Below are 72,089 nucleotides of genomic sequence, written 5' to 3'. Positions count from 1 at the left end.
GCACCCTGACCCAGGGATGCCTGGCTCTCAGGTTGCAACAGTACTGGGTAGGATAAGCTTCAGAGAGTCTCACCTCTAAGGAAGTATGCCCATGGAAATAGAAGGAAGCCTATTAGTTGTGGGACTGTGCCCTGTCTCAACAGTAACTCAGGAGCCCAATGAGAACCCCACTGCCTTTCTGGAAAGTCTAAAAGAGGCCCTCCAAAAGTTTACCAATTTGGACTTAGACTCTTATGAGGGACAGGTGATTTTAAAGGACAAATTCCTGTCCCAATGTACATCAGACATTAGGATAAAGTTACAACAGCTACAGCAGCATGGCCCTTCTGCCTCTTTAGATGAGATGGTCCAGACAGCCACCAATACCTTTTACAACACAGAATAGGAGAGGGAGGCCGAGGCCCAGGAAAGGGAGAAAAGGAGAGAGGGCATGCCCAGATGCTGGCCACCCTCCAGGGAAGACCTACGGCAAACCCCGAGTCCTTGAATGACAAGCAAATGCCTAATCTGTAGACAGAAAGGGCATCGGGCCAAACAGTGTCCAAACCGTGACAAGTCTACTAAAACAGCTTGCTACAAATACCATCAGTTGGAACATTGGGCGGCACTCTGCCCTCAGAACCCAAGAGCCTCAAAGTCAAGTGCCAAGCCTTCCCTCATGATGGTTCAACAGGACTGAAGTGATCCACTCCAGCCAGCCTGCCTGTCATAGATAACCATCCTGGGGCTAGAGCCAAGGGTGCAACTGGATGTGGCAGGTAGGCCCAAAAATTTCTTGGTTGACACAGGGGCTATCTACTCTGTTCTGACCTCCTACCCCTGAGCCTTCTCCTCCCAAACATGTACCATTTTGGGTGCTATAGGAAAAAACAATTACAATAAGATTCACCTGAGTATTTCTTTGTTGCTGGGATGGACAAATATTTTCCCACCAGTTTCTGGTGGTCCTTGAGTGTCCTACTCCCTTATTGGAAAGAGATCTTTCCCTGCCTTCGAAATCTTGCAGCTATTGTAGTCCTGATAGAAGATGCTTTAAAACTCTCTTTTGGGGGCAAACTGTTTTTACCAGACACCAAGTGAAACAACTCCTTAATGGGAGAGGCTACTTATGGATATCCGATCAAAGGATCCTCAGATATCAAGTAGTGCTGATGGAAAATCCAGGCTTGACTATATCCTCTTGTGAGCTTCTTAACCCAGCTACTCTCCTGCCTACACCCAAGGCCTCTCTCCCCTTTCACTCTTGCCTAGAAACCTTGGACCACTGGACAAAACCCAAGAGGGACTGGCATAAGATCCTCTGACCAATCCTGAGGAAATCTGGTACACTGATGGAAGCAGCTTTGTCTTGGATGGAAAAAGAGGAACCGGATATGCGGTAGTCTCCAATTCTGAGACCATAGAGGCTAAACCTTTGCCACCAGGTACTTCAGCCTAATAAGCTGAGCTCATAGCCCTGACTTGACCTTTAGAGCTGGGAAAAGAAAAAAGAGTAGTAATTTACACAGACTCCAAGTATGCCTTTCTGGTGCTACATGCACATGCTGCTATTTGGAAAGAAAGAGGCCACTTGACCACCCGAGGGTCCCCAATCAAATATGATGATCAAATCCTTAGGCTCTTAGAGGCAGTCCATTTGCCCACTGAGGTTTCAGTCTCCCATTGTAAAGGACACCAAAAAGGAAGCACTTAAGTGGCATGAAGGAACCATGCAGCTGATCAGGCAGCTAAGAGAGCAGCATTACAGAACAATGACCTAATAGGGGTTGACATCCTAGTTCCAAAGACTAATTTGTCAGAAATTTCTTCATATACTAAAGGTGAGACTCTTAAAGCTAAGAGTGAGGGCTTTCAAGAAGATCATATGGGGTGGTTCCAAATGGAGGGACTCCATTTTCTGCCTGGGAACCTCCAATGGAAGTTGGTTAACTCCTTACATGTAACCACTCATTTAGGGGAAAAGGCCCTCCAAAGATTACTAGAAAGGTCCTTCAGAGGAACAGGCCTCCAAACAACTATAAGACAGGTGGTCTCCTCTTGTTCCACTTGCCAATTAAATAACCCCCAAGGAGCTCGAAGACCCCAGCTGGCCCAGCCTGTCCAAAAGCATAGGACCTACCCAGGAGAGGACTGGCAGATAGACTTCACCCAGAAGCCAGTTTCTCAAGGATATAAATACCTATTAGTCATGATATATACATTCACAGGATGGATTAAAGGCTTTCCCACCTGGACTGAGAAGGCTGAGGAGGTGGTAAAAAAACTGCTCCATGACATCATTCCAAGATTTGGTCTGCTCAGGTCATTACAAAGTAACAATGGTACATAATTTACTTCTAAGGTCACCCAAGGGGTCTCGAAAGCCTTCAGATCAGTAGCTCAGTCATGTCCAACTCTTTGCGACCCCATGAATCGCAGCACACTAGGCCTCCCTGTCCATCACCAGCTCCCAGAGTTCACTCAGACTCATGTCCATCGAGTCAGTGATGCCATCCAGCCATCTCATCCTCTGTCGTCCCCTTCTCCTCCTGCCCCCAATCCCTCCCAACATCAGAGTCTTTTCCAATGAGTCAACTCCGCATGAGGTGGCCAAAGTACTGGAGTTTCAGCTTTAGCATCATTCCTTCCAAAGAACACCCAGGGCTGATCTCCTTTAGAATGGACTGGTTGGATCTCCTTGCAGTCCAAGGGACTCTCAAGAGTCTTCTCCAACACCACAGTTCAAAAGCATCAATTCTTCGGCGCTTAGCCTTCTTCACAGTCCAACTCTCACATCCATACATGACCACAGGAAAAACCATAGCCTTGACTGGATGAACCTTTGTTGGCAAAGTAATGTCTCTGCTTTTGAATATGCTATCTAGGTTGGTCATAACTTTCCTTCCAAGGAGTAAGCGTCTTTTAATTTCATGGCTACAGTCACCATCTGTAGTGATTTTTGGAGCCCAGAAAAATAAAGTCTGACACTGTTTCCACTGTTTCCCCATCTATTTCCCATGAAGTGATGGGACCAGATGCCATGATCTTCGTTTTCTGAATGTTGAGCTTTAAGCAAACTTTTTCACTCTCCACTTTCACTTTCATCAAGAGGCTTTTGAGTTCCTCTTCACTTTCTGCCATAAGGGTGGTGTCATCTGCATATGTGAGGTTATTGATATTTCTCCTAGTAATCTTGATTCCAGTTTGTGTTTTGTCCAGTCCAGCGTTTCTCATGATGTTCTCTGCGTATAAGTTAAATAAACAGGGTGACAATATATAGCCTTGACGAACTCCTTTTCCTATTTGGAACCAGTCTGTTGTTCCATGTCCAGTTTTAACTGTTGCTTCCTGACATGCATGCAAATTTCTCAAGAGGCAGATCAGGTGGTCTGGTATTCCCATCTCTTTCAGAATTTTCCACAGTTTATTCTGATCCACACAGTCAAAGGCTTTGGCATAGTCAATAAAGCAGAAATAGATGTTTTTCTGGAACTCTCTTGCTTTTTCCATGATCCAGCGGATGTTGGCAATTTGATCTCTGGTTCCTCTGCCTTTTCTGAAACCAGCTTGAGCATCAGGAAGTTCACGGTTCACATATTGCTGAAGCCTGGCTTGGAGAATTTTGAGCATTACTTTACTAGCAAGTGAGATGAGTGCAATTGTGCGGTAGTTTGAGCATTCTTTGGCATTGCCTATCATTGAGCATTACTTATTATCTTCACTGTGCCTGGAGGCCTCAGTCTTCAGGAAAAGTAGAAAGAGCCAACCAATTCTTAAAATCAGCAATAAAAAAAGATAACCCAGGAGACCTCCTGGGTCTTTACCAATGCTCTCCTCCGTACCTGTATTGCCCTTAAGGAACAGGTTGGTCTTAGACCTTATGAGATGATATATGGGGGACCTTTTGTTTATATCAATGACCTCTTCCTAGATCTAGAGATTCAGACCCTCCAATCTTATACCATGACCATCGGGCAATTCCCACAAGATATATGCTTGTGAGGTGTCAACCAGGACCCAAAAGATTCTAAAGAGCTACCATTATATGCTCCATGGACTCAACTCCTAATAACTGAAAGATGGGTCCCCAAAGATTCAACTCCAGTCCACATGGAAGGGCCCCTACCCTGTAATAGTTTCTACCCCCACAGCAGTCAAGATACCAGGACATGACTCCTGGATTCACTACTCACTAGTCAAGCCATGGAAGAAAACAGAAGAAGATACTCAATATACCTGTGAGCCCCTGAGAGATCTCAGATACTTATTCAGGACTACAAATGAGTGCCATTCTAATGAACACCCCCAAAATTAAGATTCTGGGAATAAGATTTCTCAGGACAGCACTAAAGAGCTAAGACAGCTTGGCAGGGGTTGTACTCCAAAATAGACAGGAGACAGGTCTCCTGATCCCTGAACAAGGAGGGACTTGAGTCATCTTGAATGAGACGTGTTGTTTCTAGGTAAATACCTCCAGCTAAGTTAAAGTATTAAAAACATTCAGTTCCTATATGATCTCAAAGAATGAGCTGGAGAGTTCTCAGGGTGCCTACAATCTCTCTTTGGGGGATCCTACTCCTGGCAAGGGGGAATTTGGAGTTAGCTAATGCCCCTGCTAATCCTTGTTATCACCATATTGATGCTGCTTATGATTGCTCCATGTATTATCAATTGTCTAACCTGTTTTGTCTCTGCCCAGGTCAACAAGTTACAACATGCAGTGCCAGTTCAACAAGGATATATAAAACTACAGCCAACCACGGAAAATATCACTCACCCTAAGATGGACAGCACTATAAGGACTATGGGCTTGAGACTACCAAGAGGGGGAGGCCCAATGCCCCTTGCTGTCAAGTTCAGCAGGAAGTAGCCAGAGAGATCTCAACACTCCTATTTCCAAAGAATTGGGCCTCCCATCTCTTGAGTGGGGAATGTCAGGTACTTAGAACAGGAAAAAGGAGTCCAAAATGGCGGTGGCTAAAAGACAAAAAAAGGGAAAAGTCCACAAAAACAGAACAAAAGAAAATCCAAGGACAGGAGTGAGAACCTCAGGTGAAACAAACAGTCCTCCTGGCTAGCCCAATTTACACAGGGCAGACTCGGGGAGTAGGGAGACAAATGTATAAAAGGAGGAAGACAAGAGGAATTGAGGCCTTTCCTTCGGGGTCAGCCTGCCCTCATGCCTCAAGGGTATACTATTCTTTGCTTGCCAAACAAAACTCTGACTAGTAACTGAGCTATTCCACTGGTCTGCCGTTTCAAATCTTTGTTGCAGCGAGACAGAATCAAGGAAATTACACATTCCCCCAACAAATTGAAATAATAAATATAAAATGAACTATGAAGATAAAAGTTTGCTAAACTATCATTTTATTAATAGCAAAGGAAAATACAGTTTTGTAGATTCCACAGGTGGGCAAAATTTCTCCATAAAATTTCCTAAATATATTCTACTAAGAACTTTATGAAAAGATAAAAGTTATCTTTTTGAAAAGATACCTATTTCCTGTGTCTATTTTCAGTAGCACAGGCAAAAAAAACATGTTTCAAGATACAACTCTTAGTGCCAAAGTGATTACAAAACTGTTAAGACAGTAATTTAGGGAGAGCCAAGGCCAGAAAAATATATTATTACTGTTATAATGAACAGAGAAAAGAAAGATGTTGAATATAGCTTGAGAAAAAACTTCTGTTTCTCATCTTTTTAAGAGTTCTTACAACTCAGGTAATAAAAATATAAAACTTATGGATCCTTGTTGCAAATAGTCCTCTGCCTACACTGATATTTGATTTAAAGTGATCATGTTGTACTTGCTGGTTAAGAGGATATACCTGCCTTATAATGGGCTTAAATAATCTCTTTAAAGATATATTTGCAAGCTAAGATGATGCTTATTTTATCTAATATACAGTGGACATTTCTAAAATTAACTACTTAGGAGGCCTTATTAGCAAAGTATGTTCCTGGCTTCCCTGTACTGATATGACAATTAAATCATTGGCAGAGAACTGAAGGTTGCCTTTGAGACAATAAGTTGGCATATGATATTGACCAAAAACATGATATCTGCAGTTAGTCTAAAGTGGAACAATTTGATAAAAGCTTATGTGGGGAAAATTGAGATTGAAACATGTTTTCATGCAGGCTAAGTTGCTTCAGTTGTGTCCAAATCTTTGTGGCCCTTATGGACTGTAGCCTGCCAGGCTCCTCTGTCCATAGGATTTCCAGGCAAGAATATTGGAGTGAGTTGCCATGTACTTCTCCAGGGGATCTTCCTGACCCAGGGATTGAACCCAGGTCTCTTATGTCTCCTGCATGAGCAGGTGGGATTTTTATCACTAGCGCCACCTGGAAGCCCATTTAAGGAATCACTATTTTGTTGATTCTATTTTCTATGTAAAACTACAAATATGTGCAGAAATAGAATAATTAATCTCTGTACACTTATCATCCAGTATGAATACATATTCACTCATGGCCAATCCTACTTCAGATACCCACTCCCTTCCCTATCTTCTATATTATTTTGAAGAACACCCCAGACATCCTATCATCTGCAAATATTTCCTATTAATCTCTAGAAGTCAAAAATCAAAACCATGATAACCACTATCATATCTAAAAATTAACAATAATGACTTAATATTAACATGTAAAATACCCATTTAGTGTTAAAACTTTCAATAGTTTTATAATTCTCACAGTTTTAAATCTTTACTTAAAACAAGTACAATAGATTCGTCTTTTGTGTAGTTGCTAAGTTGTGTCTGACTCTTGGCAACCTCATGGACTGTAGCCCAGCAGGCTCCTCTGTCCATGAGATTTCCCAAGCAAGAATACTGGACTGAGTTGCCATTTCCTTCTTTAAGGAATCTTTTCAACCCAGGGATCAAACCTGCGTCTCTTGCGTCTCCTGCATTGGCAGGCAGATTCTTTACCATTAAACCACCAGGGAAGCCCATAAGAGACTCAAAGCAAGTTGCAAAAATAGTACAATCCTGTGAGCTCTTACCCTGCTGTTGTTCTAAATGGATGACATGTTGTATAACTGTAGTGTAATACCAAATCAAGGAAATTTACATTGGTAAAATATCATTGACTTGACCACAGACTTTCCATGTTCATCATTTTTTACATACATTTGTGTATGAGTATATCTGTGTGTTTCCAGTCAGTATGAACCCACATATGGATTAGTTTAATGACAACCTCAACAAAGAAACAGAACTGTAACAGAGCAGAACTCTATGGGGCCGTCCTTGGACAGACTCCACCCCTTCATGTCCTCTGCTTTAGCTCCTCTCTGGAGTACCTACATAATCTGATGTACATTTCCTGAGTTGTTTGACAGATGCTAAAACTCCCACCAAATGGAAGAAGTTAACTGCTTGATGACCATGAGGACCTAGCCCCCAGACTTACTGGAGTGTGAGGATTGATGTTAACCCCTGTGACACCACCCTGTTGTCTTACCATCAACCAGTCATAGAACTGTGCACGAGTTGACTGCATACTCGTGACTTCCCTCTTTCACCCTGCCTTTAAAAAGGCCTCCTTAAAACTCAATGGGGAGTTAAGGCTTTTTGAGTATTAGCTGTCCTGGATTCCTTGTACGGGCCTTAACAATAAACACTGCGCTTTCCTTCACCACAACCCTGTGTCAGTAGATTAGCTTTACTGCATGAGGATGAGCAGACCCAAGTTTGGATCAGTAACTGAACTATCGATGTTTCATCACCACAGAGTAATTCCCTTGTGCTATCTCTTTATAGCCCATTCCAACCCAGTAACTCCCTGTGTATCAATGGAAACCATTAATCTGTTCTTCATCTCTATGTTATTGTCTTTTTGAGAAGGTCATATAAATGGAATCATACACTATGTAAACTTTTGATATTGGCTTTTTACAGCTAAACATAATGCCCTTGAGAGTCATTTGAGTTATTAGGTATATTCAAAGTAAGAATCATAAAAGTAGGGTTCAAACTTTGTCTGATTATAAAGCCTATTCTTAACAACAATACCATGCTGCTTCACAAAACAAATAAGAATACACCTTTAAAAATTAAATCATTATCTAATTAATATTATTGCATATATTATAATCCTTATTTTTCTTCCAATTTTCTTGAGATTATCATTGACATACAGCACTGTATACATTCAAGGTGTACAGCATAATGACTTGACATACATATATCATGAAATGATTATCACAATAAGTTTAGTGAACATTCATGATCTCATACAGATACATAATAAAGTTAAAGAAAAATAAGTTTTTTCGTCACAGTAAGGGCCTCCCTGGGTGGCTCAAAGAGTCTGCCTGCAATGCAGGAGACGGGGTTTGATCCCTGGATTGGGAAGATTCCCTGAAGAAGGAAATGGCAACCCACTCCAGTATTCTTGCCTGGAAAATTCCATGGACAGAGGAGCCTGGTGGGCTACTGTTCATGGGGTTGTAAAGAGTTAGACATGACTGAGTGACTAACACTTTCACACTTTCACTTTCACTGAACAACTTTCACACATAACATTCAGCAGTGTTCATTATATGTATCATGTTGTTCATCCCTAGTATTTATTTATCTTTATAGCTAAAAGTGTTGCAGGGAGAGAGCCAATTCTGACTCCACGTTGGAAACTGTTTCTTTGACTTGCTTTTGGTCGCCTTTATTATTACAATCATACTCAATGGCTTGCCTGGAGGACCCTGCCTTCTGCTTGACTGGAAACTAATGTACCTTTGTTCAGCTCACGGAGCCATAGTTTGTTCCCACCCATCTGTGAACAAGAGAGATTAACATACCCCTTTCAAAGGCTGGCCATTCTCTTGGAGATGTTTTGTAAGACTGAAGACCCTTTCACTTTAATTCTCCACTGCCTCTCCCTCTCTATTCTGCCTTTTGACTTTAGCTCCTCATTGCTTCTTTCTCTCTGATCTATAAAAGAACCTGGCATCCTGACCCCAATAAGATGGTGATTTTGAGGCATTAGCCTGCCATCTTCTCAGTCTGCCGGCTCCCCAATTAAAGTCTCTTCCTTGCCTTAACACCTTGTCTCTTAGATTCATTGGCCTATCATGTGGCGAACAGAGTGAGCTTGGACTCAGGAACAGAAGTTTGTACCTTTTGACCAAATTCATTCAATTTTATTCATCTTGCCCTTTACAGATCTCTTGCTTTCAGACTTCCAACCCAAGTCTTTTCTCCACAGCATTTCATCCGGCAATTTGTGAAACTTTTAGAGAAGTTTCAGATGCAGGAAATATGGGGATTAATAGTCCACTGAAGTGGTATGGAAATTACTTTAAACCAAAAATCTAAATAACCATCACTCACTAAAGAAGCATCATTTAAACTTTAGCAGAGTCTCCCCAAAATACAGCTGCTATTGCCATACCCCTCCGCCCACTCCCAGGCAGTTTCCTGAACAGGGCAAGACTGTCTTTTATCACTGGGAAATGGAAATTAAGCTGTGCATTAGCATCAAAAAGTCCAACACAATTCCCATTGAAGCCCTACCCCAAACATTTGTGAAACTTGCATATGTACCTTTACCTCTGGTTGTTCATCAAAATTACTCATTACTGAGAAATCCCCTTGTGCACATGTAAATAAACCCTATGAACCTTGTCTTTTCTCCTGCTAATCTCTCTACTCTGTTTATTCTCAGGCCCCCAACTATCTGTGCCAAACATGGTAGAGGAAAATATTTCCTTCCTGAAAATACATGACTGGGAGTGGTTATTTATAATGTGATTAAAGAATGTTAAATATCAGCATAAGAACTATAATTTGGAGGGGTTAATAAAAGTAGGGAGTAGCTGGCATTGTTCCTCTGTGTGTGTGTGTGTGTGTGTGTGTGTGATTCACAGTATGACTGGCTAGGCCTCAGAGAATTGGACTGCCTAGAGGACCTGAAGGTTGGCTGAAGCCTTGCCTGCTGCCATTTATGTGTCGGAAAATCCCAAGTGATGTATCTTTACCTTCTGTCCCATAGCCTCGTTTATAAGCAGACTGAAATAGAACACAATAAAGGTCAAGTATATGAATTTACCACACTTTTAGATCACAGAATTTATTTATGTATCTTATATCTCTTTTCCTCTCCCATGGGCCTTTTCCTCCAAGACCAGGGCTAATGCCAATGGAAACTATACAATGACAGTGTTCCCAGGGCACTACATCAGGAACACCTAGAGAAGGAGTACCATTCTGCCCACTCATCTCTGGCAACAGGTTGCCTGCCCATCACTTCCTGCCATTGTTTGTGTGGTGACCCAAGGACGAAAGAGCAGATAAAACCAAGGAGTGTCTTGGAATGCAGGAATGGAAAAACCAGACCCTTATCATCCTTCCCTCCCCCATGTTGTAGCTATTAATGGAACAGTATAAACTGTCTCCCCTCCTACCCCAGAGGGAGCACATGCCTCATCCAATCAGCAAATGACCTGCAAGACCTTGCAATGACCTGTAAGGGATAGCAAGACCCTATCCCACTCCTTGTACCCTGGGTATAAAAGTGGACTAAGGACCCCATTCAACGTTGATTCTCCCTTGAGCTGGCCCGCTGTTCTAACAACGTCTCCCACTCTAATAAACTTTATTTCCATCTCATTCTCTCATGTCTGGAAATTCTTTTCCAACCCACACCTGGACCATGTGATTTTTGGTAGCCTGTACAGGGAACTTGGGGTCTCTTCCCCCACCCCCTCGCTTCTCCTTTTTCATAGGGACCCTCTGTAAAGAGATAAGTGCTGTGGAAGCAACTGAGGAACTCTAGCCAGGGTTACCCTCTGGTGTGTTCCAAAGGCTCCACTGTTCACTGAGCCCCAGTAGCTGCCGCCTGAACGGCTGAGGGTCTCTCCTTTGTCTTCTTTCCAACTGAGGACTAGTCCAACCAATATTGTGTGGGCATGGGTCAGGCACTTAAAAGCCATTAGGGCGCCTGCCGCATGAAGACTCCCATGTGAGGATAAGGGGGACACAGAATGGATCAGGCCACAAGGGCATCCGCCCCCAGTAAGACAACTTCCGTGCACCATGTCAGGCACATAGTGGTTAAAGCAAAACAGAGACCATTGTCCCATGGCCACCACCTCCCCAATAGGATTGTAAGGCAGATTCCTCAGCCTTCCTCCCTGTCACTTTCACTTCTTTCCCTTTGAGTCCAGACTGATTTACAGGCGTAGCCTCTGAGGCATGCCAAGAGTGCCTTCCACGTTTCAGGGAATCGCCAAATGGTGAGACGCCCAGTTGCTCCCAGGAATCTCTGTCTTTCTCTGCCTGCATCACATGGTGCCTTAGCTCTGTCTTTCTTTGCCCGGGTTACATGTGCCTTAGCCACACAGTTCTCAGGGGTCAGCTCTCACTGTCGGATGTGACTATTGGGACAGTCGACCATTTTTGTGCCATTAGTCACACAGACAGATCACGGGGACAAAAGGGATGCCTTTCTGTCAGCCAGTGACTCTCAGTACCCCCATTCTATGGCAGGTAGGCTAAGAGTGGGTTCTGGTACATCCCAGGAGCCTTTCTCAGACTCACCCCTTGGCTATATTCTCAGAAACTGGAAAATGTTGACCCTGCAAAAGGCCTGGCCCCAATACAAATGGGGGACCCAAAAAATGGCCTCTGAGTGGCACACTGTTGCTAAGTCACTTCAGTCGTGTCCGACTCTGTGCGACCCCATACACGGCAGCCCACCAGGCTCACCCGTCCCTGGGATTCTCCAGGCAAGAATACTGGAGTGGGTTGCCATTTCCTTCTCCAATGCATGAAAGTGAAAAGTGAAAGTGAAGTCGCTCAATCGTGCCAGACTCTTAGCGACCCCATGGACTGCAGCCTACTAGGCTCCTCTGTCCATGGGATTTTCCAGGCAAAAGTAGGGAAAGGACTCAGAATTTCCTTATGTTCAGTCCTTCATGGCCCTCAGTTAGAATCGGGATTTCAGGGACTCATGCCGCATATGTTTTTCTGTTGCCTCCCTATCTCCTGTACCCCTCTGTCTCTGTCCATCTGATTTCCTAGATGACCCCGACTCGACCTTTCATATCCACATGATCTCAAGGAAACGATTCTGAGGTTCCCTTTGGTCCATGTCTTTCTCCTATATTCAAAAGCCTGAAGGATCAAAAACTCTGCTGAACATTCTAAAGAATTCCCTTCTAACTACTCCTGTTTTTCAGGGTGGGGATGGACCAAGCTTCCCCCACTCCTACAAATTCCCTTAACCCTTGAGATTTTTCAGATGGGACAAAGACTTCACTTCCCCAGAGGGACAATGCTTGCTGGGACCAATCTGCCCTTGTTGTCAGGGCCAAGTTGAGCACTATCTGGTCTAAATTTTGGGTATAAAACTACAATCACAGAAAAATACAATTTTTGACAATGAGGTCACAATATTCTTTAGATTCCAGAGAAAGCTTGAAGAAAAAAATTATCTCTTTAAGAATTCTTGCCCTGAAGAAATAACTTCTCCTATACCTTTAGACCAGAGATCTCTGGATCACTTATTTAGACCATCTCTAAGTTCTGAAATCAAAAGGAAAAAAAAAGGGGGTTCAAAGAGACATTTTAAATCTCAAGCGGAAAACTATGAGATCTCTGTCTGTTTGGATTTATGTATGTCTCAGTATGTATGTCTTTTCTTTTTTTTATAATATTGCTGAAGTTGTAAATGAGTTCTAATTTAATTGGCCTAAAGAAAAGTAAGCTCTCACAAATCAGACAATTCTAAATACAAGAGAAATTAACCTAAATGAATTTAAGATTCGCATGAACTGGGAAATAGTCAATATTAAATATCTAGTATTAATGTTTGTTTGCTAATCTAATATAGACATGTCTAAGAGTCGTTAACATTAAGCATAATATTTTCATTGTGCCAAGGTTTATTATAAGTTAAATACACCCAAAAAAGATGTCCTTTTCATTACAGGGGACTGGAATGCAAAAGTAGGAAGTCAAGAAACACCTGGAGTAATAGGCAAATTTGGCCTTGGAATACGGAATGAAGCAGGGCAAAGGCTAATAGAGTTTTGCCAAGAAAATGCACTGGTCATAGCAAACACCCTCTTCCATCATACACAAGAGAAGACTCTACACATGGACATCACCAGATGGTCAACACCAAAATCAGATTGATGATATTCTTTGTAGCCAAAGATGGAGAAGCTCTATACAGTCAACAAAAACAAGACTAGGAGCTGACTGTGGCTCAGATCATGAACTCCTTGTTGCCAAATTCAGGCATAAATTGAAGAGAGTAGGGAAAACCACTAGACCATTCAGGTATGACCTAAATCAAATTCCTTAAATTATACAGTGGAAGTGAGAAATAGATTTAAGGGCCTAGATCTGATAGATAGAGTGCCTGATGAACTATGGAATGAGGTTCATGACACTGTACAGGAGACAGGGATCAAGACCATCCCCATGGAAAAGAAATGCAAAAAAGCAAAATGGCTGTCTGGGGAGGCCTTACAAATAGCTGTGAAAAGAAGAGAAGCAAAAAGCAAAGGAGAAAAGGAAAGATATAAGCATCTGAATGCAGAGTTCCAAAGAATAGCAAGAAGAGATAAGAAAGCCTTCCTCAGCAATCAGTGCAAAGAAATAGAGGAAAACAACAGAATGGGAAAGACTAGAGATCTATTCAAGAAAATTAGAGACACCAAAGGAACATTTCATGCAAAGATGGGCTTGATAAAGGACAGAAATGGTATGGACCTAACAGAAGCAGAAAATATTAAGAAGAGGTGGCAAGAATACACAGAAGAACTGTACAAAAAAATCTTCATGACCCAGATAATCATGATGGTGTGATCACTGACCTAGAGCCAAACATCCTGGAATGTGAAGTCAAGTGGGCCTTAGAAAACATCACTATGAATGAAGCTAGTGGAGGTGATGGAATTCCAGTTGAGCTCTTTCAGATCCTGAAAGATGATGCTGTGAAAGTGCTATACTCAATATGCCAGCAAATTTGGAAAACTCAGCAGTGGCCACAGGATTGGAAAAGGTCAGTTTTCATTCCAACCCCAAAGAAAGGCAATGCCAAAGAACGCTCAAACTACCGCACAATTGCACTCATCTCACTTGCTAGTAAAGTAATGCTCAAAATTCTCCAAGCCAGGCTTCAGCAATACGTGAACTGTGAACTTCCTGATCTTCAAGCTGGTTTTATAAAAGGCAGAGGAACCAGAGATCAAATTGCCAACATCCGATGGATTATCAAAAAATCAACAGAGTTCCAGAAAAACATCTATTTCTGCTTTATTGACTATGCCAAAGCCTTTGACTGTGTGGATCACAAGAAACTGTGGAAAATTCTGAAAGAGATGGGCATACCAGACCACCTGACCTGCCTCTTGAGAATCCTGTATGCAGGTCAGGAAGCAACAGTTAGAACTGGACATGGAACAATAGACTGGTTCCAAATAGGAAAAGGAGTTTGTCAAGGCTGTATATTGTCACCCTGTTTATTTAACTTATATGCAGAGTACATCATGAGAAATGCTGGACTGGAAGAAGCATAAGCTGGAATCAAGATTTGCTGGGAGAAATATCAATAACCTCAGATATGCAGATGACACCACCCTTATGGCAGAAAGTGAAGAGGAACTCAAAAGCCTCTTGATGAAAGTGAAAGTGGAGAGTGAAAAAGTTGGCTTAAAGCTCAACATTCAGAAAACGAAGATCACGGCATCTGGTCCCATCACTTCATGGCAGATAGATGGGGAAACAGTGGAAACGGTGGCAGACTTTATTTTTTGGGGCTCCAAAATCACTGCAGATGGTGACTGCAGCCATGAAATTAAAAGACGCTTACTCCTTGGAAGAAAAGTTATGACCAACCTAGATTTCATATTCAAAAGCAGAGACATTACTTTGCCAACAAAGGTTCGTCTAGTCAAGGCTATGGTTTTTCCAGTGGTCGTATGGATGCGAGAGTTGGACTGTGAAGAAGGCTGAGCACCGAAGAATTGATGCTTTTGAACTGTGGTGTTGGAGAAGACTCTTGAGAGTCCCTTGGCCTGCAAGGAGATCCAACCAGTCCATTCTAAAGGAGATCAGCCCTGGGCGTTCTTTGGAAGGAATGATGCTAAAGCTGAAACTCCAGTACTTTGGCCACCTCATTCGAAGAGTTGACTCATTGGAAAATACCCTGATGCTGGGAGGGATTGGGGGCAGGAGGAGAAGGGGACGACAGAGGATAAGATGGCTGGATGGCATCACATGAGTCTGAGTGAACTCCGGGAGTTGGTGATAGACAGGGAGGCCTGGTGTGCTGCGATTCATGGGGTCACAAAGAGTCGGACACGACTGAGCGACTGAACTGAACTGAAATATCTTGCTATATCTGTTACAAGTTTGTCAGTAAGGAAAGTACCTTGAGTGAAGAAACTTTAAAAAATTGTAAATGAGATATGAGCTTTTAGATAAAGTCTATTAAGAATAATTATACATTAGAAATGTCTGTCTAAAACAGTCTCTCTAATTTTGGTAATCTGAATTTCTAGGGCTGTGCTAAACTAAGTGACAGAAGTTTATTGAATAGCTAGGTCACTTCCAAATAAAATAAGATTCTGAAACATTCATTACTGAACACTAACTTCCTCTTACAGAGAAAGTAGAGATTTTGGACTATTAATGAATAATGTTTGATGCCATCCTGAGATGTTCTATAGAATTTTTTTAAAATTGTCACAGGTATTTATGCTCACCAATCTATAGAATGTTAATACAAAGGTCAGTTCTTGGTTGCTTAAGGAAAGTACGATGTGTGTTTTCACTAAAGAAGGTATGAGGAATGAAATTACATTTTATGAAGGGAAAAGGAAGTAAGTCTGACTTACAGGTGGCTGTTTCAAGATGGGAGAACAAAGTAATGGGTACAGAAAGTGATAAGAAGGTTTTATGGAAAGTGGACCCCAAGGGAAGAGTTTTGTGCATAAATACAAGTTTTCTTGAGATGTCAAACTGCCTTCGATAATGGATTTTAAGTTTCTTTACCTCTGAAGTGCTCTGTTTTATGTTTACCTTTGAAATCTTCTTTGTTACTGTGGCTAAGTTAATATATTGTTTCACAGTGATCTATGATTCTATCTGACTGAGTTTTATAAGCCCTTTTGATATTTATTGACAAAACTTCCTAAATAACTTGGTTTCTAGCTGACTTTGGGATGCTTCAGAGGGCCCCTGAGACATCCCAAAGAGCTATTAAACTACCTGAGTTCATTTGACATGTTAAGTTACATGGGAAGTATAGTTAGAGGAGTGAGGAATCTTCTCAGGTTATACTGTATGGTTGATGTTACTAATATAGATATCCTAGAAATTACGTGAAATTCATGAAAATCTGATATGTCCTGGTAAAATGTTGTCAGTTATAATTCTAGTTATCATGTTACAAGTCACAGCAATGACCAGGTTACTTTGTCAATTGTAGTTTAATCAGATTTTAAACATGCCTTCTATGGTTCCACTCTGATGGCTTTGCAAGAATACTACCTCAAGATTTACGGAGAAGACTTTTCTAAGATTAAGCGATAAACAAATTTTTTTTGTTTATTATCTGGTAAACTGGTGACAGACTGGAATTTAGTCTACTCTCTCTGTTAAGAGGGACCTCCCTGTTGGCTCAGATGATAAAGCATCTGCCTACAATGTGGGAGACCCGAGTTCGATTCCTGGGTCTGGAAGATCCCCTGGAGAAGGAATGGCAACCCACTCCAGTACTCTTGCCTGGAAAATCCCATGGATGGAGGATCCTGGTAGGCCCCAGTTCATGGGGTTGCAAAGAGTCGGACACAACTGAGCAACTTCACTTTCACTTTCTATGTTAAGAGAACAAAGTTTTCTTAGAATGAAGCTCTTGATAACAGATTATGAATTTCTTTGCCTTTAAGTGACTTATATTTGTTTTAAAAATCTTTTGCTACTTTGGTAAAGTAAATAAACATTATTTAAGATTATGGTACATGCAAAAGCTCATTCTGCTTCTACAAAAAATAACCCCTCACTGTTAGACTTTCGCTATTCTGATGTCCTAAAACATGGCAACAGTCTACTCCTAAATCAGGCAATTAAAAATGGGTGAACAATAGCTGTAAATTAAGGAGTCAGGGCTATGGGAAATCCAAGATAGCCACTTAGCTTTTCAGAGGTTCCTGACAAACCTCATTCTTATTTGATGGGTTAAAGCCTTCCCTGGTTACAGGGTTAATGCCTTCATAATGAATAAATCATGTTTCACTAAATATTAAGTTTTGTTAATTGTTAAACTAAGTTTCTAGTTTTGTTAATTAAAGTCTATAGTTTACTAAGACTCACTTCTGAGATAGTTCCTTGTTGTTATATTGCTAAAAGATTTAATTAAGTTATTAAAAATGACCCTAAGCTTATCTCAGTAACCAATCTTCAGATAAATGTACATTCCATGATGTACAACCAGGAGATTAACACCAGGCTACAGTCATTTAACAAATGAAGTTAGATGACTTAGGGTATACTGGGCTCTACCTAATGAAAGTTCTTGACTTCTAATTCTTACTTATGACCTTACTAATAATTGCTAGCCATAGCTATATTATTTTCTATGTCACTTGCTTCAGAAGATTGCTTCTTACATTACCAAATGTATGACTGAGCCTGTGATACAATGCTGATATGCAATTCCACATGAGATCAATGATTGATTGTAATAATGTAACTCTAGACATGGGAAGAAGCAACAAAAGGAAATATTTTCCTGGACCAAGAGGCTAGAAAGACAGGTATGGTCCAGAGACTTTTGCTACTTGGAAGGCCTGGTGTAGTAATAGCACATTGAGTAGCCTGTCAATGGAATCTTAGGTAGACCTGGGAATGAGCTTTCCCAGCACCAGAGGACACAATGGTCATGAAATGCCCCCAAAACATGGTCAAATATGTGGCCATGAAGGGACCCTGCTGAATAGAAGTCGGCACTTGCCAGCTGCCTATATCAGAGAAGGCAATGGCAAGCTACTCCTGTACTCTTGCCTAGAAACTCCCACAAATGGAGGAGCCTGGTAGGCTGCAGTCCATGGGGTCGCTCAGAGTTGGACACGACTGAGCAACTTCACTTTCACTTTTCACTTTCACACATTGGAGAAGGAAATGGCAACCCACTCTAGTGTTCTTGCCTGGAGAATCCCAGGGACAGGAGAGCCTGGTGGGCTGCCATCTATGGGGTCACACAGAGTCGGACACGACTGAAGCGACTTAGCAGCAGCTGCTGCCTATACAAAAATTACATCATGAGCACTGCAAGCTGCTGACCTTCAAACACCCCCTGAAAGGAGTTAAGGGTGGAAATCAGAAATAAGGCACTCTGTGCTCTGGGAAGGGAGAAGGAAATGGCAACCCACTCCAGTGTTCTTGCCTGGAGAATCCCAGGGACAGAGGAGTCTGGTGGGCTGCCGTCTATGGGGTCACACAGAGTTGGACACGACTGAAGCGACTTAGCAGCAGCAGCAGTGATCTGGGAAAAATCCAGAAGAACCAGCCTTCAGACAGTCAGATGTTTTCAGGTAAAGATTTTATGAGCCCAAATTCTTGCATCTTCTCATGCCTAGAGAAACAGTAATGTCACGAGCCAATGTCTGTTCCTGGTTCTCCTGGCTAGCCCTTGAGCAGCTTTTCTACTTCTATTAATCTTTGGGCCATGTACCTTTAATTTCTTGTTAAATTTGTTTCTTCTAGAATACAACAAATCTCCAATTGGTAGTATGAGAAGAATATTCCCTGACCAACACCTGTACAATGCTGAAACAAGTCACACCTTATCATTCCATGGACTCTTATCTCCCTCCATAAATGCACCCTGACAGAGAGCAGGCAAAGGGAACCCAGAGCCCCATGAAGCCCCTGTAAACCCTGAAGAATCCAGAGTGGTCATCGCCCCTTTTCCCCTGAGACTGGGTTCCCAAATGCCTGAGAAGGGAAATAGGCAGACAGTTAGACATGAGCAGGGTATCAAAAGGGGCCAAAGAATTGGCCCTAAAAATAAAAAGAGGGAAGAATGTGGTGACCCGAGGACGAAAGAGCAGATAAAACCAAGGAGTGTCTTGGAATGCAGGAATGGAAAAACCAGACCCTTATCATCCTTCCCTCCCCCATGTTGTAACTATTAATGGAACAGTATAACCTGTCTCCCCTCCTACCCCAGAGGGAGCACATGCCTCATCCAATCAGCAAATGACCTGCAAGACCCTATCCTACTCCTTGCACCCTGGGTATAAAAATGGACTAAGGACCCCATTCAACGTCGATTCTCCCTTGAGCTGGCCTGCTGTTCTAACAGCATCTCCTACTCTAATAAACCATATTTCCCTCTCATTCTGTCTCATGTTCAGAAATTCTTTTTCAACCTGTGCCTGGACCACGACAGTCTGTCCAACTGATATCTCAGAGGGCTTGGAGAAGTGTTTATGAGTAATGGGGTTAGTTTTAAAACCCAAAAGGTAAAGTGGTGGGGCAGTTGCATCTCTCTGATAACTAGCTGAAAAGCATATAGGATGTTTATTTATTTTTTTTTCTTTTTATAAAGTAAACCCATAGTGTATTATATTAATGACATGATTGACTTTCTACTAACTATCCTGCTGTAAGTCATTCCTTCTAGTAATATGGGAAAATGAAATACTCCTCATTTATTTTGAACTCTATCTTATGCTTAGCATCACTCACTACCATAACTGGTACATCGTACTGGATAGACAAATAGACAAATACAGAGATGTAAAATATATTATCATGCTCTTATTACAAAATTATTTGCAACTTAATTAAAATATACACAATTAGGGCTTTAAAACCAGTCCATTCTAAAAAAAATCAGTCCTGAATATTCATTGGAAGGACAGATGCTGAAGCCAAAACTCCAATACTTCGGCCACCTGATGTGAAGAACCAACTCACTGGAAAAGACCCTGATGCTGGGAAAGATTGAAGGTGGGAGGAGAAGGGAACACAGAGGAAGAGATGGTTCGATGGCATCACCAATGCTATGGACATGAGTTTGAGTAGGCTCTGGGAGTTGGTGATGGACAGGGAAGCCTGGCGTGCTGCAGTCCATGGGGTCGCAAAGAATCAGACATGACTGAGCCACTGAACTGAACCAAACTGATAGGTTGTTATTTCCAATGAGCCCCTGCAGATAATTATTAATATTGTCATATATTAATCCCCAAAAGTATATTATTCAAATTTATCAGGAATCATTCTATGCAGTAACAGTAACATAGTTGATGTTAAGATACTAATCTATTAAAAATTTTGGCATTCACAAATCCATACACATAATGTTGTCACTTTTAAATTATCCACAATTAATTGAATAGAAATTTGCATCTGAGAATTTGTTCTATACATATTAGTATCATCACATGTAATCATTTAAGAAAAATTGACATTTTTTGGTAACTGCTAATACCAGACCACCTGACTTGCCTCTTGAGAAACCTATATGCAGGTCAGGAAGCAACAGTTAGAACTGGACATGGAACAACAGACTGGTTCCAAATAGGAAAAGGAGTATGTCAAGGCTGTATATTGTCACCCTGCTTATTTAACTTCTATGCAGAATACATCATGAGAAACGCTGGGTTGGAAGAAGCACAAGCTGGAATCAAGATTGCTGGGAGAAATATCAATAACCTCAGATATGCAGATGACACCACCCTTATGGCAGAAAGTGAAGAGGAACTTAAAAAGCCTCTTGATAAAAGTGAAAGAGGAGAGTGAAAAAGTTGGCTTAAAGCTCAACATTCAGAAAACTAAGATCATGGCATCTGGTCCCATCATTTAATGGGAAATAGATAGGGAAACAGTGGAAACAGTGTCAAACTTTATTTTTGGGGGCTCCAAAGTCACTGCAGATGGTGACTGCAGCCATGAAATTAAACGACGCTTGCTCCTTGGAAGAAAAGTTATGACCAACCTAGATAGCATATTGAAAAGCAGAGACATTGCTTTGCCAACAAAAGTCCATCTAGTCAAGGCTATGGTTTTTCCAGTGGTCATGTATGGATGTGAGTTGAACTGTGAAGAAAGCTGAGCACCACAAAACTGATGCTTTTGAACTGTGGTGTTAGACAAGACTCCTGAGAGTCCCTTGGACTGCAAGGAGATCCAACCAGTCCATTCTAAAGGAGATCAGCCCTGGGTGTTCTTTGGAAGGAATTATGCTAAAGCTGAAACTCCAGTACTTTGGCGACCTCATGCGCAGAGTTGACTCATTGGAAATGACTCTGATTCTGGGAGGGATTGGGGGCAGGAGGAGAAGGGGACGACAGAGGATAAGATGGCTGGATGGCATCACCGACTTGATGGACATGAGTTTGAGTGAACTCCGGGAGTTGGTGACGGACAGGGAGGCCTGGCGTGCTGCGATTCATGGGGTCACAAAGAGTCAGACACGACTGAGAGATTGAACTGAACTGAATTATAAAACAGTTCCTAATGATATGACCTATTTGGAGTGCTTAGAATTACTTAAATTATAGGAATATATAAACCAATGGGTAAACATTCAACTGGGCTGTAGCTTCTAATGTAGTTATGTTAAGTCACTTCAGTTTTGTCTGAGCCTTTGAAACCCTATGGACTGTAGCCAGGCAGGCCCTCCATTCATGGGATTCTCCAGCCAAGAATAATTTGGGGCATTACAGCCATTACTGTTAACTAAAAATGATATGACCTGAGCAATAATATTATTCACATCAAAGACAACACAGTAGTCCCTCTGTACCATGATAACATAGCTATTAAAGAACTTCCAGAAACACTGTGTTTGTCAGATGTCACAGCTCACTAATTTGTACTAACTTTGAGTTGCGGATGCAGGTCTTTGTCTGTATCTCATTCATTTGTACCCACAAAATGCTAGGTGTGAGTGCTGGTCCCTTAATTTAACTCCTGCATTAAATCCTCACAACAATAAGAGGGAACTGGTATAACTTTTCACTTTTAGATGAAGAAACTAGTTTTAAAGAAAAAAATTACTCTTCATTATCACATAGTAATTTGAAACAGGTTCTTATCTATGTGATCAAGAACAGATGTTATTTCAGCTGCACTAAACAAGTGCAAATGAGTATTATTTTTCTTTGCTGTTTATAACGAATGAACCCAGAAGTGTCAAGGTCACTGTGACAAATGTCTAAACTCAGTCATTTTCTTCACTTTAAAACAGTTCACTGTTATTATTCTAAATTCAAAATATATTGATATCATGATCTTTTCTTGCAAAATATTTTTGCATAAATGATTTCAAATGCAATCATTGTACTTTAACTTACCTTAACTCTTTAGATTAATGCTTTATTAAATAAATTGCTACTTTTCACTAAAATGAAAGTGATAATAGGTACTACACTAAAAGTCATGAAAACAATACTGCCAAACATTTACATATTAAGTCAAAATTCTTTAATTTCATAAATATCAGGGTTGGTGAATAATTTTATTTTCACTCAATGGTGGATCACTTTCTGTTAAATTTCCACAGTTTATACTGGACTTTTTAGTAAATGCTTTCCTTAAAGTTCACATGTTCTCAATTACAAAGAAATGATCACCACTTAAAAAAAGAAAGTTTTGCCTCCACTTCCCCCTAAACATATTCCTCCTTCCTACTATTCCCACCTCAAGTTAATAGCATCTTGTGTACCCTCCACTGTACAAGAAAATATCTTTATCCTAAAATCCACCTATGACTACATTTTATTGGCTCTATCTGCTACATATATCTTAGATTCCCATCCCTCAACTTCTCTTATCTGAGTCAACCATAATATCTAAATCCAGGCTTATACCATGCTTACTTTTTTCCCTTCAGTTCCATCATGTGTCATGTGGGATACTAGTTCCCCAACCAGGAATTGAACCCATGTCCCATGAAGCGGAAGCCTGGAGTCTTAATCATTGGACCGCCAGGGAAGTCCTCACAGCATGTTTACTGACTTAACACAAAAGCCTCCAAACTAATATACCAGATTGCAGTTTCTCCCCATTACCCATCTTCATCTAACATCTAGATTTAACTTATTGAAACATAGCTATGATCACATTAGTCCCCTGGTTAAAAACTTCCAACAGTATGTCTCCTCTCAATAGCATTTTCACACTTAACATGCTCCTCGAGTAGATTTTAAGCTTCTCTGAGTACATAATTATATTTCATTCATATTGGTATTTTTGAAAATGAAAATTGAGCTAGTGTTGTAAATTAGTATAAATTGAATTAAAAGAATAAATGAGTGGACAAATTAACAAAGACTGCAAATCAACTTGAACAGTGTTTTTCAATCTGTTAGTCATGATCTGTTAGTGGGTAAAAATCAATCTAGATGTTTCCAACTAGTACATTTTTTAATTAAGCAAAATAGAATAGAAAAATACTGAGATTCACACTCAGTAATGAAAAGTATTGTTCTCTAAAATCTGGTTTTGTGTGTTTGTGTTTAATGGATTATGACATAAAATATATTATTAAATTCTTATTGTTGTTTAGTCACTAAGTCATGTTTGTCTTTGCAACACCATGGAATGTAGCCTGCCAGGCTCTTCTATCCAAGGGATTTGTCAGGCAAGAATACTGGAGTGGGTTGCCATGTCCTCCTCCGGGGATATTCCCAACCTGGGCTTGGAGACATTTTCCCCCCTGGGGTAGATAAGCAAGTCAGAATTGTTGCTGCTGTTGTTCAGTCACTAAGTCATGTCTGACTCTTTGTGATCCCATTGACTGCTGCACGCCATGTTTCTCTGTTCTCCACTATCTCCCAGAGTGTGCTCAAACTCATGTCCACTGAGTTAGTGATACTATTTAACCATCTTATCCTCTGCCACCCCTTTCTCCTATTGCCTTCAACCTTTCCCAGCAGGGTCTTTCACAATGAATTGGCTCTTCACATAAGATGGCCAAAGTATTGGAATTTCAGCATCAGTCCTTCCAGTGAATATTCAAGGTTGACTGCTTTTAGGATTGACTGGTTTAATCTCCTTGCTATCCAAAGGACTCTCAAGAGACTTCTCCAGCACCACAATTCAAAAGCATCAATTCTTTGGTGCTCAGCCTTCTTTATGGTCCAACTTTCACATCAATACATGACTACTGGAAAAACCACAGCATTGACTACATGGACTTTTGTTGGCAAAATAAGGTCTCTGCTTTTAAATACGCTGTCTAGGTTTGTCATAGCTTTCCTTCCAAGGAACTAAGTGTCTTTTAATTCCATGGCTGCAGTCACCGTCTATAGTGATTTTGGAGTCCAAGAAAAGAAAATCTGTCACTGCTTCCACTTTTTCCCCTTCTATTTGCCATGAAATAATGGGACCGGATGCCATGATCTTAGTCATAGAATAGAGAGCTCCAAATTCTTTCTCCAAGGAAGTAACTGACTTTAATCGAAACAGAGTTAGAAGAAATTCATGCCAATGGGCACTCTCAAAAAAAAGTTGTGGATGTTGTAATGAAAGGCAGAATTGATAGTCACTGGAAATACAGGCTAAACTGGAGGCTGGCTGGTCTTCTGGAGAGAAATTTGAAAAGAGACATTTGGGGAGAGCCTTCCTTTGGTCAGAAAATATCTCCAACACTGACCTCCAATACTATCCTTTCAATGGGGGAACAATTTGATTAGACTAGTTTGTGAAGCAATTTGGCCTTATAGGGAATTATTGAAAAATAATAAAGCAATCAGGCAGCAATTAGTGGTGTTTGACAGCTGGATGTGGTCAGGGAAAGAGACAGTCAAAGATAGCCCTACCAAAACCACTTTCGTGCTACTGGTGACTGTGAGAATACCCAAGGCAGCAACCCCTGAGTAACAAAATCAAAAACTTCATATCAAAGCTTATGGGACAGACTTGCAGACTTTAGGAATACAGCCAGTCACTAAACAAGTAAATAATAATAAAATGTCCTTGGGCTGGGGACAAGGGACCATTATCCAGAGTTGCTATAATATAGTATCTGAAATGTTGAGTTTCCAATAAAACATTATGGGTCATGCAAATGTCAAGGAGGGGGAAATTTCCCCTCTGACTCTACTTGAGTTCTCTTAGCAGGTCTAATAATTAAACCGACACAAAATAGATTAACAGGAGAAAAAAAAAAACAAACAATTTTATTTGTGGGCATGGAGGTCTTACAGAAATGGAACCTAAGAAGGGACCAAAGCCAGGCAGCTTTGACAGAACCAAGAAATTCAGGTTTGGGTGCTTCATTAGTGGGGCTTCCTTGGTGGTTCAGATAGTAAAAAATCTGCCTGCAAGGTAGGAAACTGGGTTTAATCCCTGGGTCAGGAAGATACCCTGAGAAGGGAATGGTAAAGAATTTAAGCAAAGTTTGGGGTTGGACAGTAATCAGTAAAGAAGTAATGAGTTTGTTCATACAGGATTTTAAAGGAATTAAAATCACTATCTTGAACAGATACCTACACTCTCATTTACATTGCATCATTATTCACAATAGTGAAGATATGGAAATAAGTGTTAATTGATATATGAATGAAGAAAGAAAATATAGCATATATATAATAATAACAATAATATAATGAAATTTTATTCAGCAATAAAACAAGATTTTACCATTTGTGACAACACGGGAAGTCCTTGAGTCATGCTAAGCAAAATACATTAGACAGAGACAGACAAATAGGGTATGCTCTCAGTTTTAATGAGGAATCTATAAAATTCAAACATTGCAATAGTAGTATAGTGGTTGTCAGAGGCTAGGGTTAATGGGGACATGTTGATCAAAGGGTACAAAGTTTCAGTTATAAGATGACCACATTGTAGGGATCTAATGTACAGGATGGCGACTATAGTAAACAATATTGAATTATACATCAATACTTGAAACCTATTAAAGGATCGATCTTAAATGTTCTCACTCCATCAAACAACAACAAAAAAGGTAATTATGTGTGGTAATCATTTTAATATATATATATATATATATCTCAAATCATCACATACACTTATAAATTATAACCTACACATGTTATATTTCTATTATATCTCAATAAATCTGGGGGAAAATAAAGCAATGATGAGGTATCACTATGCATCAGGCAGAATGGACAAAATTCAGAATGCTAACACCAAATGCTGGCCAAGACGTGGGGCATCAGGAACTCTCATTCACTGCTGCTGGGAATGAGAACTGACACAGCCACTTTGGAATACAGTTGGCAGTTTCTCACAATACTAAACATATTCTTGTCATGTGTGCATACATGCTAAGTCACTTCAGTTGGGTCCAACGCTATGCGAACCTATGGACTGAAGCTCGCCAGGCCCCTCTGTCAGTGGGATTCTTCAGGCAAGAATACTGGAGTGGGTTTCTATGCCCTCCTCCAGGGGATCTTCCTGACCCAGGGACTGAACCCACATCTCTTATGTCTCCTGCATTGGCATGTGTGTTCCTTACCACTATTGTCATCTGGGAAGCCCCTACTCTTACCATACGATCCACCAGTTGTGCTCCTTGATATTTACTCAAAGGAGGTGAAAACTTATGTCCACCCAAAACCTGCACATGTATGTTTAAAGTAGCTTTATTCATAATTGCCAGAGCTTGGAAGCAACCAAGTTGTCCTTCAGGAGGTGAATGGATAAATAAACTGTGGTACATCAAGAGAATGGATTATTAAATACTTAAAAGAAATCAGCTATCAAGCCCAGAAAAGACATAAAGGAAACTTAAATGCTTATTACTAAGTAAAACAGGCCAATCTGAAATAATTGGTTCTACTTCTATGGCATACTTAAAATTAGCAAAAATAAGAAGACAGTAAAAAGGTCAATGTTTACCAGGGGTTAGAAAGAGAGGGGGGAATGACTAGGTAGAGTACAGAGATTTTTTTGGGCAATGAAACTATCCTGTTTGATACTTCAATGGTGGATATATATCATTCAACATTTGCCCAAACCCATAGAATGTAGGATACCAAGAGTGAATGCTAAAGTAAACTGTGGACTTTGGGAGATAATGATGTATCAATGTTAATTCATTGATTGTAACAAAGGTACCGCCTTGATACAGAATGTTACTGTGGTGGGTGGGGGGCGTTGTGCATGTGTAGGGGGCAGGGAATATATGGGAAGTTTCTATATATTCCATTGAATTTTGTTGTCAACTCTAAAAATTCTATATGAGAAATAAAGAATAAAAATCCCCCATCCCTTAACATTTCATATTGGTTCCAGTCTCCTAAAATTCACATACAAGGTCATATCAATCTTGTTTTAGCTTACATTATTTACCACAGAGTAAAATGGTTTGAATGCATACTTGAACAATATGAATACACTTAAATATCCCTGTTGGATATTTGAATAGTTAATTGTATACTTTCATAATCTCATTCTTTTCTCATAAAAACATTAATCTCAGCTATTGCTAATATCCTCATTATACAAGTGAGGAAATGATGACACAGATAGTAAGAGTAGCTCTCCTAAGGCCATAGAATTAGTGTTTGACACAGCCAAGATTTCACAATGCATCCCAATACTCATTATCTTACAGAACACTAGCAGGGTGATGTTGATGATAACTGACACACATTATACCTTTTATTTTTGGCAAAACTGAACATCCTGTTTATCTCCTCTGAGCTTTGCTCATGCCCTGTTTATGACAAAAATAAACATAATTCCACATCCCCAGCTTATGACTGGGTGACTTCTATGCCATATATTAAATTCTGTCTATATTCAATTACTTGTAGCTCTTGAAACATTTATAACTTCCACGCTTATGGCTTATTTTATTATGAGTTTATAATTTTTGTTTGTGATCTGATGTTTAATGGGACTCTAGCTGTGGGAAAACTGCATGACCTTGTTTGATGGTGTGTCCTGTTAGAAAGAATTTGCTTTTAACATCACTAACCTGAGTCAAATCTATGGTACTACTTTAGTTTGAGGACAAAACTAGTTATATTGTACATCCAAACAACAGCACAGTGTAAGGATTTGCATGCCAGTTATAAATCCTCAATTTCCTAATCACAGTTTGCTGGCATATAGATTGTACCTAGTCTACCCATTCACTGAGGGTATAGCCCTTCAAGGCCCTTGGCAGCTTTATATTAGAGCTTTAGCTTTGATTCCTCATTGTGTGGAGACTTGCTTCTGTACTGAAATGGCTGTTAAAATCTGGTTACTAAGATCAGCAAATAGCCCCCAAGATAGCCTTAGCATTTGTCCCAGTCTACAACTGTTTTTTTCTAACTTTCATTTGTGTGTTTATTTCTGACATATCCTATGAGATTATTTAAATCTCTTTTATTTAAAATGTTCATCTCTGCATTTGTTATACTTTTTTTAAACCAAGTGTTGCTAGATGCTTAGATAACAATTTTCCTTTTTTTTCTTTTTCCAGAGTATCTAAACTGCTATACTACTGGAAAAAATTAAATGTCTTTTAAACCTACTTCTGATGAAGCAGGTGTAAGGAAAAGAACTATCATATAATGAGTACTTGAATTACTCTATGACAGATATATTTCTTTATTTATTCACCCTGAAAAATAGATGTGATTTGCCCTGAGGGAAAGAGCTAGCCCAAAGACATAGAGCAGTTTTTTCATGATCAGATAGCTTGCAAGTGGCAGAGCAAGGGTTTTAACTGAGGCTTATAAGACTGTTAATTCACAGTTTATTAAAATATACAGGATATTTATCAACCTAAGGTCAAGTGTTAGAATGTCTGGTAGATCCAACTAGTGTTATTGCTTCACAAATACCATGCAAGTAACATGAATGTATATTTTCAAAGGTTGCTTCAGAGCTCTCCTTGCCTCCTTATTCTGACATCTATTTGTTCTAGTGAATTATTAAATCATAGAATCAACCTTAAAGAAAATATTATAGCTTTATTTAAATAACAGAAAACAAAAAATTTCAAAGTAATTGAAAAACAGAAACTTTATTATTCATATCATGCTGGTGGTTCAGCAGTAAAGAATCTGCCAGCCAATGCAGGAGATGCAGGTTCAATCCCTGGGTCCAGAAGATCCCCTAGAGAAGAAAATAGCAACCCACTCCAGTATTCTTGCCTGGGAAATCCCATGGACAGAGGAGCCTGGCGGGCTACAGTCCGTAGGGTTGCACAGAGTCAGACATGACTTAGGACTAAACAACAGTGCGTTTAAGAGTTCACTTAATTAAGGGGCTATTTTGAAAAAATCAAACAAATTCTATTGCAGCTGTATCAACAAAGTGTCTTTTTTTTCCTTTTTTTAATTTTTAAATTATTATTATTATTATTTTACTTTACAATATTGTATTGGTTTTGCCATACATCAACATGCATCCGCCACGGGTGTACACATGTTCCCCATCCTGAACCCCCCTCCCACTTCCCTCCCCATACCATCCCTCTGGGTCATCCCAGTGCACCAGCCCCGAGCATCCTGTATCCTGCATCGAACCTGGACTGGCAATTTGTTTCTTATATGATATTATACATGTTTTAATGCCATTCTCCCAAATCATCCCCCGCCTCCCTCTTCCACAGAGTCCAAAAGACTGTTCTATACATCTGTGTCTCTTTTGCTGTCTCACATACAGGGTTGTCGTTACCATCTTTCTAAATTCCATATATATGCGTTAGTATACTGTATTGGTGTTTTTCTTTCTGGCCTACTTCACTCTGTATAATAGGCTCCAGTTTCATCCACCTCATTAGAACTGATTCAAATGTATTCTTTTTAATGGCTGAGTCTTAAGAATTATCACTTCCAATTTCTTTCAACCAGGTGACAAGATTCAGGAAGGCAGAGTCTTTAAAGATTTTTTGCATGTCTTATGACTGCATAGTTCTGGGCCTACAGCAGGATCTGCACAATCTTTTTCAGAATTTTTGGTTATTGGTTATTGGTCTGACAGTGTTATTAAGCATACTTTTCCAAGTGTACTTGAACTACACTTGCCCTCATATTTATTATTCATAATCAAGTGCCTAAGTAACCATTCAGAGAAGAATAACTAACAGTAAAAGTGTGATTTTTTAAAACATGCATCATTAAGCTATACTAGGTTTTGATCAAGTGCAATTCTGGTCCCTATCAACTCAACAGCTAACCAGTGGCCTCATTTCATCCTCAGTTTCCTAATTTTTATTTCCTTAAACTGTCATGGCTGAACATTACCCCAGTGGATTTACTCTATTCTTTCTCCTTTATTTGCTATCTTGCCATTCCAAAAAAAAATGAAGGCTAAAATTCATGAGCTATTAATTCACATACAAAGTGTTGACTACCTAATGCAAAATGAAGATGCTTTTAGCTTGATATTAGTAGTGCTAAGATACACATAAATTTTTGAGAATCATAGCTATTATTAACATTTGCAAAGCTTTACAAATTTTAGTTATTTTTATATGTATATAGCTTTGAGACTACTTTCTCCTGCCTGTGACCAAGGACACCATCAGTAATAACGTCACCACCACATCAAAGTCTAGAAGTGATGATACAGGAAAAGGAAGAGATTTTCTTCATGCTTGGCTAATATATTTTGCTACCCCATGGCTCTCTGCCTCACTGATTCCTTGAGATGGCAAAATATGAAAATAAGAACCATCAGTAAACTGTCTTCATATCTCACAGGTTGATCAAAAATAGTTAACATAATACATTGAATATGATAGCTTCTTTAGGATTTATACACTTACTTAAAGGCAAATGCTATAAAAATCTATATAGATTCTAATGGTTGTTGTCATTAAAAATAACGTTTGGCTGAAAATGTTAAGTAATATGTTTGCCTCTAATGGGATTAGAGCTGAACAACAGTAATAACTTTCAAATTACTCATACAATTACAACAGAGTGAGTGGCAGGAAGCAATTTTCTATTTTCATTTAGATTTCTCCTCTGAGGGATTTAAAAAAAGGCTATAAATACTTCAGGAAAAAGTATGAATGCTACAGTTAACCACCCATGGGTTGGGCTGTCTTAACTTCTCATTGAGTGTGTACTGAGTCATGTTATATTTTCCCATAAACTTACTCTTAACAGAACTTTGAATAAAAATCACAGTACTGTATGACTTGCCTTTAAATCTGAGATAAAATGAGCACTTATATGACTGGATAAAACAAATTCTATAAGCTGGATTGGTAACCACATTTATGTCACTGAATTTAACTAATTTTTGTTGCCCTCCCCCCTCATTTTGAAGCAAAAATCTTTACACTGTGTGAAAAATGAAAATTTATATCAAGAAGTAGTATACAAATCCTATGGCTAATATTAGGTAAAACTGATATATGATTCTTTGAAAATATTGCTTTTTAAACTGCATATTTTTACTGTGTCCTAAGACTATTTCATTACTGTAATTTTAGTAAGGAATAGTTGTTATTTTTTTAAAGAAACTTACATACTATAAGAAATCTGAATTTGGGTCCATATTAAAATACATTACTGTTTCAAGCAAGTGGAAAAACTGAAATAATTATATAGAGACTATACATATACATACATAAACCTATCACTTATTCTGTAATTAACATTCACCATGGTTGTTTACCACATTCATTTATTCATCAATCCATCTTATTTTAAAATCATCCCTCATTCTAGGAAGGACTCTGTGTCAATTTAAAATCGAAAGGAAGCATGGGGAAATAGAGAAATGCCCGCTATTGATGATGTTCAAACTTAGGCTGACTTTAGCAGAGAGAGTGCAAAAAATATCCAAGTCTCAGGTGAATAGCTGGGTTATATAAATAATTCTTGTAATTTTGATGATCTTCAGGTAAACATATGAGGTCAAAGATTTAAGTAATTTAGTAATGAGGAAACCACTACAAAAATGAGACTCATTTAAGAGAGAAATTGAGGAGCTATGTCGGAAAAGGCAATGGCACCCCACTCCAGTACTCTCACCTGGAAAATCCCATGGATGGAGGAGCCTGGTAGGCTACAGTCCATGGGGTCACTAGGAGTCGGACACAACTGAGCGACTTCACTTTCACTTTTCAGTTTCATGCATTGGAGAAGGAAATGGCAACCCACTCCAGTGTTCTTGCCTGGAGAATCGCAGGGACGGGGGAGCCTGGTGGGTTGCCATCTATGGGGTCGCACAGAGTCGGACACAACTGAAGCGACTTAGCAGCAGCAGCAGCAGGAATAATAAAGGGATACATAAACTTGCTATTTAACATACACCATTAGTCACTAACTTAAAGGGTTATAAACTCTAATTTTGGGGTTATCTTTTCTATCAATTATTTGAACACATATCAAAAGAAAATCTATAATTTAATATGTAACATAATCATGTCTGGGAACCTTAATCAATAGCAAACAGTGAGTCAAAGTTCACTCTGTAAATAAACTTTAGGTGGACTTGTGACTCCTACGATATTCAAAGGACATTAATCACCCCACCCCCAAAACATATACACACAGCTTTTTTTCTTCTAATTTTGGATAATTCACATACACACACACACACACACATACACACACACACACACCAGATAAAATGTATGTCAAGTATCTTGTAACACTTTAAAGCATGAGTTGAAGTAAGAAGATATACTGTTTACAAACATAAAACCAATTTGTGGTAGGCAGAATTCTAATATGGACTCTGAAATTGAAATTCCCCCTCATCCACTAGGAACACAAGCTCTCTATAATCCCTTGTACTTGAGTGTGTGTGAGTGTGTTAGTCAGTCAGTGTGTCCAACTCTTTGTGACCCCATGGACTTCAGCCCACCAGGGTCCCCTGTCCATGGACTTCTCCAGGCAAGAATACTAGAGTGGGTTGCCATTTCCTCCTCCTGACCCAGGGATCAAACCCGGGTCTCCTGCATTTCAAGAAGCTTCTTTACTGTCTGAGCCACCAGGGAAGCCCAAGTGTGTGTGCAGGACTTATAAATATGATGATATTTCTCTCCTTGATTAGGTTACTTGGTATAACAAAAGTGAAGCAATTTTGCAGATGTAATCAAGGCTCCTAATAAACTGTCTTTAAATTAATCAAAAGTGAGGTTATCCTGGTTGAGCATGACTTAATCAGAGAGCCATTTAAAAGAGGATCCAGGTCTTCTTTCAAGAGAGGAATTCAGAGAAAGAGAGATTCAAAATGAGATTCTTCTGCTGGTTTTAAATAAGAAAATATCATGTTGGGAGCAGACTGCGGAGATGCCCATACAGAAAAGACCTGAGGGTGATCTCTATTAGCTGAGCATGGTCCCCAGCTGAGAATCAGCAAGAAAATAGGGACTCTGGCCTCCAACCACATAGAACTGAATTTGCCAATAGCCTGAATAAGTTTGGAGATAGATTCCTCCCAAGTCACACTTCCAGATAACATTGCATCCCAGATAGCATCTTAATTTCAGTCTTGTGAAATCCTGAGCAGAGGACCCAGTTAAAATATATTTGCAGCCCTAACGTACATAAGCTGTGAAACAATATGTATTTTGAAAAAAAAAACAACACACAAATATGTATTCTGTGTTAAGCTGGTAAAATGATGGTGATCTGTTACACAGCAAGAGAGAACTAATACACAAGAGGTTTGAAGGCTATGCTTTCTGGATAAAGCCAATTACTATTATAACTCTATCAGGGTAGCAGTTCTCAACACATAACAAAATAAATACATTCCAACAAATGACAGCTCAGCATATCCCAAATACTCGCTCAAATTATGAATCAACTAGAGTTCCAGATTATTCTTTCTTCTCAAAGCTTTCAGTGAATCATACTCTCAAAATAACCCTGGGTTTAAACTTTTAATCACATAAATTTGTTCTCACGTATAGAAGAAAAATGCATTTCAACTTGTGCTTGATGTATTAAGGTAATTAGCTATCTCTTGAGGAAGACATGCCTTATTTTTTAATGACAATTGCTGTGAGTTGAGTCCTGTGGAAAACAGATACTGAGATGGTGTTAACTGTGCAGGAGGTTAGTAAGGAGTACCCTTAGAACTTGGCACGTGTAAGGAAAGGGAGGGAAGCAGGATTGGATAGAGGAAGAACTCAGGCGGCAACCTGGTCCCCAAGACAACTTTGACCAACCTCATGAGGATCTCTGCTGCTAGAATATGCCTATAGAGTATTTGGAGAAGGGCTGATATGGCCAGGAATTTACACCCTTATATTGACTTCATATTTGATGTAGATCAATCTGGAAAGGGGTGCAACCTTAGAGGAGGTCATTTGTTCTCTGCAATTGAGGCAACTCCTTAAGGGACTGATAGCCAAAGACATTCCTCCCACAGCATTTTCAGCAGCTGGAACACTAAATCATTCGTTGACTTGGTATCTGAGTGCACGCAGCAATGTACTTCACATCTATACTACTGAGACACAAGTTACTACTGGTTTCATGCCAGTAACTCTGAATGTATTCATCTTTTCCCATCAGAAAATTTTACATTAGGTTAGAAGCTGTATCCTCCATTTATCTTTACATGCTAATAGTGATTTCTGAAAGATGGATCAGAGGTTACTCCTCAAAATAACAAATTTTTAGTAGCCCTATTATATGTTATTTATCTTGAGACAATGAAAACCCCAGGTCCAAGATCAGTGATTCGTCATTTTTTAGGATCTGCCTTTTTAAATTGTCAGTGACCGGCATCAAGGATAAAAAAGATATAACCATGTAACTTATTATCATAGCATGCACTTCAGGAACTGAAATGACTTAGCAGCAGCAGCAGCAGCAGCAGCAGCAGCAGGAACCAGAAGGAGGGAAAAGTACATGAACTCATTCAGAGATTATAGTTATTGATGTTTTTGTATCAAATAATGCATATTATCTTTCTTTATACTAGCACATACTAACACTGTTTTAGTCATTATCAGTCAAAATAATCAATAAAGAAAAACTATTGATAAATTGGATTGATTTTCAGTGAAACTGATTTTGCAATATGCTTTAAATGCATAGTAACTTGGTGCATAGCAGCTTAAAAGTAGTTAATTCATAGAATTTCAGGTCAAGGTTTCTGCTTTAAAGAACAGGATCTCAAAATTACCTGGCAGTTTTTCCAAATAACTCTTCTTATATCTATCAATCAAAATGTACCAGAAATGACTTTATTATTGCTATAACTTTTGAAAATGGCCTCAGAAAATTTCAGCTACTGGTATTTTATGTAGCTCCCACCCTTTAAATAAGAAATGAGAAAATAAAATTATTGACCTGAAAACAACAGTGTACCCTCATCATTATGTTCCTTCTTCCTTAAAAAATTGGCTTGTAATAGCAGCTCTGATTTTCTTATTCCATATAATCACTTTAATACTCATTGATTTTATTCTTTAAACATATATTTTAATTACAATTTTTTAAAATACTAACAAGTAAAAAAATTTAAAAAAACAAACTGCTGCTGCTGCTCACTTGCTTAGTCGTGCCTGATTCTTCTGCAACCCCACGGACTGTAACCCACCAGGCTCCTGTGTCCATGGGATTCTCCAGGCAAGAATACTGGAGTAGGTTGCCATTTCCTTCTCCAAGGGATCTTCCAGACCAGGGATCGAACCAGTTTCCTGTCTCCTGCATTTGCAGGTGGATTCTTTACCACTGAGCCAGCTGTTAAGCCCAAAGCTTGTTTAATTTAGTTAATCCATTTTATAACACTCTGGTGGGGACTGACAATATTGGGCTGGCATTTCAGTCCCCTGACACATTCTGTTTATTATCACTGTTAGCAATATTATTGCTGGGCAAAACTTGACTCATCTGTGTTCCCAAGAGTACCCTCTCCCTCTTTTGTCCTCTCTTCATATTTCATCTGCTCATTTGATTCAGTGTTTCGTGGAAGATTTCATTTGTCTTTTCCAAAACAGAGAAACACATTCTACCCTAGCAAAAGTCTCATAAGCCTTTCAGGAACATTTTCCTTTATTTTCTTCTACCAGTGCTATACTGAATTCACACTGATATCTGACAACGATTTTCTGTAATGCCTCCCTCTCCTAAGTGTTGATATTTGATTTCTTAACAGTGAACTGTTTATTCTTTTGATATTAATCACTGTTCTAGAAAGAAAATGTAGCTACACATGCTGACTGTGATATGCAGAGAAATATCACATTTTTTGCTATCATCATTAAGGTAGCCATCGCAAGAAACTGTTTGTTTTCAAAGGATACTCAACACGAAAATCTCATTTATGCAATTTCTTTCTTTTCTACTGTCTTCTGCTGTCTTTCTCCTGCTTCATTAATCTCTATTTTGTTTTAGACAAAGAAAGTATCTTCAGACTCTCTATTGTACAGTGGATATTTCCAACACAGTTACCTCTAATACAGGCATGGAAAAGACCCTGAGGCTGGGAAAGATTGAGGGCAAGAGGAGAAGGGGGCGACAGAGGGTGAGATGGTTGCATGGCATCACTGACTCAATGGACACAAGTTTGAGCAAATTCCAGGAGATAGTGAAGGACAGGGAAGCCTGGCATGCTGCAGTCCATGGGGTCGCAAACAGTTGGACGTGACACAGTGACTGAACAATAACAACAATATCCATGGGATCACTAGGAGTCGGACACGACTAAGCGACTTTACTTTCACTTTTCATTTTCATGCACTGGAGAAGGAAATGGCAACCCACTCCAGTGTTCTTGCCTGGAGAATCCCAGGGACGGGGGAGCCTGGTGGGCTGCCGTCTATGGGGTCGCACAGAGTCGGACACGACTGAAGTGACTTAGCAGCAGCAGCAGCAGACATAATAGATTTCCTAAAATACCATTTTTTCTATCTTTTGCCTAAAAATGCAGAGGAAACAAATGGTGCAGGCACAAAAAGAACACTGAGTAGTAAGTCAGGTGTCCTGCATTTTATTAGCTGCATGATTTTCAGCAGATTCTTAACTGCTCTGGTTCTAGTTCCTCATCTATAATACAGCATGCCTGTCACAAATTAAAGTTTAAATGAAAAAATCTATTGTGCCTTGTAAACTACAAGTTATTTTACAAACATAACCAATTATTATCACATCAAGTCCAAATCTACCATTTTTCAAAGACCTCTAAAACCCGACCTTATGCTATGCATCAAGATTATTTAGCATACCTCCTCCTTCACAGTTGGTCTCTGTTGTCTACTCCTTTTCAAAATCACCCTCGTCATTTATTTTCATCTCTATACTTTTGCTCATGCCTTTCCCTGATATTTTCTCCAGTTTCCCCTCTGCCTATCCAAAGCCTACTGATTCCACTTCAGCAATGAAGCCTCCTTTGAGTACTCTAATTTTGAAGCTTTGCTGTATATCATTTTACTTTCTTTAACACTGCATTTACTATACACTCACTAATAATACATGTAGTAATATTTCGACTGTTCAAAACACTGTATGTAGCTTCACTTTTGGAACTAACATTCAGAATCAGTTTATGATACACATATTCATATAAACACACACACACACACACACTAAACTGAGTATGCTACAGTCCTAATTTATTTATGAAAGTGTAAAGAGCCTTTATTATTTTAATATGCCTATAAAATATTGTGGAAACAATTCACTAAAATTCTAAAGAATTAACTTGGAGTTGGGAAGCATATTTAAAGACATAGCTCATGTAGTTCTTATCCTATAGGTATCCATATAATAGTTTGGGGAATACAATACAAAATAACATTAATTACAAAATCAATATGTGACAACCAACATTGGGAGAAGTGCAAACTGACATTAATAGCTGATATAGAAATGGAATAGGATTCCTAGAGGAGATAAAACATGAATTAGACGTTGAAGGATAAAAGACTGATGAAAGGGGACACATTTGAGACAGAAGCAACAGTATATACATAAGCAGGGAAGTCTGGGATGATTCTGTCAAACTGTGAATAATTCTTTTCAGGTGTATGTGAGGAAGAATAGTAGGAGGCAATTCAGCTCAAATGCAGTCATATTATACAAAAGTTCAACTGGAATACTATAGTGTACATATTTGATTTTTTGGTGTTTTTGACTGTGGGGAGATATTAAAGGATGTTTGAACAAGAAAGCAATTAAAGCAATTGTACATCAGGGAATTTTAATATGGCTATGACATGAGGATATTATCAATGTAAGAAAAAGACACTGAATAAAGACAGGGCTTTCATCTCATAGGTCATTAGAGGCAATATAATGAGGTGTCAATCAGTCAACCTGTCTCTACATTTCTGAGCCAGATTAGTTGTAAAGTGCTGGTACCATTAATAAAGACTGGAAACAGAGAAGCAGATAGTGATTTTGTTTCTGTTCGTCTAGAGTTTGTTCACATAATTTTTGGTAAGCTATATCCAGGAGAATAGTCTTAGACTCAAAAAGCTGACAACTCAAGTTTTACACTGATATGTATATGCATATATATTTAAAGCTTGACTATTTATTGTATATTCCATGTGAAATTGATTTAAGAAAAGCAAAAACAAAAAACCCAGGGACTTCCCTGGTGGTCCAGTGGTTAGGAACCCACCTGTCAATTCAGGGGACACCTGTTCAATCCCTGGTCCAGGAAGACCCCACAGGCCGTGGAGCAACTAAGCCCGTGTGGCATAACCACTAAGCGTGCGTGCCCTGCAGCTTGTGCTCTGTCAAATGAGATGCCCACGTACCACAGCTAGAGAGTAGCCCCTACTTGCCTCAACTAGGGAAAGCCTGTGTGCAGCAACAAAGAACCAGCACAGCCAAAAATAAATGAATTTAAGGAAAAAAAAAAATCTAGGCAACACTTTCCAAGGTGCATCCTGAATTTCTAATTCCAAACCTCAGATGCTGTAGCCCCGCTGGCATGGTCTTAGTGCCAAACAAAACAGGTAACATATTAACCTACTGTCTCATTAATATTTTAAAAAATTACCAAATATCAAAGCAAAATATCACTTCCTAATGGCCTCAGCTCATCTAATTTAATAATTTAGGATCCATTACATTCAGCACTCCCTCAGGTGGATTTGCTTGTGATGCACTTGGCAATAGAACGCAACTCAGACTGGATTAAACAACAAAATGGATTTTTAGCTCATATCACTGAAAACTCAAGAAGCAGCTTCAGCCATGGTTAGATTTAGAATAAAAACAAAGTCATTTGGATCAAGTTTCTTTTCATCTCTTGCTCTGTGTAAGCTCCATTTCAAGATTACACACGGTTGCCTAGCAGCTCCAGTTTCTTCTTCATGGGGCATTTCACTACACTTGTTCCATCCTTTTAGCTTCAAGTAGAAGGCAATGGCACCCCACTCCAGTACTGTTGCATGGAAAATCCCATGGATGGAGGAGCCTAGTAGGCTGCAGTCCATGGGGTCACTAAGAGTCAGACACGACTGAGTGACTTCACTTTCACTTTCCACTTTCATGCATTGGAGAAGGAAATGGCAACTCACTCCAGTGTTCTTGCCTGGAGAATCCCAGGGACGGAGAAGCCTGGTAGGCTGCAGTCCATGGGGTCACACAGAGTTGGACACGACTGAAGTGACTTAGCAGCAGCAGCAGATGGGTAAAGCATTCTAAGAATGCAAATGTTGGATAAGCTATGGAAAAGTGAATGTGGCCACAGAAGGAAATTAGAACCGTGCTTGAAAGAAAAAAAGTTTATCATACTCACAGATCCTAGAGAGGAGTCACTGCACACCAGGCAGGGCCACAAAGGAAGCTCCAGGTTTTAGTCGGGTGGCAAAGACAGGAACAAAAGAATACTCTAAGCTAGAGCCTTTCATGGTGCTTCTGAAGGAAAAGCAAGAAAAAGTAGAGAAAATAGTTTAAAATTGATTAGTTTGAATAATTATGGCAGGATATGGGCTATAGCGGAGAAGGCAATGGCACCCCACTCCAGTACTTTTGCCTGGAGAATCCCATGGACAGAGGAACCTGGTAGGCTGCAGTCCATGGGGTCACTGGAGTTGGACACAACTGAGCAACTTCACTTTCACTTTTTACTTTCATGCACTGGAGAAGGAAATGGCAACCCACTCGTGTTCTTGCCTGGAGAATCCCAGGGACGGGGAAGCTTGGTGGGCTGCTGTCTATGGGGTCACACAGAGTCGGACACAACTGAAGTGACCTAGCAGCAGCAGCATGGGCTATACGGTGGTCTCTAGCTATCTGTAGCTGACCCCAGGATAAGTCAGAGGAAATACAGGCTTGTACATGGGAGTCAGATAAGGAGGTGTTTGAAACTACAGACTCAGGGTTGTTTTGTGTATGAAAGATATGCTCCTGGCTAGAGAGTTTTGCTGTCTCCAAGAAACGGCTAACTGCGTGTGTGTGGGAGGCGGTGGGGGGGGTCACTCTCCAGCCAGCAAGATTTTGAAAATATCAAAACATCATAAAATACTGAAAATAAAATCATGATTAATGCGTAAAAAGAATGTTCCTTTTTTTCTGGCATTTCCTACAAAAATCCAGAGATTTACTGTATTTGCTTTTACTTTCATCACATGTTGTTGTTGTTCAGTTGCTCAGTCATGTCCAACTCTTTGCGACCCCGTGGACTGCAGCACGCCAGGCTTCCCTGTCCTTCACCACGTCCCAGAGCTTGCTCAAACTCATGTCCATTGAGTTGGTGATGCCATCCAACCATCTCATCCTCTGTCATCCCCTTCTCTTCCTGCCATCAATCTTTCTCAGGATCAGGGTCTTTTCTAATGAGTCAGTTCTTCACATCAGGTGGCCAAAGTATTGGAGCTTCAGCATCAGTCCTTCCATTGAATATTCAGGGTTGATTTTATCAAATGGCCACTGCTTAAAAATTTACTTGTTCAAGGGAATATAAGGTACTGTCAACCTAAACAAAGAGGTACAACTGAGACAAGCTCAAATTACCTGAACCTGTCTTTACTCGGGAACAGCTAAGAACTACAATTCTAGAAGGCACAATGTTCCAAGTTCCAAACCAGTCTGTAGAGAGTTTGGGGCGGGCTATATTTGGGGGGAAGGAACACACAAAGCAGGAAGTCCACACAAGAAGTTAAGTAAGCTGTAAGTTCATTGGCTTAAAGATGGCAAGACATTCATGATGGAGGTTCACCTGTCAGGAGGTAAGTCTACCTTCAGTAAATCATATATTTTCAAGAAGCTAGTCTCTCAGCTAAGGTCCATTCTTATGAGGGTGCATGTATGAGATCTCTGGTTTGGATTTTCCCATCTAATTTATTTTTTTTATTTTTGGCTGTGCGAGGGCTTTCTCTAGTTGCTACTCTTTGTTGGAGCGTGCAGGCTTCTCATTGCAGTGGCTTCTCTTGTGGAGCATGGGCTCTACAGTGTGGGCTTAGTAGTTGTGGCTCCTGAGCTCAACTGCCCATCCCTGCATGTGGAATCTTCCTGAACAGGGATTGAATCCATGTTCCCTGCACTGGCAGGTGGATTCATCTCCCATATGTTTTAGATTGAAATCCTTTCACAAGGTCAAGCCACAGCAAAAAATTTTAAATAGGAACTGCAGAGTGATGTCAGCATCAATGGTGGTATTAAAAAAAAAAATATGAAAAAAAAAAACCCAGCTTCTTGTCCCTCTCCCTGCTTTTAACAACTAAAACTAGATGTCCCTCCACAAACAAAAGTGCCTCTTGGGAGTTCTGAGATCCAGAATCATAGGGGAGTAGACTGTAGGGGAGTCTCATTCACCCATGCAGTTAGGTAATAGGCAGACAGACCTTGACACAGGTACTGGAACCAGCAGGAACCCTGAACCTGCTTGAGCCTCTCTTGGCTGTGGTCTGGCAAGATCTGGAGCTATGGACTACAAGAGAGCCTTGTAGAAGTCTTGGTTTCCTGAAGAGAGATTCTAGTACTTCGTTGCTGCAAAAAAAAAAGAGTTTGGACTCATTAGACAAGTTAAGAGTTATATTGACAACACAGCCTCTTCTCCCAAGGTTGCTCAGCATGACTGAAGTTGTCCTGCCTTGACTTCTCCTGGTGGTGGGGATAGGGGGAGGGGGGGAGGGAGTGAGAGGGTGCCCAGTTTCCCCCACTATGTGGCACACTGCTGGAGAAACCCATTTCACTCCTGCAGCACCCAGGTATTGAGGTGGGACTTCCATGACTCAGGGAGGGTGAGTTGGAGAAAAAGGCAGGTAAAAATATATGAGAGCGTTAAATGGACTTCCTGATGACTGCATAATGCACTCCAGCAGGAAGCCTGCCCCTCAGTCTCTTCTTCAAGCCAGCCTGAGATGGAACTAGATGGAACATGAGACTAGAGATGGAACCAAGCCCCCCACGGGTGATTTAAAAGTTGCGTACTTGGTTCAAAAAGTTCCTTTTTCTCTTTTTTCCCCTCTAGATCTTGTTTATCCTCTTTAGTGTCAAGAGTAATGATCCCTTTCTTAGGCCCACTCTACCTGCCTTGGTCAGACATCATGGCATGTCTAGACCGCTGTAGCTTGTCACTTTCCAATGCATTCACAGTTTTGTTTTGCTTTTTTATATTGGTCGTATTCACAAACCTATGCAGGAATTCTCATCATTTACAGTGTAGATTATCTTCCTCAGCTTGAAATCCAAAGCATTCAACAAAATTTCCCCCCATTTCGTCCACTGTCTTATCTCTACACAGTTCAGCCCTCATCTGCCTTAAAACCAGAGCTTAGGTACCTTAGCTGGTGCAGCTGCTGTTGCTTAAAGTACACGTCAGTCTCATACCTGCCCAGCAACATATGTTCCATCTTTCTAAACTCGGCTCAAATTCTTCTTTCAGCAGAAAGTTTTTTTAGATGTCAGATGTTTTCCATCTCAATTAACTTCTTTTCTTTCCGAGTTCTTTCTCTCTGTGCTTTATACCATGGTAGTTCTTGTCACACTATGCCTCATTATCACTTGGGGATCTGAATGTTTCCCTCACTTTATTTTGGAGCCCTTAGAAGATAAGAACTTAATCATCTTTTATCCACCGCATTAACCACTGCTGTTCCTTATGCTCAGCATCCACTGACTGTCTTTTTATTTGACATGAATTTAACATTTGCAACAAAAGCCCTAAGTGAGTAGGAGAGGCAGTACTAGAATCTGTCTCCCTGTTAGTAGTTCAGAGCTTTTTCTACCTACTATACATCTGGGACCAGTAAAAGCAGTTTTGAAGACATTATCATGGATTTAAATATGTTTATTAAAAGCACCCCTCGTAATAAAGCTCAGGACAATGCTCTGCCTAGTTTGGTTCTTTGTCTGCCTTCGCTTTTCCTCGGTTGGGCTACAATCACAATATGCGATGAGTCCACAGCTCCACCTCAGGGTTTCAAGCAATTCTCTGAGAATGACTGCCTTTATCCAACTCCCAGCCATTCCCACACTCACATGTGCAAGGAAGGCAAATAGCCCCTCTTGTTGGGATTCTCTGATGCTTTTGTTGCTGTCAGGCCTCACCTATTCTGTCCTCTGCATAGCCTCTTCCAAGTGACACCTTGATATTAGACCTGGTTGTTGATTTTATTTCTCCTTCTGACATCACTCCTCAGTTTTCATGTTCCTTTATACCACACCATGGTTTACTCTCCACTCACCCATGCTTCTTTAGGAGAGATGATGCCTTAAGAAGAGGGAGGCATCTTAATTCCTTATCACATGCAGGGATGATATGATTATTGGAGACCTAGTTAAGAATTACTGACGTATCAAACGTGCTTATTAAGTCAAAGAGCATCAGTCAGACCTATACTTAGCCCTGTACCCTAAAAGTATTTATTGGATTGCTTAAATGACTCTTCAATAGATAAACTGCCGAGAGAAAAGGATTAATAGTGGGTATTTAATTTAGTTTTCTATATGGAACATGTGACAGAAAGATGAAGAAGCCTTAACATCCTTGACTAAAAACAGAAACAAGATGGGAATTGAGACAGATAAAACCAGAGCAAAATTCTGCCTTAATCCAGTGGACTAGAAGATATCTCCTCGGGGGACATTCTCTCAGTATTTGACATCATTTTCATTTAAAAGGCCTTTTTGTACTGGATTTATATATGTGTCCAGGGAGAACAGAGTGTGAAAATAAATTGAAGACAAAGAATCAGTTATAAACCATGCAAAGACCCATAGCAAAGTAGAAAATCTCCTGGAGATAAAGTGTAGACATGGAAAAGCATAGCGCTATGCTCAACATGTAAATGATCATTCATTGCTACAAAGATTTCTGAGGATGATACAAAGTTGTGGCATCTGCATAACCTGTATGCAAGCATTCATTTACTCAAAAAAAAAATTTTTTTTACAGTCATAACGTGCCCAGCATGACTCAAAGGGTATGGTGTCGGTGCCCAGAGACAACTGAAACAAAGGCCTGGCCCATGAACTTGCAGTCCATCCTGCACGTGGAAAGTGATTATCTCTGCTAATCTAAATGTATCCTCTCTGGACCCACACTTCTGTGATGTACACCAGTGCCCTCATCAATCCCAAAGAGGCTCTATCATCCTCTCCTTAGTCATTCAAATCATGACCTTCAGAATCTAAATTTGGGAAATTCTCTTTCTGTGCTATCTCCAGGCTTGCTTTTAACTTGGTGAGACCTTGTGAACCTACCTCTTGAGTGACTTTCCTGGCTCTCAAGGCACTGGCCTGGAGGGGCAGTTAATTCTGCTTGGTTTTGTCAGCAATGGTGGTCTTTGATTTTTTATTGGACACTAATGAACCCTTCCATGAATACACTAGGGAGTGATTATTACACAGACACAAGAGGATCAATTTTCAGTCACGTTACATTGAGGAGAACATAGGATATTAGGATAGGTTAATTGGCTGTGATGTCTATATTGTAAAAGTGGTTTGGGTACCTAGGATTTTCAAGGTATTCATGAAGAAGATGAATAAACAGTCATGCACTGTTGCTATATATTCAATATACTGAAAGGTTGTTGTTGAATCACATGAAGACACCGGGATTCTTGGCACCTGGAGGAGAAGAATTCAATCTGGGGCCAGAGACGAGGCTTGATTGCTCAGAGCTTTTGTGTAATAAAGTTTTATTAAAGTATAAAGGAGATAGAGAAAGCTTCTAACATAGGCATCAAAAGGGGGCAGAAAGAGTACCCCCTTGTTAGTGTTAGCAATGAAATTATATACTCTCCAATGAATCCAAAGAATGTCTGGAGGTTGTAAAGACCTCACCAGACCTACTCCCATAATTTAAATTTTAAGATAAAAGAATTAGCCAGAAGGTTTAATCCAGAGACTGTCCTCAGGCAGGATACATTATTGTTCTATAATCCTAAGGAATGTAGAGAAGGAAAAAGTTTGTCTTTTCTTCCTCCTTGAGAATTCCAGAGCCCTCTTCTCTCCTTGGGGACCCCTAGACTTCTTATCAACCTGCCTAGGAAATGACTCTCTCAATACTGTATATAAATATTTCTTATGTTTTACTTCTTTGCTGTTTTCTAAAAGGTAACATGCAAGGGTCATTTGTGAGTCCCAGAAGAGTCCATTGAGATGACTGATGTGGGGATATTTGGCCAATGTCAGTGTAAGTAGCATCTGGCAGTAAGTGAGAGAAGTAAATCAATACCACAATCTTAAAAACTTCTTGAGAACTTCTCTGAGACTTGGAAGATGATTCTAGATTTGTCTCTCCATGGCAGGCACCTGAAGTACAAGCCATTCTACTTAATATTTATTGGCAAATGATCTCCCGAAGCCCTATTCATTATTAGGGAAGGGAAGTCACTGAGTTGTGTCCAACTTTTTGCGACCCCATGGACTATAGCCCACCAGGATCCTCCATCCATGGGATTTTCCAGGCAAGAGTACTGGAGTGGGTTGCCATTTCCTTCTTCAGGGGATGTTCCCCACCCAGGAATTGAACCTGGGTCTCCTGCATCATAGGCAGATGCTTTACCATCTGAGCCACCAGGGAAGTCATTCATTATCAGGACCATATAGCAAATGACTCTCAGTCTTTATTTGTTTTAGGATATTTGGGCTTCATAGTTTACCTAGTTTATAAATTTCATATTTATCTGAATATCTGAAATTGTCCTCAGTGTGGCCAGATAGCAAGAAATATCCTAATCCTCAGGTGTCAAGAAGACATAAAGAGTCGAGGTCATCGTGTTAAATGCTCTTTGCTCACCCATCATTTGTGGATTATTTTAATACTGTAAGGGACTTGAACTAGATTAGGAATTTTCAACATTCCTTTGGCAGTTTTACTTTTTAAAATGTCCTATAGAAACATTCTTTATAAAGAAGAATGTGAATACATTTTTTATAAAGAAGAATTGTGAATATGACCAATATATGGAAAGTGACAAGCTATATAAGTCTCTCTTTATATAGCTATGGTCCTAGTTCCCATGATAACCTACAGAGCAACATGCAATCAGTAAAACCTTAAAAGACTTTTCAAGCATGACCAGTCCTTTGTTTTATTTTAAGTATCCACTGGTGTTAGGAAATGATTCAGGGAGAGAAAACTGTTGCTTTGTATACTTCTCACTATTTGTCCAACCCTTGTAAATATCAATGGCTCTTAAAATCAAAGGACATCAAATCAATTCAGAGACTAGAGCAGCTACATGGGGAGTAGGGGGAGTGAACAGGAAAAGGTCCACCCTGGTCCACAAACTCCTTCCTGATCTTTAGAAGAAAAGGAACACACTGTACTGTGTTGATGTTTGTGGCTTCATACTAAAAAAGGGAATCTGCAAAGGCAATAAAAGGTTTTACCTAGAGTTTCTTATTTGAGGGTCACTAATTTGTTCATTACTATGTGAATTTCCTGCAGAAAAGAAGATAATTTTCTGGGAATCTGAAAGTTCCACATGAACCTTACACTATCCTTTAAAAAAATACAAATGCTAATTTAGAATTTGACTGTAAATCATATGAACTTTGGTCAGTTTAGTTCAGTTCAGTTCACCTGTTCAGTCATGTCCAACTCTTTGTGACCCCATGGACGGCAGCACACCAGGCCTCCCTGTCCATCACCAACTCCCGGAGTTTACTCAAACTCATGTCCGTTGAGTCCGTGATGCCATCCAACCATCTCATCCTCTTGTCTCCTTCTCCTCCTGCCTTCAATCTTTCCAAGCATCAGGGTCTTTTTAAATGAGTCAGTTCTTCACATCAGGTGGCCAAAGTATTGGAGTTTCAGCTTCAGCATCAGTCCTTCCAATGAATATTCAGGACTGACTGGTTGGATCTCCTTGCAGTCCAAGGGACTCTCAAGAGTCTTCTCCAACACCACAGTTCAAAAGCATCAATTCTTCGGCGCTCAGCTTTCTTTATAGTCCAACTCTCACATCCATACATGACCACTGGAAAAACCATAGCCTTGACTAGAACTTTTTTCAAATATCTATCAATTTGCTCATATGTTTATACCTATGAGCAAGATTACAGAATCTATTTTAAAAACAAAACAAATATTAAGTACTGCTCCAAGCTAGGGTTTGTATAGATCCTTGAGATATTAAAACATAAAAAATAAAAATTAAAAAAAAGAGCCCAGATGAGACCTATTCTGCAAGTGCTCCCTGACTCGTCTGGAAGACAGGGATAAGCAGGTAGTTTCCAGATCATATGGAAAGTGCTGTGATTGAGACCTTGGGGTGGAAACACAGATGTGGGGACCCGACTGGGGAATGAGAAAAGACTTCAAGGAAAATGTCATTTTTAAAAAGAATATTATTGGATTTGGAGTCGTCTATGTACAGAACAGACTGTAAACTCTCAAGACTGGCATGTCTAGGAACCAATAAAGCAATGGTTGGAGCTCAGGATAAATGGGTTGGGGACTGACAGAAAACATGGGAACAAATGTTAAGTGGGAATAAAGGAGCTTAAGGTAATTCACATTCTTAGCTCAGTGACTACGTGAAAAAAACTGAACAGAAGGTGGGTAAATATGGGACATTTATATTGAAACAGCTAGTTAGCAGGTGGATCTTAGAACATGGCTTTGATTCTGATATAAATTTTGTGACTTATTGGTAAACTGTTATGAGTCAAAAACAAAATTATACATCATAATACTTAGTACATAAATCGTGTTTTAAAGTGGTGGTTCTTAATCTCTAGTATGCATCAGAACTATCTGAGTTGATTGCTAAAAATGCAGTTCATTCTTTCCATTCTGATTCAGTATATTTGGGGCTAGATTTAAAAATCTATATTTTAACAAGTTTTCCAGGTGACTTTGCTGCTAAGTCACTTCAGTTGTGTCTGACTCTGTGCGACCCCATAGACGGCAGCCCACCAGGCTCTGCCATCCCTGGGATTCTCCAGGCAAGAACACTGGAGTGGGTTGCCATTTCCTTCTCCAATGCATGAAAGTAAAAAGTGAAAGTGAAGTCGCTCAGTTGTGTCCAACTCTTAGCGACCCCATGGACTGCAGCCTACCAGGCTCCTCCATCCATAGGATTTTCCAGGCAAGAGTATTGGAATGGGGTGCCATTGCCTTCTCCGTCCAGGTGACTTTAAGGTTCACATATTAGTACAAAATACTGAAAAAGAGAAAAGGGGCGTGAATACCACCCTGAAAAACAGACAGTTAAACAGCAGTGAGCAGAGAGAAGAGGAGGTGGTGTTGTAGACTGAGAAAAAACTGAGAAGAAATGTATGAGAAATATCTAGATCCTGCTCCTGAGGTAAGGGTACTCCAGTCAGGGGCCCTGTCCCCACTAAGCCCACCAGAGCAAGGCATAGATACTGAACAGACTGGACAATGTGGAATATTATCCCTACCCTCTCTCCCCCTGGGAAGAAAAGAGTTAATAGGGCATTACAAGGAGCCTAGGGCAAAGTTTTGAGACCTATCTAATCTCCTTGTAAGTACCTTACTGAAATTTATTTGCAGTAAGACAAAAATGGCATTTATTTAGGTGTTCCTTCTAACCAAAGTCAATGTTATAAAGGTTTACTTGTGGCAACATCATTCAGTCTTTCTATTTCTAAAAAGATCTTCATTTTGCTCTTACTTTTGAATTACATTTTGTTGGGTGTAGAACTCTGGGTTCATAATTATGTTTTCTCTCAGCACTTTGAAACTATTATTCCATTTTTTTCTGTCCTCTCTTGTTGTTAATGAGAAATAAACTGTCAAGTTGCCTTTGCCATTTAGATAAACTGATTTTTCTTTATTCTAGCTTTTACATTTTTTCTTTTATTCTTCATTTCTTGAAACTGCTCTATTATGTGCCTGACTATGGATCCATTATGCTATTATTATTATATGGTTACTGTTCTGCTTGCTACTCAAAGTGCACTGATAATTTGAATACTTTTGTCTCTCTTCAGTGTCAGAAAATTCTCAGCGAATATCAAATATTCTTTTCATGCCAGTACCTGTATTGTCTATATGCTAGGACATGTTTTCAAAGACATTAGTGAAGTTTAAGTGTAAAAGAACTCAATAGATCTTGTGGGTATATTAACTGCTCTTGCATGTACTTTATCTCTTTTGTTTTTTTACTATGTGGTAGGTGAAGTGTTAAGTGCTATCAGTCAGGATTAATCTTTTCAGTGGTGTTCTGTTTAGAGTTTATCTTATCTATTAATTTTATTTCTATTTTTTATATTTTTGTTTCCATATTTCAACTGAATTCTTTTTTCTACCCATCTTATTTTATGCATGTAACTTTGTGTTTAGTATTTTCTTGTTCTTTTTATAAATGTTGGGTCCTCACACCTTTGAGTATTCTAACCATGCTTATTTCGAACATTTATCTAACTATTTCATGGGCTTCCCTTATAGCTCAGATGGTAAAGAATCTGCCTACAATGCAGGAGACCCAGGTTCTATCCTTGGGTTGGGAAGATTCCATAGAGAAGGAAATGGCAACCCACTCCAGTATTCTTGCCTGCAGAATCCCATGGACAGAGGAGCCTGGCAGAGCCTGGCCTGGACAGAGGAGTCCAAGAGGTCACAAAGAGTCAGACACGACTGAGTGACTAACACACACACACACAACTATTTCAGAACATATGTATCATCAGAAAATAACTCCTGTTCCAAGGTTTATTTATTTTTTTTTTGGCTCTGCCTTAACATTAGAATTCCTCAAGCATTTTAGAGTTTCAGATCACAGGTTTATCTAAAGGAAACTTTTTTTTTTTCCTTTTTCTTTGTTTTCTCTCTCTAGGTTGCTTCCTCTCTAGCAGGAAGCTGTGAGGCTACTTCCATGAATGTCCTGGGGCATTAGTTGAGAAACAGCTTTCATAATGAAGGCTTGGGGCTCCTCCCTAGTAGGGGTATGAAGAATATACTGAAATGGTTAGTGAGCCCCAGGCAGCTCTGTCCTGAGGTCTTGTCCATATCCTCAGGGTTACATTGCCTGGCAGCTCTGTGTAAGTTGTAGCCCCAGGCAGCAGTTGTCAGTATTTCTTTTCACCTTACTTTTATGAGTGATAGCCCCTGGATTTATGCAGTGAAGCTGGCTCTGTTTTTCCATTTCAAAAGCAAGACCTCTAGTCCTTCTACTCCCAAAGGAGGTGAACTTACACCTCCCACCGCTTGCTTTGGAATATGGATCTTCAGCCTCATGTACAATTCCAGCTTTCTGTTTTGCCTCTGGCCTATGAAGATGTTTATCTTATCTAAGGTTCTTTTTTTTTTTTTCTTAAATCTTTCATTGACAATATTGTAGTGCAAAAGGGGATCCATCAATGACAGAATCTGTATCAGTGTTTCTGGGTTAATTTTTAACTACACATTCTATTAGAGTTTTGCCAAATTAATTGATAAAGGAAATCCAACCACTTTCAAATGAAAATGGCTATGAGGTTTCTAGAATTTTACACCTATAGATGACAATCAGTCACTAAATTAATTTTTGCTCTGTTTTAGGATATGCTTAACATTTAAAGAGTTGTGTAAAAATTTCCAACTCCATCAATTGGTTAAGGATATTGGGATTGTTTCCTCTTTATCAGCTATCACTGAGAAGAGACTTGATCTCCACATTTTAGGATTAGTTAAGTAATTTACTATGCCCTTTTCTGCCAGGGTTAACATATCCTCACTGAATATCAAATTGCTGAATCTTTGCTATTAAACTAACATGTTCCTAAGTAAAACTCTGTTGTGGAGACTTAAAATATTGTGGTATGTAGAGTTTTTAAACTGAGGGCCCTATTTGAAATTACATCTACAGGGAGACATTTGTTCTCTATTATAAAAAGCTCTTCATTAATTAACCTGAAGTAAGACATTAGACAATAATCTAATGTGACTGTGGGTAAGGCTGAATTTTAATGCTTAGATAGGTTAGCAATTAGTGTGATATTTATCCTCTAGTTCTCATTGTCATTGCTTAGGGCTGTATCCTCGTAGCATTAACTTTCTAGGTGCAGGAACTTACAGTTGTGTGAAAGAAAGCCTTTTAGGTAGAAGTCTGCAGTGCGGCAGGGCTGTCAGGTACTGGACGTTGACTGTTGAGGGAGTACAGGCAATGTGCTCAGTTGTGTTGGACTCTTTGCAGCCCTATGGACTGTAACCCACCAGGCTCCTCTGTCCATGGGATTCTCCAGACAAGAATATTGGAGTGGGTTGCCACTTCCTCCTCCAGAGGATCTTCCCAATCCAGGAATCAAACCTCTGTCTCCTTTGTCTCCTGCAATGGCAGGCAGATTCTTTACCACGGCACCACCTGGGAAGCCCTGGGGGCGTACAGGGGAGATACTAACAGAGGCTGGTGAATGATTCTCAGCCCCTACTACTGACACAGAAACTTCTGACATGTATGTAACACATAGATGAGGGCATCCCCACCCCATGTATAAGCTGTCCAGGTAATAGTATTTTTCAGATTCCAAGAAAGGGTTTATATAGACATATGTGCCTCATTCATGCCAGTAAGTCTCTCCTTACCAATCTGTGTTTGTACTGCATCATAGTTTTCAAAAGGTAAATGTCACTGGATTCTAGATCTAAGTTCTCAGCATCCATATTCATTCTCCTGCAGGACTCCAACATTGGATAAAGAGCAGGGAACTGACCTTGGGAAAAACCATCAGATTGTTTCCTAGAAATTTGGGGTTGTGATGGGAGAATCTATTTTGGTATCAACTATTCAGTTAGGCTGCAACTCTAATACTCTGGCCACTTCATGCAAAAAGCTGACTCATTGGAAAAGACCCTGATGCTGAGAGGGATTGCGGGCAGGAGGAGAAGGGGATGACAGAGGATGAGATGGCTGGATGGCATCACCAACTCCATGCACATGAGTTTGGGTGAACTCTGGGAGTTGGTGATGGACAGGGAGGCCTGGCATGCTGCAATTCATGGGGTCACAAAGAGTCAGAAATGACTGAGAGACTGAACTGAACTGATTTAGTTAGGTAAATTTGGGAGTTACGAGACAGTAAAGTATGCATCAATAAATGATGAAAAACATCAATAAAGCCCAACTTCGGACAGAGACATAAGGAACTAACAAACTGGAGCTGCTATGATGTGACTCACTTACTAATACCATTCCAATAGCTTGTTTGTATCACTAGGGAGGTCTGTCTGTATTGCATATCCTTAAGTTTCATGTGTTATACCTGGATCTTTCTGATATATCTCTCCTTTACATTTAAAACTTCAGGCAATAATTATTTACTCTGAATAAGTATACCAGATGGACTTGCTTCTGAATCAGTTTAAAGAAGCAGCACAAGAATATTAGTACATGGATAATGGATATGGAAGGTATGAGATAGGAAGGGAAGAGGGCAATGAACAACCTTGAAAAGAATGGTATAGCCCGAGGACATGACATAAGCTGATTAGAACCAACTAGATCCAAGAGCCGGGTACCACAACCATAAAGGTCAAAAGTAGGCAGTGGTTCATTCCTGGAAATCCCCATCCCTTCTCCAAAATAGCTGGAATACTTGTTCCACTCATTAGCCTATGAAATAACTCACCCTTATAAAAACTGACAACCCCATACCCTGGGGCCTCTCTTGCCTTCCAAGATGGCCCACACTCTGTCTATGGAGTGTGTTTCTTCCCTGAATGGACCTTCTTTCTCTTCACTATGGCTTGCTCTTGAATTCTTTCCTGCACGAAGCTAAGAACCCACACTCTGCAGCCATCTCAGGGACTCGGACGTGACCTGGGATGTGACCATCTTCCTGTGCCCCACTCTCTTTTCTGCAATAGATTCATGGCCTCCACTTTTTACCGCATCAAGGTCAGAACAAGCTGGGGTGAGGTGGTCAAGTATATAACCAGATATAGAGAGAAGAAATGCCTATGTAGTATTACTTTATATATATCTGAGAGAAAAGCTTCTTAGTGAACATAGTGGACATTCATGGTCTGTTTGTCCAAGAGAATCTCAGTATTACTCATTCATAATATCTCTGAACACAATCTCTGTTACAATTACAAACACAAACACACTATGAATATAATTTTTTACATAAACTTTAAAAAAGATTTTAAGGAAATTGTAGGTTCACATGCAGTGGGAAAAATAAAGAAGATTACATATAACTTTTGCTTAGTTTCCCCAATATTAACATCTTACAAAATTATAGTACAATACCATAATTAGGATATTGACATTGATACAGGCCAATTCCATCACTACAAAGATTTTTCTTTCATATTGCTCTTTAATGGACAACCTTACCTCATTCTCACTCATCATCTCTTTAAACTTGACAACCACTATTCTAGTCATCATTTCTACAATTAGATCTTTTCAAGAATATTACATAAATGGAATCATATACCATGTGATCTTTGACTATTGGCTTTTTTCACTCAGAACAGTCCTCTGGAGATTCATACAGACTACTGCATTGTTTGTTCCTTTTTTATTGATGAGTAGTAGTCCATGGTAGGGGTGTGCCATGATTTGCATAACCATTCTCCTCTTGAAGAACATCTGAGTTGTTTGCAATTTTGACTATTATAAATAAAGCTACTATGAACTTTCATGTACAGGTTTTTGTGTGAACAAAAGTTTTCACTTCTCTGGGATGAACAGCAACAGTGCCAATGCTGCATTGTAGAGCAGCTGTATATTTAGTTTTATAACAAACTGCCAAATTGATTCCAGTATGGCTGTGCCATTTTATATTTTCTCCAGCAATGTGTGTGTGATTAGGTTTCTCCACAGCCTCTCTAGAAATTTTGGTGCCATTATTTTTATTTGGAACTATTCTCATAGAGGCATGATGGTATCTCATTGTGGCAATGGCACCGAACTCCAGTACTCTTGCCTGGAAACTCCCATGGATGGAGGAGCCTGGTAGGCTGCAGTCCATGGGGTCGATAAGAGTCGGACATGACTGAGCGACTTCACTTTCACTTTTCAGTTTCATGCATTGGAGAAGGAAATGGCAGTCTACTCCAGTGGTCTTGCCTGGAGAATCCCAGGGACGGGGGAGCCTGGTGGGCTGCCGTCTATGGGGTCGCACAGAGTCGGACACGACTGAAGTGATGCAGCAGCAGCAACAGCAGTTACAACATCTAATGATGAACGTATTTTCATGTTTGTTTTCCCACTATATATCCTCTTCATGAAGTACCTCTTTGTATCTTTTTAATATTTTCCAGTCAGATTTTTTTTTGGTTGCTGTTTTACTGTTGAGTTTTGAGGTGGTGTGATCACTCACCTAGAGCCAGACATCCTGGAATGCAAAGTCAAGAGGGCCTTAGGAAGCATTACTATGAAAAAGCTAGTGGAGGTGATGGAATTCCAGTTTAGCTATTTCAAATCCTGAAAGATGATGCTGTGAAAGTGCTACACTCAATATGCCAGCAAATCTGGAAAACTCAGTAGTGGCCTCAGGACTGGAAAAGGTTAGTTTTCATTCCAATCCCAAAGAAAGGCAATGCCAAAGAATGTTCAAACTACTGCACTGCACTCATCTCACACACTAGCAAAGTAATGCTCAAAATTCTCCAAGCCAGGCTTCAACAGTATGTGAACTATGAACTTCCAGATGATCAAGCTGGATTTAGAAAAGATAGAGGAACCAGAGATGAAATTGCTAACATCCATTGGATCATTGAAAAAGCAAGAGAGTTCCAGAAAAATATCTACTTCTGCTTTATTGACTACACCAAAGCCTTTGACTGTGTGCATCACCACAAACTGTGGAAAATTTGGAAAGAGAAGAGAATACCAGACCACCTGACCTGCCTCCTGAGAAATCTGTATGCAGGTCAAGAAGTAACAGTTAGAACTGGACATGGAACAACAGACTGGTTCAAAATTGGGAAAGGAGTACGTCAAGGCTGTATATTGGCACCCTGCTTATTGAACTTATATGCAGAATATATCATGCTGGGCTGGATGAAGCACAAGCTGGAGTCAGACTGCCAGGAGAAATATCAATAACCTCAGATATGCAGATGACACCACCCTTATGGCAGAAAGCAAAGAATTAAAAAGCCTCTTGATGAAAGTGTAAGAGAGTAAAAAAGCTGGCTTAAAACTCAACATTCAAAAAACGAAGATCATGGCATCTGGTCCCATCACTTCATGGCACATAGATGGGGAAACAATGGAAAAAATGACAGACTTTATATTTTTGGGCTCCAAAATCACTGCAGATAGTGAATGCAGCCATGAAATTAAAAGACGCTTGCTCCTTGGAAGAAAAGCTATGATCAACTTAGACAGCATGTTAAAAAGCACAGATATTATTTTACCAACAAAGGTCCCTCTAGTCAAAGCTATGGTTTTTCCAGTAGTCATGTATGGATGTAAGAGTTGGACTATAAAGAAAGCTGAGCGCAGAAGAATTGATGCTTTTGAACTGTGGTGTTGGAGAAGACTCTTGAGAGTCCCTTGGACTGCAAGGAGATCCAGCCAGTCCATCTTAAAGGAGATCAGTCCTGGGTGTTCATTGGAAGGACTGATGTTAAAGCTGCAACTCCAGTACTTTGGCCACCTCATGCGAAGAACAACTCATTAGAAAAGACCCTGATGCTGGGAAAGATTGAAGCGGGAAGAGAAGAGGACAACAGAGGATGAGATGGTTAGATGGCATTACCCACTCGATGGACATGAGTTTGAGTGGGCTCTGGTAGTTGGTGATGGACAGGGAGGCCTTGCGTGCTGCAGCCCACAGGGCTGCAAAGAGTCGGACACGACTGAGCGACTGAATTGATTTGAGAGTTTTAACATATTGTAGATACTAATCCTGTGGTAGATATGTGGTTTGGTTGCAATTATTTTGTTTCAGTCTGTAGCTTGTGTTTTAATCCACTTAACAGTGTTTTTATAAAACAAAAGCATATAAATTTGATGAAGTCTGAATTATTAATATTAGTATTTTCCTTATTGGATTTCTTTAATGGATTGTGCTTGACTATGTCAAGTCTAGGAACTCTTTGACTAGCCTTAGTTTCCAAAGATTTTCTCCTTTGCTTTTTCTAAAAATTTTTATAGTTTCAATTTTTATATTTAAATCTGTAATCTATTTCAAGTTAATTTTTGTTATACAAAAATATGAGATTCAGGCTGAAGTTCATTTTATATATTTGCCTCCAAATGTCCAATTGCTCCAGCATCATTTGTTGAAAGGTAATTTTTTCTCCATTAAATTGCTTTTGCCTTTTTGTCAAAAATCAGTTGAGCAACCAGCATTTCCCATACTCCTTATATAATAGCTCTAAGTTTGTACTTAAATCACTGCTAAAAATTCTGCAAAAATGTGTTAGCTTTAAGGTTCCTTAAAAAATAATTGTTTCATCTTTCTTGATCATAAATTTACTCACCAGAAGTATAATAGACAAATGCTTTGGTTAAATGAACCATAAAATCAAGTGTAATATTCATACTTCTATAAAAAAAAGTCTTAGTTTTGCCTCAATATTTATTTCCATCTTAGATAGTCAATAATCATATTTCTTCTGCAGTGACTTCTTATACTGAAATAAATGACTTAAGGATGCCTTATTGCTGACATAGATCAGAGTTAGTTGCTAATGAAATAACTCCTCTCCAAGTAACTCCAAATAAATCTGCTGGTCCATAAAAGATTCATCTTAAAGGAATCCAGTTCATTTGCTGCCTCTACCACTTCCATGGACATGAAACATCTTTTATATTCTACGTTGTTTCAGCCATTGCAATGCTGAGAGTAGCATCTGGCTTGTAATAGTCTGTTTTAAATAGCAGAGATGATATATTTAGTAAGACCTCATGACTACAATATGAAGGACAGACCCCTCTCAAAAGAAAAATGATATTTGAGAATGTCCTCTGGTGTAAAAATTAATTCCAGGATACAAGGGTTTGCTCCATTTCAAAGATCAAAAAGGCAGTGGTAAAAAAGCATTCCAGACACAAAACCCATGACTCAAAGCTTCATTCCTGGAAATTAATTCCCTGTGTCATTTTGTATCTGGGGTAACAGAGCGTTGTGCAAAACTGTAGCAAAAGCCAAACGCAACACCTTAGCAGATGTCTTCATAGTGGGAATCTCTTCAGGCTGGGAGCACCTTCCTATTTTGTGTACCTTTGTAAGATACTGCATTCCAGGTAGAAGACAGTCCCATTCAGAATATGACTTAGAATCGAGGCCATATCTTTTTTCTGGGTGTGCATACAATGACAGAGTATGTGTGTGGGGGGGGGGGTGGGAAAGAAGACATCTATCTGTAAAAAAAAAATATATATATATATATATATAAAATAAGATATGTATAAACAGTTTCCCAAAAATCTCAGGGAAAAAATGATGACTGTTTTGTTCAGCAAAAACTTTCCAGTATTGGATAAATCCAGTAGTAACTTAAATGACTGCTTTTCAGGAGTTGTATAAGTTGTGATGGCTGTTAAGTTGCTTAATTGTATATTTATGAGTAGAAAATTATGAGTTATATGACTGAGTATTCAACTCAAAATGTGGGATATGAGATATTGCTGCTTCCATGTGGCACTATACAATAAAAAGAGATGATACTAAATCTACCTTTAAGCATTGTTGGTTCCTGAGCAGAACACTGAAAATATACTACCCACGAATAAGCTCAAGACATATAACCTGATGCCTCCAAAAAGCTTTAATTCTCTGGAACCAAGTTTTTATACTTTGAAATGAGCCTGGCTGGAAGTGTTAATTCAATTGGACATTTTGACAATTTTGGATTATCTTTTTATTTCTATTTTTTAAGAAAATATTTTAGTAAGCAAACAGATCTTAAGGGTAAAGCTTGATGAATTTTTACACCCATGAAACCAGAATCTGATATCAAGTAAAGGACATATCCAAAACTCCAGGAAGCTCCCTTGTGTCTTCTCATAGCCAATACTCCTAAAAGTTTTGGCTGTTTTTGAATTTGATATAAAAGGAATTATATAGTTTGTCCTCTTTTGTGTTTGACTTTCTTTTGCTCAATATTATATATGTGAGTGTCATCTATGTATTTGCATATATCAGTAGTTTATTCTTTTTACTGCTGAGTTATATCCTATTGTATGAATATATCACATGTATTTATCCATTCACCTGTGGTTGCAATTTGTGTTGTTTTCAGGTTCTGGCTGGGAAGATCATTTCTGTTCATGCATTTTGGTACATACGTACACATTTATGTTTGTGTACAGGGCCAAGAATGGAATTACTGGATCCTAGGGTATTTGTATTTTAGCCTTGCCAATTGCTGTTAAAACAGTTTTCCAAAGCAGTTTTACCAGTTTACTTCCAGCCAGCAATATGAACAAATTCCAGCTACTCTTCTTTCTTGCCAACACTTGGCATGTCACTTCTTTTAATTTTAACTATTCTGATGATATCTCATTGACATTTGCAGTTGCAATGCTGATGAGAAACTTTTCATATGCTAATTAATCTCTACTGGATGCAAATCTGTTAATATAAAAATACATAAAGCGGATGTTTTTATTTTTTCTTCTAGATCTTAGATAAAAACAGCTGTCGACTCATACAGTGTCCTAAAACCACTCATTATTGTCCCAAATTACAAACGTGAAGAAAAGAAATCAGAATCACATTTTAAAAAGCCACAGGTCAGTGGTAAGAAAGTACTATAACTGTCAAGTTTCATCTCAGGTGGCTTTTCTCTGACTTTTTGTTTTTTATTCTGTGCTAATCATAGAAAGTACGGGGTATAATGTTTGTCAGAGAGGTACACACTAAGGAAATCAGCTATATCTCAGAAGGTGGTAACTGTTAGAGCAGTGTAAGGATTTGGAGTTTAGGATAAGATTTCATCAGATGCCAATGCTGAGTGGCATTTTATTTGACACATGTAGGTATTTTATACTTTTATATTTCTGATGATTGGGTCATAATTGCATATGAACTATTCATAAATGTATAATATAGAGAACTATTTAGAGACACACGGTACTATATTTGAATATTCATCTAAAAAGCTCTTGATAGCACATTAAACTTCACAATTTGTTGGAGGCACATAAATGGCAAAGATTATCTACATTTCTGAAAGCAAGAGACAGACTCAGTGAGATTCAGGTCCTAAATGAAGGGAGAACTCCATACTCTGGCATGAACATTGCATCAGGTGGTGATGCTGAAATCCTTATGGCAATTAATGTCACTGGAAGTTTGACTGGAAATACAGCCACTTTCACTCCACCAGAAGGTCTGAATATTCCTGGGTCACCAACCACTTATCATTTCCTCACAAGTACTAATACTGTACCACCATTACTGGTTACATATATATATATATAATACGTGCAGTCAGTTATGTGCCTGCTATAGACTGAACGGGAAAGGAGTATGTCAAGGCTGTATATTTTCACCCTGCTTATTTAACTTGTATGCAGAGTACATCATGAGAAATGCTGGGCGGGATGAAGCACAGCTGGAATCAAGATTGCTGGGAGAAATATCAATAACCTCAGATACGCAGATGACACCACCCTTATGGCAGAAAGCAAAGAAGAACTAAAGAGCCTCCTGATGAAAGTGAAAGAGGAGAGTGAAAAAGCTGGCTTAAAACTCAACATTCAAAAAACGAAGATCATGGCATCTGGTCCCATCACTTCATGGCAAATAGATGGGAAAACAATGGAAACAGTGACAGACTTTTATTTTCTTGGGCTCCAAAATCACTGCAGATGGTGACTGCAGCCATGAAATTAAAAGACACTTGCTCTTTGGAAGAAAAGCTATGACCGACATAGACAGCATATTAAAAAGCAGAGACATTACTTTGCCCACAAAGGTCCATCTAGTCAAAGCTGTGGTTTTTCTAGTAGTCATGTATGGATGTGAGAGCTGGACCATAAACAAGGCTGAGTGTCAAAGAATTGATGTTTTTGAACTGTGGTGTTGCAGAAGACTCCTGAGAGTCCCTTGGACTGCAAGGAGATCAAACCAGTCAATTCTAAAGGAAATCAGTCCTGAATATTAATTGTAAGAACTGATGCTGAAGATGAAGGTCCAATATTTTGGCCACATGATGCAAAGAACTGACTCATTGGAAAAGACCCTGATGTTGGGGAAGATTGAAGGCAGGAGGAAAAGGGGATGACAGAGGATGAGATGGTTGGATGGCATCACTGACTCAATGGACATGAGTTTGAGTAAGCTCTGGGAGTTGGTGATGGACAGGAAAGCCTGGCGTGCTGCAGTCCATGGGGTCAGAAAGCGTCAGATACCACTGAGAGACTGAACTGAATGACTGACTGATAGACTAAATGTTTGCATCCTCCCCAAATTCATATTTTGAAACCCTAATCCCCATTATGGTGGTATTTGGAAGTAAGGCCTTTGGGAGGTGATTAGGTCATGAGAGTAGAGCCTCATGAATGGGATTAGTGACCTTTATAAAAGAGATTCTAGAGGGACGCCTCATCCTTCTACCATTTGAGATAGCAAGATGGCTGTTTATGGGCAAGAAGTAGGTGCTCACAAGACACTGAATCTGCCAGAGCCTTGATCTCGAACTTGCCAGTCTCCAGAACTGTGAGAATAAATGTTACAGTCACCCAGCCTATGACATTCTATTATAGCAAAATGGACTAAGATAGTGTCTTTGCCTTAAATCAGATGAGTTTGGCTTTAATTAAAGCGACTGAATGATGATGATCAGCAAGTTATTAATAAATTCTAGAGTCAGACTTAAGTATGAGTCCTGGGTGAATCATGTAAGAACCATGTGAGCATTTGTACTTTTCCTTCCTTGTAATATGGAAGCTGTTAAACCATTGTCTCCATCTTAAAGTTGTAAATACAGTCTACATTAAATAAAACCACAAACTTAAAAATACTAGAGTAATAATACAAGAACTTATACTTATTAGACCTTTTTGACATCTAAGAATATCTGTTTCCCAGACAAAAGTGCCTAAACATTAAAGTGATATGTCAAGTTCTTCAGATTGGCCACTGTTGGATGGTTGGTGGTGTTTGATAAAGATTCCTTATACATAGTCTCTGGTCCACTTTTGTGTATTTTCAAAATTATCCAAGATATAAAGGTAAAAATAAAGATGTTCATTAAAGTAAAATAGAAGAGAAATAGAGGAAAACGCAGCAATTCAGCTGTTCTCAAGAGTGGTCCCTGCGAGCAGCAGCATCAGCAGCTGTGTGGAATCTGGTATGAGATGTAAATTTTCATGTTATACTCTAAAAACTCAATCAGAAACTCTGAGGGTGGGACCCAGCAGTCTGTTTTTAAACATGCCATTCTAGGTGATTCTAATGTACCCTAAAATGTGAGAACCACTGACGTAATGAAAATAATATTGGTCCAAAAATTAAGAGATACGAATCTTAATTCAGAATTAATTGGGTCAGTGATCTTGGACAAGCCATTTACGTCCTCTGAGTATATTTCCTCATCTCCAAATGAAGTTTGGATTGTGTGATCTTTTGAGCCCTCATCTCCAAGTACAGTTAGAAAAGATAATGTTGCTTCATATAAAAAAAAAAAATCAGATTTCCCATTATAAATGGCATTGGTGTTTGAATTTTGCTATTAAGTCTAGATGACTTGGGTTGATTTTCTTGTGTTTTTTATGATTCTGTTATATCTGATACAGAGCAAGAACTTACACTTTCTCTAAAAGACATTTGAGAATTTTACATATAAGTTCTGTTTATTGATAAAATATTAATGAATCTAAAAAGTGTTTTTATAGGTGCTTTAAACACCAGAGTTTGTCAGACATTTCTACAAGCCTGCCACATTTCTCTATTTCATAAAAAGATGTTAAAATGCAGTGTCATGAAACACTGGGCACTCTGAGTTATCCTAAGAGTGGGCAGAGAGGACATGAACTGAGGGGCAAGAAGTTAAGAATAAATTCTACGAAGGACTTCCCTGGTGGTCCAGTGGCTAAGACTCCACACTCCCAATACAGGAGCCTGTGTTCAATCCCTGGTCAGGGAACTAGATCTCACATGCTGCAACTATAGATCCCATGGGTTGCAATGAAGATCAAAGACCCTGTATGCTGCAAATTCAGATCCAGCCCAGCCAATTTTTTTTTAATTCTAAAATAAATAAATAAATTCTATGAAGTTCAATCATTTATTGCCAGGACCTTTCTGGAGGGAAGTATTTGAAAAAATATGAGCTCAGTAATAAGGAACATAAAACATACTGGACTTGGAAGGGTGTTGGCAAAGACCCACATTCAGAAGCAAAAAGAGAAGCCAGCAGCTCTTTTATTTTTTTTTTAAGATATGATGTAGCTACAAGGAGGCAGGCCAGAGCTTCCTTTTCTGTCATCCCATGTAACACCTCAGAGGTCGATAGCGCCTCTTGAAGCCACCAGGATGACTGTCCGAACTGAAGCCTTACTCTTTTCAATCCTTATTAAAGAGAAATTTCATGGAAAACAATGAAAGTGTCACAGCTGGGCCCTCAGGTTCAGAGAATGCAATATCCATGGCTGAGAAAAAGGATTGGTCCTCAGTAACAACCCAGAGTAAGCCAGTTCCTTCCCACAGCAGTCTTTTCTGTGCAGGTTTAAACTGCAGGGGGTTGAAGATCAACATGACAAGTGAGTTTCCTGGGTTTTCTTATCACTTCTCAAACAGGATTCCATAAAAGCCTCCAATCCAAAAAAGCACAGATTAAAATGAAACCAATCAAAACAAAAACCATTTCCCCTAGTTAGAGACCCAGAAAATGGGTACCTTAACAACAGAAACCTTTTTTGCAATAGCCACTCTATTCCAGCCCAAAATAAATGAAACAATGGAAAAACTGTACCCCTTTCCCACAGTTCCACTGGAGCCAAGCACAAGCTGATCCTCTTTCATTCTGCAACTCCCCCTTGTACCACAGAGAGGCGGCAGCCCTCTGATTCCCCTGCCCAGTGGAGCTGGCAGGGCTAAGGGGGGAGCTAGTCATCTATACTCTGCTCCACAGAGGCAGGCTGTGCACATATCCCCCTTGTGGTTGTTGTTGTTTAGTTGCTCAGTTGTGTGCAACTTTTTGTGACCCCACGGACTGTAGCCCACCAGGCTCCTCTGTTCATGAGATTTCTCAGGCAAGAATACTGGGAAAATTTTTAAAAATTAAATAAAACATTAAAAGATGGGTTGCCATTTCCTCCCCCAGGGGATCTTCCCCACCCAGGGATCAAACCCATGCCCCCTGCATTGGCAGGCGGATTCCTTACTGCCAAGCCACCTGGGAAGTCCACCAATGATTCCCCCTCAGGAACAGTATTGGTGAAGCTGAGTAGGGATCTGATCTTCCATCCCCACCGGTCAGAGCAGGTGTTATTATCATTCTCCCTCCCACTCAGGATGGTGTCAGTAGGATCCAGCAGTGAACAGACTGTCCACATCTTCCTGAAAGAAATGAGACTAAGTGAGGTAGTATGAGGCAGAGATGGTCCCCACTAAGCTTCACAGTCCTTTCCCTGTGTCTGTGGAGCACTATGGGGAGCAGCGTCTCACCTCCTACTCACTAGCAATGAGGTAGATGAGGTGATGAGAAGTGGAGCTGGCAGACACTCTATTTCTCTTTCCTCATGTAGTGTCAGTGGGGCCCAGCAGGGAGCTGCTGAACTTCTACATTCACTCAGAATCAACAAGGCAGTAAAAATCAGTGTCGCGCATTTGCTGGGAAGATGTCAGCAGAGGGAAGGGCTGGCTGAACTTAACTTCAGCTGTCTGCAGTGAGGTGTAAATGCTCTGCTCCACTTTTTTAAGGGTGATACCAGGGGAGTCTAGTGGGAAACTGAACATAACAGCCACCTGGATCTCATGCTATACCTCAAGAGGTGTAATAAGATCTGAGCTAAATCTCACACCTTATATAAAAAAAAAATTTCCAAAATGTTCAAGGATTTAAATGTAATACTTAAAATTATAAAATCTTTATGAGAAAATAAATAATAGAAATTCTTTGGGATCAGGTCTAGGCAAGCTATTGTTAAACATGATATCCAAAGCATAATCCATAAAAGGAAAAAAATAATAAACTGGACCTCACTAAAACTATAAACCTTTGCTCTGCAAAAAGACTCTGTGAAGAAGATGAAATACAAACTTAAAATTGGGAGAAAATAATTCTAAAGAAGTACATGACAGTGGCAGTATCTAGAACATATGAAGAACTGTTAAAATCAACAGAAACAAGAGAAAAATTCAGTGAGAAACTGGGATAAACACAGACAGACATTTAACCAAAGATGATATTCAAATGACAAAGAAGCATAGGAAAGATGTTTGACATCATTAGCCATTAGGCAAATCAAAACCACTTTGAGATATCACTACATATCTATTAGAATTACTAAAATTAGAAAAAAAATAGTGAAAGAGTGACAGCAATGCAAGTTGGCAGCCGCCACAAGCTTGGGAGTAAAAGTCACTTGCAATTTTCAATGGTTAGAACTCAAAAAACATCAGAAAGTATTAGGAGACGGCAGTAGCTGGGGTCTAAAAACTGACCAACACATGACACTTACAAGATGGACAGGAGTGATAACTGGGCCCCCAAGAACAATCTATGAAAACTGAATATACAGCCTTGAACTAGGATGTGGACCTAAATGCCTAGGAGCATGCCCCTTTGTAAGACTTGTAACAAAAATTAATATAGATGGAGTTAATAGTTACAATGGAGTTGTGGACTCAAGAGCAAAATGGCAAAATTCACCTAGCATCAAAGTTGTCCTATAAGAGCTTTGGCACCTAATGTCTAAAGAAAATATGAAAATTCCTCAGCTGCCTGAAGGACAGTGTTATACAGTAACAGTAATTAATCCAAAATAAAAAAATACAGGCCCTCCCATATCCCCCATGAGATTTGAGCAGTTTTCATTTTTTTTCTCCAATAGTAAATTTTCTAGATACATCTTGGAGACCTCAAAGTACTGGAAAGGAAGTGCCCATTCAAAGGCAGTTTATTTTCAGATACTGTAAAGGACACTAATTTTGTGTCCATGTGAAATGTATAAGTTGTGCTATAACAAATAAATCTGTCAAGTGTAACCACTATCCACACAGTTGAACTTCTGGGTCCAAGAAATTTAAATTGACTCCCGTCATAACCAGCAGGGCATATCTAATTCAATTGTTAGATCTAACTAGTCACATCTAACTCAGCCTTGCTGCTGATTACATGGCCTGGGATCTCTGCCTTCTCCCCTATCCCCTCCTGGTTTCTTTAAGTCTTAAATGATGACCCCCTCAAGCAATTATCCTTCTCCTCACTCTCCACTACCACCCATGACCAAAGCATAGATCGTAACTCACTCTGCTCCCCTCTGAAATTAGCCTTTGGTGAGGAATTCAGGGCTTTTCCCATATCACTTCTCTCCCTACCTTAACCAAGAGGTGCTGTTTTTTCCTTCCTCCTCCTCAAGTCCATTTTTGCACTGTCACCATCCAACACTTTCCATGACACCTCCTTGCTTTGGCCAGAAGCCATCAGGTAAGGTTGGAAAGAGTCTCTGACCTTCCTCATTTAGCTTTGAAAGTGAAAGTGAAGTTGCTCAGTCGTGTCCGACTCTTTGAGACCCCGTGGACTGTAGCCTACCAGGCTCCTCCCTCCATGGGATTCTCTAGGCAAGAGTACTGGAGTGGGGTGCCATTTCCTTCTCCAGGGGATCTTCCCAACCCAGGGATAGAACCCAGGTCTCCCTCATTCCAGGCAGACACTTTAACCTCTGAGCCACCAGGGAAGCCCCTCATTTAGCTTTACAACCACTTTATTTACTCTCCACCAGCCTGGGATTTGAATAATGGGTTCTCAGCCCTGCCACCCTCTGCTGTTATCATTGGCTGATATGGTTTTTAGCTCATGTTTTGATAAGGTGAAAAGAACAATCAACAGAGTTACTCAGACCTGCCAGCTCTCAAAGTCTTTGGTGGATAAACTTGGAGAAAGGCAATAGAAGACTCCTGTCAGCACACATGGAGAAGGCAATGGCACCCTACTCCAGTACTCTTGCCTTGAAAATCCCATGGACGGAGGAGCCTGGTAGGCTGCAGTCCATGGGGTCGCTAGGAGTCGGACACAACTGAGCGACTTCACTTTCACTTTTCACTTTCATGCATTGGAGAAGGAAATGGCAACCCACTCCAGTGTTCTTGCCCTGAGAATCCTAGGGACGGGTGAGCCTGGTGGGCTGCCGTCTATGCGGTTGCACAAGGTCGGACATGACTGAAGCGACTTAGCAGCAGCAGTCAGCACACACAATCCCTCTAAATGAATTTTCTTTTCCTGTAATTGCTTTTACAATTTCAAGAAGTTTTAAACAGGGCTCTCACTTGTTCATCTTTGCAATCCATCTGGGTCTAGTCTGGAATCTGACAACTGGAACAAAAAGAACCTCGGTCGGTGTATACTTTGATTTTGGGGCTGCTGCTTCTCAAGGTCCTCAACAGGGATTAAGAAAAAACTCAGCGTGCTTGAGAGATTGCCAAATCCCTGGCAAACTGTTGCATTTTTTCACTTTTTTGTTCAGGATCACTAAATGCTGAGATGTGGATATATATATCAAAATAAAAGTAATTCATTGTGTTCTAAAGCTTTTTTTTTGTTTTTGTTTTTTAATTTAGTGTTTGTGTAAAACCACCTTTGTAGCAGTAACTATAGAGAAAAGCTTAGTTCTAAGGGTTTAACATCCTGTAAGTAAAGTTTAACATAACACTATTCCATAAGCAGCCCTTTCATTGTCAGACCGTTGCCTAATTTTAATGTAATAAAAAGAAGTGTGTGCTAATATATTTAAAAAAAAAATAGTGACACCACCAAATGCTGGCAAGGATGAGGAGAAACTGCTACATTCAAACTTTGCTAGTGGGAATATAAAACTGTACAGCCTCGCTGGGTAACAATTTGGCACTTACATATAAAATTAAACATAAAAGTACCGTGTGTGTGTGTGTTGTGTGCTTAGTTGCTCAGTTGTGTCCGACTCTTTGCAACCCCATGGACTACTAGGCTCCTCTGTCCATGGGGATTCTCCAGACAAGAATACTGGAGTGGGTTGCCATGCCCTCCTCCAGGGGATTTTCCCAAACTAGGGATTGAACCCAGGTCTCTCCCACAATGCAGTTGGATTCTTTACCATCTGAGCCACCAGGGAAGCCCACGAATACTGGAGTGGGTAGCCTATCCCTTCTCTAGGGGATCTTCCTGACCCAGGAATTGAACCAGGATCTCCTGCATTGCGGGCGGATTCTTTACCAGCTGAGCTACCAGGGAAGCCATATCACCCTGCAACTGCAATCTTGGTTATTCACCCCAAAGAAATGAAAACTTAAGTTCACACAAAAATCTGTAGACAAAGGTTCAGAGCAGTTTTATCTCTAATAGTTGAAAATGGACACACAACCCTGATATCTTTCAACTGGTGACAGGTTAAACCAACTGTGGTGCTTTAATCCCACAGAATGCTTGTCTCCAATAGAAAGGAATGATCTGTTGATACAGGCAAAAATCTAGATGACTCTCTGAAGAAGTACAAAGTCAAAGCACCAATCTCAAAAGGTTACATACTGCATAATTCTATTTATATAACATTTTCAAAATGACAAAATTGTAGAGATGGTAACAGATTAGCAGTTGCCAGAGGCTAGCAATGTTGTGGGGTGGGGATGTTGGGAGTGATGGAACTGTTCTATATGTTTACTGTGATGGTGAATCTACAAACCTACATGGGTGGCAAAACTGCATAGGACTAAACACACATACAGAAGAACAAGTGATACTGGTGAAATCTTTCGAGGGGAGTAATACGGGACAATATTTCAAGAGAATAAAATTTTATAATATTGGTCCTTACTACTCAAAAGTGAGCCTGGGACCAGCATAATCAATATCAACTGGGAGTTGGTAAGAAATGTAGACTCTTTGGCTGGCCCTACCCCAGACCCACTGAATTAGAATGCTAAATCCCTGGGTAATTCACACATTCAAGCTACTTAGTAGGTGCTTAATAAATTTGTTAAAGGCATTAATTTTGAATAAGTTCCACTTTTACACTGATTGAGAATTTGCCACCTGCTATCCCGAAAAAAGTGCAAGTGAAGTGAAAGTTGCTTAGTCGTGTCTGACTCTTTGTGATCCTATGGACTATACAGTCCATGGATTCTCCAGGTCAGAATACTGGAGTGGGTAGCCTTTTCCTTCTCCAGGGGATCTTCCCAACCTGGGGATTGAACCCAGGTCTCCCACACTGCAGGCAGATTCTTTACCAGCTGAGCCACAAGGGAACCCAATCCTAAAAAAAAAATGCCTCCTATTTTGCCGTCTAACAGAACACAGGGAAGCTTGCTCTAAGTTTCTCAGGATGATCCCTGCCCACAAGGTATATGTGGCTCTTCCCACATATAAATCTGATGCATTTTGCCTGGAACTTTTCATTTATTCCAGTGGTGCCTATAATTTTATCCCAGGCCTACCCTGACATACTTAAGGTAAGCAATGATGTTTTCATAACTTTATGATCAATACACAGACCTGTCTTCATGAATATGATTATGATTTTTTGATCCATTAATCTCTGGTCATTATTACCAAAGCCAGGAAGGACTGAACACTATTTGAACAGTTTTACCCAATTATTGAGGCCATCAGAAACAAGTTGGCCCCAAATAATATTAAATCCGGGGTCATTTGCAGACACCTTGTGAGTCAATATTTTATAGCTCATATTTCCTTCTTATTCTTCTTTAATTGATTTATGTAGTCAAGTACCCTATGAGTTGAAAGCTTATACCTAGATGAAAATGACCCACATTTAAGAATCTTGGACTTTGTCCAAAATATCTCAAGAGAGCTCAGAGGTTGAATTGAAATACCAGAAACAATTTAACTCATTATCAACTCAACTAGTAACAGACATGTCTGGGAAGGAATCCCCCCTAAACTGTATGTAGTCTGTACTAGACCATTCAAGGCTGCTCTTGCTGAGAGATGTTTGCATCCCAAATATTTCAAAGGTCCTTTTGAGGAAGTCAACTATTCGAGATATTATTTATGTATCACATGTCCCAGTGTCTTAACTTGGAAATGCAGTCTGATGGGGCTTTTATTTGGGGTTTGAGATACAGACAACGAACAATAAAGATAACATCTGAACTATATAGCCTGCTGCCGCTGCTGTTAAGTCACTTCAGTCGTGTCCGACTCTGTGTGACCCCATAGACGGCAGCCCACCAGGCTCCCCCGTCCCTGGGATTCTCCAGGCAAGAACACTGAAGTGGGTTGCCATTGCCTTCTCCAATGCATGAAAGTGAAAAGCGAAAGTGAAGTCGCTCAGTCGTGTCCAACTCTTCACGACCCCATGGACTGCAGCCTACCAGGCTCCTCCATCCATAGGATTTTCCAGGCAAACTCCATCCATGGGATTTTCCAGGCAAGAGTACCGGAGGGGGGTTGCCATTGCCTTCTCTGATGTGGCCTGCTAGGGAGTGCTAAGTACAATCAAACAGTGATAAAAGGAATGCAGAGAATAAAGAACTCATATAACTCAACATCAAAAATGACATGAAAAACCTGATTAAAAAATGGACAGAGGAGCTAAAGACATACAGATGGCCAACAGGCACATTCAAAGGTGTTCAATATCCCCTACTATTAGGGAAATGCAAATTAAAATCACAATGAGATATCACCTCACACCTGTTAGAAAGACCATTATCAAAAATGCAAGAGATAACAAGAACTGTCGAGGATGTGGAGGAAAGGAAACTCTCATACACTGTTGATGGGAATGTAAATTGATGCAGCCACTATGGAAGACAGTATGAAGATACCTCAAAAATTATAAATAGAACTATCATATGATCAAGCTATCCTACTCTTGGTATTTATTCAAACAATACAAAAACACTAATTTGAAATGGTATATGCACAAGTATGTTCACTGCAGTATTATTTACAAAATCCAAGACACAGAAACAATATAAGTGCCCATCAATGAATGAATGGATATAAAAGATGTGGTGTGTGTGTGGTTCAGAGAACAGAATGATGATTACCAGAGGGAATGCTGGGACAGAGTGAGGGTGATATAGGTAAAGGGAGGTCAACTGCATGGTGATGAATGGAAACTATAAATTTTTGGTGGTGAGCATGTTGTGGTAGCTCAGCTGGTAAAGAAGCCGCCTGCAATATGGGAGACCTGGGTTCGATCTCAGGGTTAGGAAGATGTCCTAAAGAAGGGAATAGCTATGCACTCCAGTATTCTGGCCTGGAGAATTCCATGGACTGTGTAGTCCTTGGGGTTGCAAAGACTCAAACACGATTGAGCAACTTTCAAAAAAAATGTTTATATATAGAAGATATAATAATGTAATACACACGAAACTTATATGATGTTATAAATCACTGTTACCTCAGTAAAAAGTAATTTTTAAAAAACAGTAGAGAAGGAACCAGTGGGATGGCCAGATGGGAAAAGTGAACTGCAACTCAAAAAGGGATGACCAATGTAAAGATACTAAAGAAATGCTGGGGCTCCCTGCTGGCTCAGGAGTAAAGAACAATGCAGGACATGAGACGTGGGTTCAATCCCTGGGTCAGGAACATCCCTTGGAGAAGAAAACTGCAACCCACTCCAGTGTCTGGAGAATCCCATGGACAGAGGAGCCTGGTAGGCTACAGGCCATAGGGTTGCACACAGTCAGACATGACTAAGTGACTAAACAATGTAAAGGTAAACTTTGTACAAAGATACAAAGAAGGTAAGGAAATCCAGCTGTGTGGATGTCTAGGATGAGGATTCTTCCAAGCAGAAGAAACCACTAAGTGACGCCCCAAGGCAGGAATGTGCCTGGTGTGTCCCAAGAACAATGCAGAAGCCAGGGCAGCAGAAGTTGAGTTAGAGAGGATGAGGAGAAGGAGATGAAGTTGGAGCAGCAACAGAGGGCTAGACCTTGTAAGAACTTTGGTTTTTACTCAGAATGGAGTGAGTAGGGAGGCATTGGAAGGGTTGAGCAGAGTGATGCAATCTGACTTAAAATTTTAAAGGCTATCTCCAGCTGTTTTGTTGAAAATCATCTACTGGGGCCTGAGACTGGAAGCAGAGAGACCAATTAGGAGATTGTTACTATAATCCAGGCAAGAGATAATAACCATGGCTCCTACCAGGATAACAGTAAAGCTGGAGAAAAGTGGGCATATAGCAGATGTGTTTTGAAGTTAGAGTTAACAGAATTTCTTGGCAGTTTTGATGAGGCTTAGGAAGGAAAAACAAGAGCCAAGAACAACTCTGAGGTTTTTGGCTTGAACAAGTGAAATAACAGAATTGCCCTCAACTGAGATTGTGAGTAAAGTAGGTTTGGGGAGAGATATTTTTAAGAAGGAATAACAGATGGTAGCTAATCTTGTTGTAGTGATCATTTCATAATGTGTAAAAAATACTGAAACACTATATATATATAGTATATATATACTTGAAACTAATTTAATATTGAACATTAATCACAACTCAATAACAAAATTAAAATAAAAAAAACCAAACACACTCAATTTGAATTGCATGTTAAACAAGTAAACTGTAGGATGTACAACTTGTATGTATAAGTATGAAGTCCAGGGTAGAGTTCAAGGCTAGAATATACATTCCATTGTAGTCAGGAGTTAGATAGTATTTAAAACCATAGGAGTTAAGTTCCCCAGGGGCAGATGAGAGGGAAAGAGTTGAGTATAATGTAAAGAAGGGACCAAGGACTGAACTCTGGAGCACTCTGAAGCTCACAGGCAGAAAGAAGAGAAAAGAAACAGAAAAG

The 72,089-nt window shown here is 39.8% G+C and overlaps 1 non-coding gene and 1 pseudogene across 1 annotated transcript; one reads left to right on the top strand and one right to left on the bottom strand.

Moving 5' to 3' along the window:
* Positions 1–45,768: 45,768 nt before the first annotated feature.
* Positions 45,769–45,840, bottom strand: TRNAH-AUG. The gene has a single exon. It is a non-coding gene; the product is annotated as a tRNA-His (tRNA).
* Positions 45,841–63,641: 17,801 nt separating this feature from the next.
* On the top strand, positions 63,642–65,117 carry LOC113888012 (annotated as a pseudogene).
* Positions 65,118–72,089: the final 6,972 nt, after the last annotated feature.

This window comes from Bos indicus x Bos taurus, chromosome X (assembly GCF_003369695.1).
Source record: "Bos indicus x Bos taurus breed Angus x Brahman F1 hybrid chromosome X, Bos_hybrid_MaternalHap_v2.0, whole genome shotgun sequence".
Classification (NCBI taxonomy): domain Eukaryota; kingdom Metazoa; phylum Chordata; class Mammalia; order Artiodactyla; family Bovidae; genus Bos; species Bos indicus x Bos taurus.
The sequence above is the reverse complement of the archived record's forward strand: the minus strand, read 5'-3'. Positions and strand labels throughout refer to the sequence as shown.